At 31.4% G+C, this 72,089-nt stretch overlaps 2 protein-coding genes across 2 annotated transcripts in view; both read right to left on the bottom strand.

The window, feature by feature from the left end:
* Positions 1–23,396: 23,396 nt before the first annotated feature.
* Positions 23,397–42,600, bottom strand: LOC132726888 (carcinoembryonic antigen-related cell adhesion molecule 5-like). Its single transcript, XM_060712298.1, has 7 exons — positions 42,458–42,600; positions 30,039–30,431; positions 29,282–29,638; positions 28,488–28,742; positions 26,891–27,025; positions 26,389–26,419; positions 23,397–26,016 (listed from the first exon to the last, which is right to left on the bottom strand). Exons 1-7 carry the CDS (start codon positions 42,513–42,515, stop codon positions 25,836–25,838), a joined length of 1,410 nt encoding a protein of 469 aa, XP_060568281.1. The 5' UTR covers positions 42,516–42,600; the 3' UTR covers positions 23,397–25,835.
* Positions 42,601–68,565: 25,965 nt separating this feature from the next.
* The window catches only part of LOC132726889 (uncharacterized), a 7,169-nt gene continuing 3,645 nt past the window's right edge, over positions 68,566–72,089 (bottom strand). The window contains exons 3-9 of the mRNA XM_060712299.1: positions 71,527–71,651; positions 71,099–71,163; positions 70,535–70,701; positions 70,060–70,174; positions 69,733–69,755; positions 69,246–69,399; positions 68,566–69,011 (exon numbers count right to left, since the gene is read on the bottom strand). Of these exons, the coding sequence (XP_060568282.1) occupies positions 68,957–69,011; positions 69,246–69,399; positions 69,733–69,755; positions 70,060–70,174; positions 70,535–70,701; positions 71,099–71,163; positions 71,527–71,595 (648 nt within the window). The 5' untranslated portion in view covers positions 71,596–71,651 and the 3' untranslated portion in view covers positions 68,566–68,956. The remainder of the gene's footprint in view (positions 69,012–69,245; positions 69,400–69,732; positions 69,756–70,059; positions 70,175–70,534; positions 70,702–71,098; positions 71,164–71,526; positions 71,652–72,089) is intronic.

Genomic DNA, 72,089 nt, shown 5'->3' with positions numbered 1-72,089 from the left:
ACTCACCTGTCATGAAACGTGGTCAGAATGCTTGTCCAGGTAATTGTTCGGATGAGTTCGATGGGTCGGGTGAGCGATCTAGGGCATTTGGCCCTCTTACTTATTAAAGCATTACTGCAACAAATATAAAAATATAAATACTTTCAGCCAAAATTTATATACATTAACATTTTCTTACAGTGTGTGACAATATTTCATTTACTTCTGAAAGACATTTCATTAATACAGTTAGAATGAAAATCAACACATGTGGTGTAAGGATGATGAATTGTTAGTTATCAAATAATTTACATTTATTGTTCGCAGTGATTTACAATTTGAAATTTCAAAAGGCAGCAGATATAACATTTTATACACATTAAAATCGTCTCATTTCTAGTTTTGTTGATCTCCACAATACCAAAAATGTATGTTAAAATTAATGAGAAAATGCAATGTTAAAAATAAAGCTTAGTTTTTAAATATAGTAAGATGTTAAAACGCAGAAGGAATTTGCGTAGAAAAACAATTTTTCGTGAGGCAACATATTCTAGTCAAATTAATTTCAAAAAAGAAAGACAGAAAAAAGAACATAACACAATTGTCACATACCATGTATTTAGTTTCTGTGTTACTAAATTAAAAAAAAAATCACCATTTTCATATTTTGAAAAATAATTCTGCTTAAAAACGTGCCAGTTGTCATGTGAGCTTGCATTTACAACTATGATTACAATGTCTGAAATATTTTAAAGTTGCTGTTTTGGATGTTCTTTAATAATTTCGTACAAGTTGCACTGTATGAAAGCCAATGCACGTGTGAATTAAAGTTGGAACAAGAAAAACATATGGGCGACTCACACCAGTAAAACAGCGGATAAAATGCAGGGGACTTCACGTTTTCAATTTCCATTCGAAATTTATGTCAACAATTAGAGTCAAACTCTCGATAACTGGATCAATTTAAATGTTCTTTTATTATTCATACATGTATTAGACCATTTGTATTTGCCTTTATATACTATTCTTATAATATATTCCATATATTAATGTTTAATCTGTCATGAAAATGCAGCAATGCTTTATTATTGAATCAAATGGTGATGTTTAATTTTTCTTCTCAATTTATCGTTAGTATTTATTGTAAGTTATAAAATCCAACTTTAAATGTCATTTTATTTTTATTTTTTAAAACTGCAACAGCTACCCTCTACTTCAGTAATGTAAAAAAGGATCAGATTTACATATTAGAACATGTGAATGAATGAATGAATGAATAATTGAATGAATAATAAATAAAAGAATGACAAGTAAGTGTATAATAATTGAAATTTATTTATCCAATTTTATTCCATCGGCATTTGAGAAAGGGGATAAAATGGCTATGGGAGTGTTTTTAAATTAAGAAAACAAATTTTAAGGGAACGTGTCTGTCTTTCCATTTTTTCGAAAATGTTTTTGGGTGAGCCCTTAACAAAAAAATTTTTGACCCAATTACCAAAAAATTCCCAAAAAATTTCCTATTTGTAATTGGGTTTTTTATCTTTTACCCTTTTTTTCGGGGTTTTAATGTCAAAATGGTCGGAAAAGAAAGGTTTTTACCCCTTTTTTATTTCTTTTCTTTTTGTTAAAAAATGGCCAAAATTTTCAGTTTTAAATAGACGAAAAGTAAATTTCGCCAGCAAATTTTGTTGGGAGGGAGAGTTCAAAATTTTTCACCAAAAGGCAAGAAAAAAATGTATATGTAAAATCTGTTATTATTATTTAATTTCTATTCAATAAAAGTATGTTAAGAATTAGAATACATTAGAAACAAGAATATGTTTTGCACTCAATACCTAAACATGTCAAAAGAATGCTTTGTTCTGTGTACTGACAAAATATATATTTTATGAAATTTGTAACGATGAGCTGTTTTGATTGCTAAAACACAAAAATGTAAACTTATGCGCCCTGTCCTGCTTTTGTTTTGGGTCCTTCTGGGCTCCTTGCCACTGGTTTTTGTTGCTTGGTCGTGTTGGGGTTACATTCATTGAACGCCGCCTTTCCTTGTTGATTTTTTTTATTATAATTATATAACATACATATTGAAGATTGATCCCATAAATTAAAAACGTATTTTTATGGCAAATACTTATTTTAAGTATCAGCTAATAAGACGATTTAAATGTAGCGAGTAAAATAAATTGGGAAGCTTAATAAAAACATTTTGTATAAAAGAAACATAATGTTGACTTATTCAATTAATAAGAAACTCCTTTTGAGATTTCATTATTGTGAAAAATTAAGCCAGTCTAATAATCTTAGATCCCAAACCACGTAGAGATACTAGGAAGTGGATAAGTAGAAGCGTTGGTTAAATAATCCTAATATTAATACCAGAATTGTTGTCGTTATAATAGTGATAGTAAACCCTCAGTACGATAATTTTTTTGGGTTCTGAATAGAAATAAAATTGGGTAAATCTGTATTTATAAACTAACTTCATTATCTTTGTCTTGATAAATCACCATTCTCTATCCTTCTCCTTAAACGCCAGGTCATAAGTGGAAATCTTCTTTATTTACCCTTTTAACAGGAAACGATGTCCATTTTTATAGTTGAATGAATATTTTACTGTTTTAAACATTTCCTTCTTGAATGCCAATGACTTGAACATGTTTTGTGATTTTAAATTCAAAAGTCAATTCACTTAGAGAACGCTTTGCCCCAGTTCCATCTAACATCCTGACGGTTGATTACTTAAACAAAGTTAATTTGTAGTCTAAAATTTAACTAACTCACTTGTATTAAATCTTTTTTGACCTACTCATTATAGTGTTCGGCGCGGTATGACCCAGTAATGTGTCAATGTCGCCGATACACCATTACAACAAAAACCACAACACAACAACACAAAAACAACAAAAAACGACTTATTTCTGAAATTTCATTGATTGTTATGTTGTTTACAAAACTGTCTTTATCAAAAAAGTGTTTTAGACCAACACGTTGATAATTGCACTGTTCTATCCTTAATTTTGTCTTATCCTCTGTCAGCCTTCCGACAAACAAGTATAGGACCGCCTGCATTACTATGCTTTTGTCCGTCCGCTAAAATTTACAAGAATAATTTACAAAATGCGCAATAAATGTGTCGGTTCTCGGTATATTTTACTAGAGATATTGTTGTTTCAACAATTTGATTTTTAAAAACCCATTAAGTCCCCGTTTTTAAATGGGGGCAAAATAAAGAAAAAATACACCGGGTAAATTGGAAACATTTATAGTTACCCTCCCAGGGGTTTGTTCCGGTTAAAAATTAAGTGGGCTGAATACATAATAATGAAAGGGACTCACTTTCTGGGGTTTATTTCTTAGATATTGTTTTTTCAACTGGGGTTTTTTATTCTTTAATAAAATTAGGGGGATTTGGGCGGTTGGGTTGCCAAAAAAAAACTACCTTCCATGAAAAGGCTAAATCAAAAAACCCAATTTTTAATTTGCCCTTTTGGGGGCTTTCTACATGGAATACTTTTTCTCTATTTGATTGTAAAATTTACATTTTTATTATTTAATATTAAATTAAATTTTTAATTTTTATTAAAATTTTTATTAAATTTTTATTATAATTATTATGGATTCTTTTTTTGTATAAAAAGATTGCACATCAATCATGTCTTCTTCTCTACAAATGATTCTCAAACGTTCATTATTTACATAAAAATAATGTATTTCTTCACAAATGTAAGTAGAATTTCTTTTAACGATAAATGAATACAGACTTCAGGAACAGAAAAAAAGGTAGTATAATTAAAATGTGATATTAAATTGATGTTTAACGAATGAAATACTAATCAAACTGTTTAAGCTTGGAATATTTTGTTGTGCAATATTTTTGTACGAATTAGTAAAATATGCGTACAAAGATACACATGGAATCGGTTGTTCAACGAACGCAGTCACCGACAAAGTCCAGCGGTACAAGATCGCCGGAAAGTCTTTCATATTCTTAGCTATAATGCAAATCTAACCATACATTTATCATGCTAGAGACACTAGCAAATGTTACATAAAATATGCGTGATAACACGACAAAGAAGTACTATACTGACATTATGAAACGACAGTCTGTGCTATCACCAAATAAATTTTGAAGTTTCTTGATATTTATGATCGAAGTTATTGCTTTAGACTGATAAATTCGGATCCTGAAATCTTAACTGTCTAATGTATCATGTCAGCACACATAAATCAGACTTTCCAACTGTTTTAGACACAAATGTTAGTTCCTGAAAATTAGCTATATTTCTATAAAAGTCTCCCTTTGAAAATCATTGACCTTTTGTGATAGATTTAAAGGTAACTGTGCAATTGCAAGAGCGTCTGTTGTTAGTTCTCAATGAAAGGTAATTATTCTTGTAGACTTCATTTATTTGTGTCAGTGTTAATAACGATCTTTATTAGATCTTGCCAGGAAGAATGTATGGTAATTTTAATTAATGATAACTTTAATTTATGGTAACTTTAATTACTGGTAACTTGAATTTAAATATAGATGGATACTTTACATGGCAGTCGGCAGCATACATATATTTTCAGAACAGAAAAAAAACGACGGAATTAAAAAGAGACTTTAAGGCAGAAGTTCAGGTTTTGATTTTATCACCTTGTAGTAGTTAGATTGTATTTACAAAACATTCTTTTACTTGGGGACCATACTCCGCTTTTTCCACGGAATGGCACTACTGTGTCACATTGAAGATGTCATGATAACCGCCGTATAAAATTTTCTGCGGATGTTTTTAAATTCAAAATTTCACCATTTTCATGTTAAATGTTGAATTCTGCTTAAACCGGTGCTGGGGGCGTGAACGGTAACTTGCACTTTCCATAACCGTCTAGGAACAGGCTCAATCAAACCGAGCCTGCAACATTTTTAATTTTGTTGTGTTGGACTTTCTTTAGGGATTCTGTTTTTCTCTATTTTATTATGAAATAAGATAATATAATATCCATACACTTTTTCCAACCTTCTTAATTGTTTGCTACTTTTATCGCACTATTGTTTAGTGATATCATAATCTGAAGACTTAATTTCGTTTTATGTGATCGTGTGAAAAGTAATTACAGAGTATTTATTATTATTGTACCGCCTCCGTGGTCGAGGGGTTAGAGTCAATGACTTCTAATCCAGTTACCTCTCTGGCGTGGGTTCGATCCCCGGGCGATGCTTTGGTAGTTTAGCGCGGAGGAAGGTTGTCTAGTACTAGTGTAACTCTCCAGGAACGATGGTTAGGAAACTACCCGCCTATATGACTGAAATACTGTTGGGAAAAGGCGTAAAATAAAAAAACAAACAAACAAACAAACAAATTTATTATTATTCACCAAAATTAACGAGTAACGAACGTATTCTGTACATTGTCACAAATAGTTAACTTATATTGCAAATCATTTAAAATTAATGTCTTAATATATGGGATTACAATTTGTATATACATATGCTTAATTCATAAAACGGAGAAGAAAAAACACGTCCTAAGTGTTAGTGAATTTTTAAGCTTTTTAAGCATTTGTCTTGTCAGGGATGGAGTACACACTAAAGAACAATTGTTTTCATGTGTGTATTGTGAAGTACTGAAAATTAGTCACTAGAAAGGTGATGAGATTGCCTCATTTAAAAACAAATCAATCACTGAATCAGAATTCAGGCTTTGAAAATTTGCTTTCTTCCGCCCGTTGTTTTCTTGTTTAGGGTACACGCTTTCTTTTACTTTGCGCCAATCATTACTTTTATGGCACGAATGTGTCACGTTGAGTCTATGATCATTGCAATATGGCAACATCTGCAGATGTTTCCGCTTTCCAAATTTCACCATTGTCATGTATTAATGTTGATAACTGCTTTAGCCAGTGCTAGAGTGGGTGGGCGGTAGCTTACACATAACATGAAAAGGCTCATCCTATCCGAGCCTGCAGTATTTTCAATTTTGCCGTTATTGGCGTTATTTTGCAGTTATTGGCGTTCTTTAGAGATTCCGTTTTTTTTTTTTTTTACACTGAACTATCTGTTATATGCATGTACTTTAGTCTATAGAAAGTAAAATATGTAAGATATTATATAAGCAACACTTTGAATCATCTCTAATGAGCAGCAAAACAATTGCATGTTCAAAGTATTTCAACATTACTAGAATAAAAAAGGCAATTTTATAAAATGAATAAATTGAAACTGGAAATGTTGCAGACTTTGATTTGGTTGAGTCTATTCATTGACTTGAATTTAGTTGAGTGGTTGAGTCTATTCATGGACGATAGTGGTGAATGCAGGCTTAAGGTCCAAACCCTAGCAACGGCTATAGCAGTTCCTAGACATTGATTCAATCAAGTACTGTTCATAGTCATGCCATACATTAGTACGCTCGTATATGAGCAGTATTGTTACAATGGCAGATTTTACGAGAACGGATGTTAAATATACATTTCATTGCTATCACTTATCTTGCACAATTATCGCACAAGTCATGTCATTGCAATTTAAGTTTAAACCTAAAATTCCGTTAAAAAATGGGTATTACCATCATAATGCATTACCTCCGCTTTGAAGAGTATTCAAATAGGCTAGAACTACTTTTAACTACATTGAAACAGAGGGTCATGGGTTCAAACCTCAGGTGGGTCATCTTTTTTTCTTTCTTTTTTTAACATTATTTATGTATCTCTTTATCCATTTTGGGTAGAAAAAATGTTTATTTTTTCATTATTTAAATTATATAGGTATTTATTGGCTAAATAATGCTATATCTAGTAATAATTATGGTACCTGATATTTTCAAAGTGTGATAAAATCAAAACTAGACGGTAAAAGTTTTTAATATTTTACAAGATCAACCAATATACTTTTTAAAAAATTTAGGAGAAATTTTAAGGATTTTTTAAATTAGGCTTCCTATGTAGGAAAATGGTCAAACACGTGTTAAAAATGGGTGGGGTAGGGTAACATTTTTATACACATTTTATAAATTTTGAGTAGAAACCATTGTTTATGTTGATTGTTACCAAAAATTAATGGGAAAACGTTTTTCAGTAGAATGTTATTGCAGATTATTTAAAGGTTAATCATTTCTGAAAAAGGGCCCTCATACACCCTAGCTTCAGTTCATAAAAGTGGCCTCGATTTCCGTACGGTAAAGTTTGTTTAAATTTTGCATACAGTGTACTTTAAGGTATATATCTGACCTATGATATAAATTTTTCAGTTTCTTATAGTGCCCGTTAGGGTGGTAATACCTTAATTCTAATGTAAATACTTCTTGAAATCATAATCCCTTTCTTGTTGAGGTATGCGGAAATATCATCAGAAATGTTTTTCAGAATATTAAGCTAAGTCTCTCACTTAATTACCTGACTTTCTTTTATTGAAACTAAAGTTAAAATCGGTTTGAAATTACATTTTTCATAAAATAAAAGTTATATATAATAACTCGTCTAGAATCAAACAGAAAAAAAATATCTTTAAAATCTTCCCTTTAAATCAATTTGAGAAGACGGCGTTTATTATTGTGAATAATAATGTGACATATGTCATTGAAATTTGTTAGTTCAAAAATATTTCCATCAGGAGAATACCAAGAGCGTCATGTCAGTGTTCTTTGATTGCTGCTGTAAAATAACTCTCGTATATATCAAGTATGGCAATTCCGATTACTTCGAATTATAACGACAAATAAAACATATTACATTAAATGTGAACCGACGTCATTATCACACATAAATTGTTTAAATCAATGGTTCTTTTGTTTATTGGTCTACATGCCGGCTGCATGCCTGCTTGTAAATATAAACCGATAGAATCTAAAAAGGGGAGGTTTCTCGATCACCTTAGATGATAAAAATTGCAAATTATCGTTATCATATACTTGGCTGATAAAATGCTATAAAACATGCTAAGAATTGCTATTAAGGCACAAAATCTACTACGCGTCACCCAAAGCATTAATTTGCCACATTGTTTCGCTTACTTATTATAGTATAAGACAACCCTTAAAACCCAATGTTTAGATTTTTTTTTGCAAAATTGTCACAAACTCATCTGGTCAAACGGTTTTCGTTTTTTTTTCTAAAATCGTTATTTATTGGTAATAAATGATTCCCATGTCCTTGTTCCGCCATTGTGCCCTCATTTTTGTTCGTTGCTAGGTGTCTTACAATGTCTTACAATGTCTCCTTAGTGAATGAGTATTGTTGGATGCTGCGTTTAGAAATTGTTGCTATCCCTTGTTGGTCTTTCCGAATTGTTTTTACTAAAATGTCACTTGAATTACTCAAAACCATTTTTAAGCCTTCATAACGGTACATACTTTCACTTTTTATGTTAACAATATTAGTATGCAGCCGTATACTCCGGAAATTGTAGAATAATAATGTCAGTAAGATTACAGACAAAGGTAGAATAATTTCTCCATACTCTTCTTAAAGATAAAAGAGAAGCTTATAGTATGAAATGAATTAAAAGAAAACACGTAAAAATGTGGACTCCAAACAAAAATAACCACTAGAAGAAAATAAATTAAAAAGATATAAGACAGCATTTAAAAGACATGATAAGTTAAATGAATTTGTACAGATGAAAAATTGACTGTAATCTATGCATTGATCTGAACAAAAAGTCTGGTTTTGTGGTTTTATTGACCAATGTAGTTGTTAATATAAAGGAAGAATTGTTTCCATAATGGAATATCAGACAGATGTTCATTGATTTGATACATTTGACACTAGATGTTCTAGCCGTCTACAGCCATAACCTTTCCATTAAATCAGGAAGTTATGCTGTAAGACGACAACAATGTTACTTTTATTGCCATAGCAATGATATAACGTATATTGCAAGTGCGATTTGACTTTGTCGACAGTCGTGATTTGAAATAAATCAAGGTTCACAGTTACTACGAAAATATGGACAATAATTAAATTTAATTTAGTTCTCTTATATAACAATTAATTTAAAATATTTCTTTATCATCATGCAAAATTTATGAAATTGAAATGATTTCTTTCTAGATTCTAGGATGGATATTCATCTATCATGACAGTGGCATACGCAGTACTTACCAGTCAATGCTTATTACATGAACATGTCACAGAATGACACCTGAGGTCTTCCTCCAACAGTCAAGCTGGAATGTCGCCATATGACATGAACTGTATTTGTGTGTCGCAAAACCCAGCCAAACAAACAAGTACATGTATTCATTTTTTAAATGTCCTGAATTAAAACATTTATTGGCATTGCTTGATGAATTCCCTAGAAAATAAAACAAAATAAGGACGTTTGTTACAGTCTTCAGAGAAACATTAATGCAGGTAGAAAACTGTTCCATAAAATAATGATACTTTCATTAATTATCGAACTGAAGTCGGCCTTGATACTCAATTTGCTTATTTCAAGGGTACAAACTACGAAAGACCTTATTTATTCTAGATTTTTGTAGCTGACAAATTATAAAGTCATTGTGCAAAATTTCAAACAGCTGTGCCGCACTTGACCAATTTAATTTTATAAATATGTACTAATGAGCCTTGAACTATGCGTAAAGTAGTTAATATAGATAAGTAGTGTAACAATTATTATATAACATATATTTTAAATCATATATTCTATAACCCTCTCTGATTTTATCTTGAAATGAGTCTTTGATGGTTGCTTCAAAGTTTCAAATACAAAAATAATATTAAAATCATAATCAAACAAATATATCATAATTATGCTTTTCAGTTTTGCTTATAAATGAAAATGTTTCGTTGAAGTTATTCTATAAATCTTAATTCCTATGAAATGCATTATTTGATTTTATGATTTGATTGGTCGTTGTACAAGCATATATTGGTGAATATTCTAAAAGGCAAAGTCTTTCAGATAAACAATTTATTTTTCTCTTCTCAATGAAGAAATTCTATGGCTATTGTCAACAAAGAAAGAAAAAAAACAAACATTTTGTATACTTTTCAAACATGTAAAAATGTCTATGGTATTATCAAAACCTAGAATACTAAATGTTATCTAAAAACATGAGCTTGAGTTCTTACTTATGGCACAGCTCATTTCTTAAGATTCATTCAAGCAACAAACATATTTGTAACATTTTATTATTTTTTTGCAGCTTTAAATGTTTCAAATTGTTACTACAGTCAGGGTCTTTCAAATAGAAAGACCCTGTCGGTGCCTATGTGAATGCCTTGTTTGTAACCCCAGGTTGTCTCGGGAGCTGCATTCTGTAACCGGTGCATTGCCTTGATGATCTTTGTTTAATCTGCTACAAACTGATACTTTAAACTGTTTCATGTACAGACTCGATCAACTCGTGTTTGCAACATGTTTTTTTACATTAAAAGCTTGCAAGCTTTCACGACACTATAGACATTTTGACAAAGCAGAAGGTCAGTTCATTGTCTACCATTATCTATTAGAAAATAAATTACAAAGCTTCCAGATATTTACGAGAAAGTTAAGGCTGCAGACGGGTTGATGTCGATTTTGATTTCTTATGTATGTTCTTAAAGAACGCCCAGACAATGTTTTAGTCTCGTTTCAGCCAGTTCATGGATGGATGTTGAAGTGCAAGCCACCGTTTCCGCCACTTAGCAACTTCTTAAGCAGAATTCAACATTTAAACACAAAATTTACAAAAAAAAAATTGAATTTAGAGATTGGCACAAATTCTTTGGATATGTGATACCAACGCAGTATCAAATCTGTTACAGAATAAATTGTTAGTTTCAATATTCACACAATCGTTTAAAATGTATTTATAACTTTTATTTATTTCTAACTGTCACCTTTTATATTTTAAGAACTCAACAGTGACTTCATCTTTTTGGTAAGATCTTTCGATTCATCGTTATACATTTGTGTATGGCAACTTTAGCATTGCCAGATAAATCATAATTAATATCTATGTAATGTTAATTCCTGTTCTAATTGGATTCAATGAATAAAATAATTAATTGTGCAAAATTATAGTCACATACTTGACCAAATTACATGATTTTATCTTATAATGACTTTAAATGTCATGTTATTTATAAAAATGCTGCCTTTAACCTCTTACACAGTTTATTTTTAAAACGATATATTTTTCAAATTTATGTGAGTCACTGCATTCGTTTCTTGTTTGTGTTTCTTTGTTTGTCTGTTGGTTTTTGTCTTGAATTTGTTTGTTTGTAGTTTTTTGTGGTGACTGCTAATTTTTTTTAACTTACTTGGAAATAATTATCATTTTGTTGTTAACAAACAAAAATGAATTGTACCACAAATTTATTTTACAGAAAATACATTTGTAAGAGCACGTGGACGCAATTTTCTTTATTCTAAAAAAAGCAGGCATTGTTTCAAACTGAAATTTTGTTTAAGCCGTTAAAGTGTAAAAAACGTTTTGTATTTCCTATTTTTGTAATCCATGAAGTTCCCTGTAATCAAGTCTCGTTACAGTGTAATATATTTAAATCGAGACATTTCTGTGATAATTAAATAACTTTCTGAGAAATGACGTACAGACCCAGCAATTACGTATTGATCATATAAACAATCAAAGCACAGAAGGCAATTAATTGGGTTGGGTCTTAGAATGTTAGTAAGGTGAAGGTTGCGAGATTATAAACCAATTTGTTTTTGTAAAGAGTCAGCAATGCTGTGTCCAGTGTTATAACTGTAGTAAATTGGCAATAAGGTTAATTGCAACATTGATATTCAATTAAATGTTTATTTGGCTGACACATTAAAAAAAAGCAACATGAGTTGCCTTCACTGGGATTTGAACTCGAGACCTCTCGCTTCCTAACCGAGCGTGTAGCCCCTGGACCACGGGGAAGTTATAAAAAAACGGCCTGAAACAAACAACATTATTCTAAAATAATGTTTGTAATAATTTCTAGATATTTTGTTCACGGTAAACCTGTTGTTTAACATAGATGTAAACAATCATGGAGCTTAATATAAGCATGTATGTCTGTGAAATAAATTAGCGAAAATCTTCTCACATGTGAAAAATATTTTATTACGCTTTGTGTAATACGCAAAGAAGTGTGGATTTCATTATCGGGTGCCGTTACTTATGGTTGATTATCGATCGCCGACAACCTTAATTTGTCCCTGTCATAGAGTCAACATCTCAGAAAGTCTAAATAACAAATGATCATTTAAGGCGATAACAATTGTCCGAAGTTTTACAAAAAAGCCGAGCAATTTTCATTGATTAAAATGATATTCATCGCGTGAATAAATTAACGGCAATTTGCAGAAATGTTAAAGAATTACACAATATTTGAAATCTTCGACCAATTGGGAACTATTTTTTCTTCCATGAAAAGGTTCGAAAATTAATGCACCTGTCATTTGATAATCTTTACGCAGCGATCTCCCCTTAATTTTTCTGCGTTATTGTACTTATAAAGGGATGTAAACGCTTCGATGAGTTCGTGACGGACTACTCGCGGATTTTGCAAATGAGCATATCAGGGTCAGAAATTTCGCTACCATTTTTGTTTGGTCTGAAGAACCAAATAAATAGAAACAGCTCTTCTCTGAATAGAAAACGTTTGATCATATTAGACTGTTTATATACGAAGAGACAGTCTTAGTTAAATGCAAACGGTACTGTAGTGGATTACAGATAACCTTGTTCTATGCAGTTTATTTCATGCACTTCACTGTACAATTTAATATATTTATTAATTCAAAATACTTTGAGTAAGCCTTTTAAATTTTTTTATATTTATGTACACAATCAGAAAAAACCCTGAGGCCATTTAATAAGCATCACTCATAATGTCTTATAATATAAAAAAATACAATTACATTATATCAGACAGAAGGATTATCACAAATCCTAAAAGTTAAACACTGAATTTAAGAAGGGATACGGTTATAAAATTGACAGGGATATTTTAGTAAGTCTTTCTTCTAATGCACAAAGCAAAAGCATGACTAGGCAAACAGTGACAGGACAATGTAAATTGACGCAGAACGCCTACTAAATATTTCATATAAACATGTTCCAAAATTCTGTGTTACCAACGCACAATTTATATTATTGCCCCTCATTTTTGTGTAATGTTATCTGGGAGTAAGTTATTCTGTTAAGACAAGATTACCATGTGACTAAGACATTTGTACTTTAACAGGGTAACATTATTTTTACCTGAAATCCTGAATTCTATGCCAAGTTTACTTCGTTTAACTTTAATAAAAGATGAGCTTAATTTCAAGATAGATTTACGCAAAAATGAGAGACCTTATATTTGTAACTCAGGCCTAGTTTAATGAATTAAATCTAGAAATCTCTTTCCTTTTCCCGGGCAATTCTTTATCAAACTTAAATTGATTTGCTATTTGATGCTTTTAGCTGAGTTTCAGACAAATTGCATAATAATTTTACTGATATTGGATAGAATAAGAGAAATTAAAAGACTTACTTCAGGACAAACAGATCATAAACATATATATCACACACACTTACGGTAGTATACTAAAGATTTAATGGCTTTGATGAGATTACTCATTCAACAATTTATATTAAACCGAGCCTGCAACAGTTTTGATTTCGCTTATTTTGGCTATTTTTACGGTTTGTGTTTTTCTATTTTAGTTTAGTAATTAACCTGCCATTTGTATTTACAAGACATAAATTTAAAATCACCGGGTGAAAGCGACGTTCACTGAATGCATTCCCTGATACTCCGAGCCAAATGCTTAAGTTTGACATTATAAAATTTATCATCTTCATAGCCTATAATCAGTTTTGAATACTTTTGACTGTAAAGGTTGGTGAGAATTAAATAATTAGTACCTTTTAAGACAAAAAATAATGTCAAAATAATCGTAAAATCATTATGAACACTAATGCGGTGAAATTTAACAGTTTTCACATGATATTGCTCCTAATATAAAACACCATTCCAATATCTTTGCAAATCGTATGGTCTAAGACTGATAAATATAGCATTAAATCTTAAATCGTCGAATAAATCACATAAATACACCATTTTTAATTGGTATATAATGATGCATAGGCGTATGATATCTTCATACACCAATAGTAAAACTATATTGTATGAGTATTGCGTGCCATGTTACGTTACAAAATCTTCTGTTACCATATTTTGACATTTCAAGTCGTTACCAAAATGTATATAGAGTTATAGAGGAATATGAATAATTTTATTTGTCAGTCATATATAGAAACAAAAATCACAATAAAACTTGACCTAATTTCAATTGATGAAATCGCTATTTCATTTTGCAATATACGATACAATGTTTTCTAAACACATTTAAAACTTTATTAAAAAACGTATCGCAAACATAAAATTTGGAAAAGAAGATTTGTCTGTTTTATTTTTCAAAGCTAGGTTCATAACCACATCTATATTCTAGATGGCAAAAATGTCAAGATAAATCAGTTTATTTGTTATGTGCATGTTTGTTGAATTAATTTTACATAATTTGATTTCAAGATAAGGATAACAGATTTCATTAGCAGGAATAGCGGCTTTTTTTTTTTAAAGAACAAATTACTTTGAAATGTTGTTACACTAATTTTCAAAAAAGTTTCTAAAGTTTCTGAAATAACGGTAATTGACTAATCCCATCTGGTCAAAGAAAATATTTTGTTGTACATATTTGATTAATGTACATATATATTGAATGATTACAGTGTAAATGTCTTTTATAGTCAGCAAAGCAATGTAACAATTAATTTTTAATCTTTCCCACATTTAGTTATTACAATTTCGACTAAGGAACGCGGTCTATTAATGGATTTACATTATAACAGTTATGAAAAGAAAGATGTGTTCCGTGAACAGAGAATATGAAAGGTAACTATGTAGAACGCCCATATAATATGTACCAGCATCAAATGTTTTAACATTGTTTCTGCTGTGTCAGCAGGTTAGGTAGAAATGTTGTGTTTAGAAGTATTCTTGGATAGTGTGATCTACATTTTCCAGACGGAACTGTCACATATAATTCATCAATAAATATATTAAAACCAGCGTGGAGCAAGTACAATATGCCTTTTTTAGCAGTGACAATAAAAAACCACATACAAATCTACGCACGATCAATCAAATAGTTTGTTTCATACTAATCATACTAATATACAAAATTATTATCATGATTGTATTAAATGATTAATACCGTGCTTATATTGATTTCTTATGCTGTAAATTTAAAAGGAAAAACCGTATGCACTCCATATGCTTTCTTGGGGAAAGTACTTTTCAAAACTCGACCTTATGTTCGGATATACCATGAATGAAATAGAGAAAATAAGAAACACAAAGGAAAGTCCAAAACAACAAATTTAAAAATGTTGTAGGCTCGGTTTGATTGAGTCTGTTCATGTGCAAACTATCGTCCACGCCCCAAGCGACGGCTTAAGAACAGTTCAACATTTAATCAAGAAAATTGTGAAATTTTGAATTTAGAGATATCCGCAGATGTTTTCATACGGTGATTGTCATGGAACCTTCAACGCGACACACTTTGTGTCGTTCCATGAAAAGCGGCGTATGGTCCCCAAGTAAAATAAAATGTGTCCATAAACGTAACAACAATGGATTGAACTAAACAAAATTGAATTTTGAAAGGAGATCAGAGGTTGTGGAGCCTATACATCACATATAAGACATCAAAAGACAAAGTTTAAAATCAGGTAACATATCCTAAGGGCGATTTAACATTATTCAAGTAGGATTCTTAGAATGACCAAACAAGCAAAGGCCTACAAGTTAGAAATAGAAATACCAAAAACTGAACAATAATGTCGTGCTGAACGATCTTTAATGATAGGAAATATAACATCTCTGATTGAATGTACAGGGCGACTTTTAACAGCCTCGACACGATACAAACAACGCTGATGTGGCGATAAAATAGAGAAACTAAGAATCCCTTAAGAAAGTAAAAAACTTTGAAGTCTGTCAGTTTTTGGGGTTTGCCGACTGTAACAAGAAAAATTTATAAAAAGTTAAACAGCCTTAGCCAAACCCATTAACTAAGAAACACAGAAATTAGTCTTAAACGTGTTTCTCAAGTCGTTTCTAGGGGCGTGGGCAGAAGACCCCACTTCTCAGTACTGTCCATGAACAGGCTCAATCAAACCGGGCCGGCAACAATTTCAATTTTGCCTCGTTCAGCTCTCTTTAAGGAATCTGTTTTTCTCTATTTAAGATTATGTGTTTATAACAAAAAAGATAGGAAATAACAAAATTTTGAAGGAATTTAATTTTTGAATTGTTGATAGCAATGGATGATCGCCAACCACTACCGCCCCCGCGTGGTCTCCCACTAATCGGTCCTGGATTTATTTGTGCACTTAGAAGAAGAAAAAACAGACGTCATATGCACAATGATAAATAATGACTGGAGGCGCAAGTCGATAGAAACTTTTCTTTTGACTGGACGGATTGATAAATGTCCCAATTCTTGCTCGCCAAAGTCCAATTGTAATCCCCATTATCTCTATACATTCAGTATCAATTCTTATGGATATATTCTGCTGGTTTCAGTGAAGTTAAGCGTGACGATCAGCCGGGAATATATTTACTGACTGCAAACAACAAAAATGTTTGTTTTTAAATGATAAAAATTTAAAAAAAACTTATAAATAAAATTATACCAGAAATTCAAAACCCTAAAAATAATTAAAATGCTATGCTTACAAATAATTTCTTCTTTTTAATTACCTCCCTTTACATTAATAACATCAATACTCACACAAACATAACACAACTGATTATTTCACTTTTACAAAGTGATGATACATGCTAAAAAATATGCTCTGTATGTTGTACATGTATGTTGGAGGAAAAAACATGACATGTATAATACATAAATCTATGTACATGTAAACTGTGCCAGACTTACCCATGCCCCACCAACCAACAGGGCACAGCAATTTTTTAATATCTGTGAAATGATTTTTGGAACAATTGCAAGGTTCTTCTATGTAATGATACATGCCAAATAACTAAAATCTGGAATTTGAACTTTATAAAAATAAGTTTTTCTATCTATGTGACCACTGGGGCAGGGAAAGTATTGACACGAGGAGCATGATTTATATAAATCGTAAAGGGATGCCTCATGCAAAATATCTAAGATTTAACATAATAATAATAATATTTTTGGGCATATAAAAATAAATGTGTTCTTATTATCATCTTTGATTTAAAGCTTTTAAATTTAGCAGTTCAAAATGCAGTGGTAGACGTTAGACTCATTATATAGAAAAATAACACTCAATTGTTGTACTTCATCCTTTATGAATTTAAAATTTCTCAGATATACAGTTTACATAAGTATGCCTAAAATGAACAGATATGTAACTGAAATGAATTAGAAACTAATTTTCTGAAATTCAGAATTACATCAATTTGATAAATTTTATTGTAATTAACATTCAATTTTCTCCGGGGAGAAGGGAGTTTGTCCTTCACTCTTATCAATTACATTGTTTATATTTTTTTTAATCATTTTTTATATTTCAAGATCATTCAGATACAATTTGTGGTTTGCTGTTTTGATTATTGATATATGAAATATTACTATAAATGTATTGTTTTCTTCCTTTGACACATGATGTCATCCAATGAAATTTCACTGCATATATTCATAAGCAAATGAGTCATATGCTATGCTAAATTTTGTATTCCAAAATATGTAATGAGATAAATGTGTATATATACATATATATACTGTTTCCAATTTAAATGTCAACAATTTAAAAGTCAAATGAGGCCCTGAAGTATGTTTGCTGTTTCCTTGTTTTAACAAATTTTCAATGACAGTTTAACTGCCCGGTTTAAAAAGTCCTACATGCTGCAGTGTGCAGTAAATCTCTAACATTTCCGGCTAGAAATGAGGTTCGGAATAATATGTTCAAAACAAATGTAAGTCACTAGATACGACACAAAAACAACAGTGGTGTAATAGATAAACTTATAAATAAATAAACGTAATATGAAATAGGGACCAGTTAGAATTACGCATTTCAAAATTTCAAAGAATTATTTCCTAGACTAAAACTCCCTAAGCTTGGTGACAATGTTGTAGGATAAAAATTTCTTGACCAGTCGGCAGTTACTTGTATCACAGGTGGAGTAATAGACAGAGAAAACAAATGCGAATCTGAAATAACCAAGATATTTATTTAAACAATATACATACACAATATAAATATATAACACAACTATAATTTATAATGGTCAGATATGAAGTGCAATGGAGCATCACACAACATACCCGAACAAAGCATATGAAGTTTACAGGTGACAGGTTAGTCACAATGACAGATAAGAATAATAGAAATATAGAGAAATATAACGGTACAGGATCAGAGGTCAGATAACATGTAACACATTTAAATACAGTTAATATATTGTATTTGAAATGAATAACAAAATATAAAGCAGTGTATATTTTATATAAATTCTTATCCTACGACAACAACTTATACATTGAAATTATTTTTTTGAGAATCTACAGTTTTTGGTATTTTTTTCATTACATAAACATGAAATGTAATGTCATAAATTGATTAATATACTTTTATTAATAAAGCATGAAATAAAAGAAGTGTATACAATTTACAAAGATGCATTAATACAGATCAGAGATTAAATCTGTATTACAGTTGATAAGATAGTTTACATAATTAAGTACTGTTGAGTTTAAAATTTAAATTAAGATATGCAATATATTCATTAAATGGGCTTATTTCGTAAATATAATGTCTATCATCCATTCAAAACAGGACAATCATTAGGAGATGCGTGTACAGATTCCACTAAGTGTTCCACAAGCAACGCAGAATGTAGTAGCAGTAGTACTAGAAACTGTCAGTGTAGAAATGAATATTATGATACAAATGGTGCAGCATCTGGTTGATCTTGTATGCAAAGTATGTTTCCACATTTATATTATTTTGAAGATATTAAGCTTTATGTTTATTTAATAATTCTTTAATTTATGAAATAAAATATATTTGTTATATCATAGCTCTTTTTACAGTAAGTATGTCTTTAGAAAAATGTTTGCTCTCGCATTTTTATTCAAGTGTTGCAAACAAGTTTTTATTTAAAAGGTTTTCAAATTTGTACAGATATTAATAAGTAAGTGCATGCATATACAATTCTATGACATTAATTTAGCAAACTTTATATCACAGAAGGGAGCGGGCGAAAATCATAACTCGAACAAAAAAGTATAGAATTTTATATGACAATAATTTAATGAGCCACAAGCAATAATGGAAAATTGTTTATATCAGATGATCTGTTACTTTTTTCATAATTGTGTATTAAGATTTTTTTATGCCCCGCCATATAATGACTGGGGCATATAGTGTTACCCCCTTCCGTCATTCCGTCCTTCCGTCATTCTGTCATTCCGTCATCATCAGTTTCCGTTCATTATCTTAGAAAAGGTTGCAAACATTCAACTCAAATATGGCATATGGATATATCATGAGAAAATAGTTCGAATTTGGATATGGTTCGATGATTTTTGGCAGAGTTATACCCCTTTTACTTTGAAAATAATATGAAATTTTCAGTTTCCGTTCATTATCTCCCCAACAGTATTACACATTCAACTCAAACTTGACATATGGATATGTCATGAGAAAATACAGGTCAGGTTCAAATTTGGTTATGGTTCAATGATTTTTGGCAGAGTTATACCCCTTTTACTTTGAAAATAATATGAAATTTTCAGTTTCCGTTCATTATCTCCCTAACAGTATTACACAATCAACTCAAATTTGACCTATGGATAAGTTAAAGAAATGCACAGGCCAAGTTGGCATTTGGTCATGGTTCAATGATTTTATGCAGAGTAATGCCCCTTTCACTTTGAAAATAATATGAAATTTTCAGTTTCTGTTCATTATTTTCCCAACAGTGTTACATATTCAACTCAAATTTGACATATGGATATGTCAAAAAAAATGCGCAGGTCAAGTTCGAATTTAGTCAAGGTTCGATGATTTTTGGCAGAGTTATGTCCTTTTCACTTTGAAAATGATATGAAATTTTCAGTTTCCGTTCATTATCTCCTCTAGGGTATTACACATTCAACTCAAATTTGACATATGGGTACATCAAAGAAATACGCAGGTCAAGTTCAAATTTTGTTCTGGTCGATGATTTTTGGCAGAGTTAACCCTAACCCTTTAACTTTGAAAATAGGAAATGTTCAGTTCCTATTCATTATCTCCCCAACAGTTGTACATATTCAACTCAAATTAAAGATATGTCATAAGAATGCATTGGTTAATTTCTAATTTGGTCATGGTTTGATGATAGCTGACAGATTTATCCCACTTGAACTTTGAAAAAAAATCAGAAATTTAAAGTTTCAGTTCATTATCTCCCCAATGGTTGTACACATTCAACTCAAATTTGACATATAGATACATCTTAGTAATAAGCAGTTCAAGTTCAAGTTTGAATTTGGTCGTGGTTCAATGATTTTGGACAAAGTTATCTCTCTTCAATGTTGGAAAAGTTTGAATTTTCAGTTTCAGCACTCATACTTTTGTGGAAATGTATGAAGCCATTAATTTGGCTAGACATATGCAATATGCAAATTACAAAAGGTTAACACTGAATAGTTTCAATGCCTTGAACTTTGTGTAAATATGGTTTGTGTTAATGATAACATTGAATAGTTTTAAGGGCTTTGAACTTAAAATGAAAAAAATAATTTGTGCAAACAAATTACATCTGAAATGTTGGCTGCATGCGGGGGCATCCGTGGCGTGACGACACATTTCTAGTTTAATATTATATCAAATACTGAACAAGTGAAGTGAGGGTCGCGTTTGATTTCATTCGTGTATGTTTAAAAGAACTGCAATTTATCTAACAATAACACTTTCAATGTAAGTTGGCTTTTCAATTGTTTTGATCATTAAATCGAACACAATGCTGAATTTATTGATACATCCTTTAGAAAACTATAAAAACGAAGACAAATCTGTTAGAAGTACAATATCTAGAGACATGTAAGTAAGATTTGTGTTGAGAATCGTTGTTAACATATTTTGGTGGAAATTTGATTTCATGCTGTAGGGATTTCCGCAAATTTCCTTGTAGTTATGATCACAGATTTAAACCAAACGTTTTCTATTCATACGTTGGTTTGGAAAGTCCATCGTTGAATTATTTAATATTTTTTTTTTCCTTATCAAAATTAGATTAGACTTGCAATGAAAGTTCACTAGATTCAAATTGAATTTCTTGTTATTTTAACTAAGTCTTGTTGTTTTGGCAATCTATAAAATATGTTTATTCATCGAATAATGCAATCTGAATTATTTAATATATTAAGTAAAAAATCACAAATACTAATACTTATGATAAGCCTATTACTATTTCATGTTTTTCTTGAAACAGAACAGCAGTTGGGGGAGATATGTACAGAATCTAGCCAGTGTTTAACAATCTACATGGTATCATGGTAGAAGTAATGGCACTTTCTATATTCAAATCTGAGAATTAATGCACAAGGTAATGTTATAGATTAAGTGGTATCATTTATAGAAAAATGCAATAATTCCAATCAAATTATCATCGTTGGAGTAGTTCTAGGGCTAATAATTGTTTAGATATTTGTTTATTTTATAAGAAAAGCCAATATAGAATTTGCTTGTTTATTTTGCAGACGGACAAGAAATAAACCAAGGCATAGGGTAAGACATAGACTGTTTGTTACTTATTTAGAAACGGCGTTGATTCAAGACAAATTGTACATAGTTCTTGCATGGAAATTAAATATCTCTAAACAAAGGCATTTTTGCTAAATAACTCAATATTATATTAAAACAAGTACATGTAAAGCGAAATCAATAAATCAAATATCATTTTTACTTTAGAAATGATAGAAAAAACCAAACGTACGTGAATGACACATTCAATTTCGGTGTAGCAAATGAATCGGATGCAATAGCGATTGGCGAAGACACTAATGGAGAACAGACTGAAAATACGGAGAATGTATATTTACAACTTGATGACAATACTAGAGAAAACAATAAAGCATATGAAAAATAAATCATAGGCAACAAAATTGATATGAATTTTAGAAACATAGATGATTTTCTTTCTAGTGCACGATAAATGTTCTATCATTGTTCAGATTAATATGTATTGTATTATAAATTTTGTACATATTATGTCTGTCTGTTAATCTGAGGTTCTTTTTAGTCCCCTACCGGTTTACCGGAGGGGACTTTAGGTTAACCCTCCGTCCGTCTGTCCGTCCGTCTGTCCGTCCGTCCGTCCGTCTGTCTGTCAGTCCGTCAGTCCGTCCGTCCGCAAAACTGGATCCCGCGATAACTTGAAAAGGACTGAAAATATTTTTATGAAACTTGGTATATGGATAGATGGCAGTATGGAGATTATGCACGTCTTTTTCTTTTCTTCCTATGTTGAAAATTCTGGTTGCTATGGCAACAAATAGGCTGAAAATATGGCAAATTTTACACATAAACTGGATCCAGTGATAACGCAAAAAGTACTGGAAATATTTTTATGAAACTTTACATATGGGTAGATGGCAGTCTTGAGATTATGCACGTCTTTTTCTTTTCTTCCTATGTTGAAAATTCTGGTTGCTATGGCAACAAATAGGCTGAAAATATGGCAAATTTTACACATAAACTGGATCCAGTGATAACGCAAAAAGTACTGGAAATATTTTTATGAAACTTGACATATGGGTAGATGGCAGTCTTGAAATTATGCACGTTTTTTTTTCTTCCTATAATGAAAATTCTGGTTGCTATGGCAACACATAGACTGAAAATATAGGCTGAAAATATGGCAAATTTTACACATAAACTGGATCCAGTGATAACGCAAAAAGTACTGGAAATATTTTTATGAAACTTGACATATGGGTAGATGGCAGTCTTGAGATTATGCACGTCTTTTTCTTTTCTTCCTATGTTGAAAATTCTGGTTGCTATGGCAACAAATAGGCTGAAAATATGGCAAATTTTACACATAAACTGGATCCAGTGATAACGCAAAAAGTACTGGAAATATTTTTATGAAACTTGACATATGGGTAGATGGCAGTCTTGAAATTATGCACGTTTTTTTTCTTCCTATAATGAAAATTCTGGTTGCTATGGCAACACATAGACTGAAAATATGGCAAATTTTACACATAAACTGAATCCAATGATAACTCAAAAAATACTGGAAATATTTTTTATGAAACTTGACATATGGGTAGATAGCAGTCTTGAGATTATGCATGCCTTATCTGTTCTTCCTATTTTGAAAAAATATCAGTTGCCTTGGCAACAAATAGGCTTAAAACATGGCAAATATAACAATATTTGTGATTAGTCAAAAAGAGCTGAACATTTTTATGAAATTGCATCTTTAATTCAAGAGTTATCTCCTCTTTAAGAATTTTGCTTTTAAAATGGTATATTTTGGTAACAGGGATGTTTCAAATATTAACTTTAGAGTGTCTTTCAGTCCGTCTGTCTGTCTGTTCATAAAAACTGTATCCTGTGATCACTTTTAAAGAACTTTTCCAACATTTTTTTTTTTTAAAATAGAAAAAAATTGAAACATTAGTGAATGGCCAATGACCCTTCAGAATGTTGATGGGGTTCTAACCGGTAGGGGACTTATGGATTGCTTGCAATACTATGATAATTGCTTGTTTTAAAAAACATGGAATAGATCAGGGCGTAGCTTCCTTTATTTTCGAAGTATTTTGAGCTTGTTGAATGACCGGGCCACGAAGCCTTGGATACAGTGTTTCATAAATTCAATACAACGGGTTGTCCCTTTGAATTACTTCATTTTGCTATCTATACATGTGTATATGGCATTTAAAAGTTGCTTGATTTCATTTTCTTTCATCTTCATTTTAATGGAAATTATTTTTACTGAGAGTCAATAAAGAACGGAGCTAACTTCAAAAATTTGAATTATTGTCAGAGTTAAAATATTAGAGAATTTCTTTCCTACTATGCATTTTAAACTCAATAAATTAAATGAATTAAAAGACTATAATTTGCCACTGTGTAATCAATCTTGTCTGAAAAATATCAAACAGATATCTTATCAGTTTTATAATTACTTTGTTCTGATACTTTGTAACAAATAGAAACAATGTTGATAATAAAAGAAACAGTATTAATTACCGGTGCTAGCGGAGACGGAAGCTTGCAAAAGCATAACATACGCACAGATACACTATATAATCATACGAATTTGTGATTTATGACCACATAAACAATGGGAAATTTACATTCAAACATGCATTGTATGTTATTTCATACAAAATTACAAATTTACAGTTAAATTTCTCTTTGTAAAGACATTATTAATACAGATTGTCATATTTTGGATATTTCTTCACCAGAACATGACATTTATCTGTAAAAATACCTGAAAATATTTTGAAGGTAAATATTTCGTCTGAATATATGTGATCATTCCCATCAAAATACAATCATGTCTGGTATTTCTTTAATAATCCCAACAAGTCTACATTATTCAGTCATGACTTAAGCTTATCATTTATTAATTTAAAATATTATAAATTTGAAGAACAAACTATCTTATATTAATAAGATATTATATATATTTTTGTTTTTCCTTAAATACCACCACACGTTTTATTGTTGATATTGACCTTTAAGTTGATGTACCTTAACTTTTAAAACTTTTCGTCGTCGCCGTCATCGTCAATATTCTTGTTATCGTATATAACTAAATCCATGTTTAAAGGTTTTTAAAGTGTGACCTAATTTTACGATAAATTCTATCAAAACACATTGCAATTATAGTTATATAACAGTAATAGATATATAGTTATTAATATTTGTAAAACTGCTTTCAATGATATAATGAACCAATGATTAAAAATAAGAGATTATTAAATCAACTAATGAAACTACCTTATATGAATTAAGAAATTATCCATTCGGCCAATAAAAAGATTCGATTTATACTAATGAACACACCAGATGACAAAAGCCAGCGGGCTGTTAATTCATTTCTATTAAATCAAACAGATAATCAGATAAGTAAACTTCAAAAAAGTATATTAGCAAAAATTATTGATAACAATCATGATGTCATATATGGGATTTGCATTAATATAAAGTGTCAGACGAGTAAATTACAATTAACATTTAAAAATTCAGCATTTCTGCATTTTTATTAAGTTAACAAACTGTTCCTGAAACGATCAAGAAAATATAATGCTTTTATGAAAAGTAATTCGAAAGAACTAAAGAATCAAATGAAAAATACAGCATAACCATAAATGGATGTTGATCTAGATTGAGACAGAATTAATTCAGAAATATGTGTAATTCTAAATGTCACGTTAGATTCAAAGGAAATTACTTGAGCAATTGAAGTTTAATCAAAAAGGAAGTTTATGAAGTGATCAGCAACGTGTTTGTTGTCTCATTATTTTGGAAAATATCATAATCAATATAATTCTACTAAGATAATTTGTGGCCGGAAACATGGATTATTAGACCGAAAACTAGAAAATGAAAAATGAAAGTTAGCTTCCGTAACTTTTTTAGATTCATTGAAAATTAGACACGTATACTGTTTCAGGAAGATCATTAAATTCATATTAGTTTACTTATTATTATTTAAGAATGGCCAATTCAATTCCAAGATTTCAGTTTGTAATTTAACAATGAGCATTGAAAATTCCACTTAAATTCAGTACTTCTCTGTACATTTTACAAGCAGTAAAGCTGATCTTAGACGTCCCTCGGCCGAAATCAATTCATCCCTGCAGGAAACCTTTTAACTTTTCATATATTTTGTATGGTATCATACGTCTTCCTGTCATCACGAGTATTATCATCCAATCTCAAGTATTCTGATTCAATATTTATACTGGAAGCTGTTGTTTGGTTAATTCCGACAGTTCGTACCTCACTGGAATCTAAATCTCCTGTCAAGAAAGATTCGTTTGCATATATTGGTCCCTTTCTGGAATATAGATAAAATGCGTTTATATTAATTTTATTTACACATGCCATTGACTTAACAAGTCTTGAAATAGTGTGTTCGTCTAGATAATAATTCGCAATATCAAATACATAGTTCACACTAATTAATCAAACAAGGTATGTAAGTTCAAATAACAAATATGACATCACCTGTAATAACACTCATTCAAATTCTTTAGATATAAACATTTATAACATATTCTTGCTAAATATTTATCAGTTATAAGTGGAGTCTTCTTTACTAAATATGATTTTGCTGCATCATTACATAAAAAAGTCTGTGCAATATTTTACGTACTGGCATGTAATTCTAGTATGTATACATTAGTGAAAGTCTTTTCATAGTCCTTACCTCATTCGGCGTTTCTTGACGTCAGACTGAGCTGAAATCAATGCTTAAGAATTAATAGTTTATACTTAGATATTTTATAATATATCTTGACTGTAACTGCAGACGCCCAATATCAAATACCCACAGTGCAAAGTTGATCTCTCAATTACTTCAATATATTTGCGTATTTGTAAATATGGATAGAAGCTTGGTAAGTTTCAATATACATATGGCGTTTCAATATCCTCTTAGTAAACATGCCAAGGTTAATGATACAACAACATGATACTTTTTTCTTCGTTAGAATGATGACTTATTTGAATCTAACTCTGATATACGCTGCAATTCTGAAAAGGAGCTGGAGTCTAGGTATTTTATTCACAGGATCGTAATACTGTTTGATTCTGTGAAAGGCATAACTTCTGTTTGGATTTAATAAAAGATGTACATGAAAAAAACTATAATATTAAAGTATACAGTTGCTTATCGTACAATGTCAACAAAACACTTCCTGGTGGCTTACCTTCTTTACTTCTATATATTCTTAGAACCATCGATACACAACCAGCACATAAAGCAAGAATTACAATGATAACACCAAGAACAACACCAACAATTACTGCCACATTTTCAGATTCAATCTCTGCAGCAGCCGTGTCTACAAAAAACTGACATGCCGTGACCTAGAGCTAGTCATATACAATTTATAATAAAATCAAAACAGCTCGAAATAGTACATTTTTAATTTCACAGTTTTTCATCATTCAAAGTTATTTTTTATGCATTATGTCAACAAACATTCTATGGCCCTAGGCCCTAAATAAGTTTGAACCTGAAGTGTTTTGTTAATGTTAACTGTTCTGACCTTAAAAAGATGTTCCCTGTATGATATTGTTTATAATAACATGGTTACTGGTTGAAATAGTTTTATTTTTATATTTGCTTAATTTGATGAACCAGTGCTGTTTTTTTTTTATAAATTAGTATTATTAAGCAAGCCAGTACTGCTAATCGTGATAGAACTGTTAGTTACAGAATAAAAGTAAAGTATGTTGATACTGTTTATCAGTACAGTACTGTAAATTATTGCAGTACTGTAAAGTAGGCCAGTACTTTTAATCAGCATATTTCTACTCACTTTGCATCAATGGTATTGGTATGATTTGTCCAGAATTTTATTTTTCACCTAATTGCCCACACACTTGCAGTTATATAAATAATCACTAGGCCATTTCAGCCATTTATTTTTATTGAATTTTACTTCTTAACTTAAACACTGTGGTCACATATGGTACAATTCCTTAAATAAATGTTGCCTCACCTTGATCTAACCGGCTTAACATAATATTATAGTTTTTTAATCATCAGACTTTTATAAACCCTTTACTTGACAAACTTTTAAACATAAAACAGAGAAGGTTTCTTTGCTGCAGTGCTTCACCAAAGTGAGGAAAATGTTTAGATTAAAACCATGTGACAGTCATTCCACATAAAATACATATAAAATCACAAATTTGAACAAACTGATCAGTACAACTACAGAAAAAGCTTTATGAAGATAGTAGCATTTATCAAGATAAACAAAAATAACCTACAAACAACCGAAATGAGTAAATATTTCCAGACGAAACAGATATTTGAAACAAGATGTAACTAGAGAAAAATAATAGCCTAAAAACCTTACAGAAAGCTGCACTAGTATTTGCGCAATACAAACTTGCTTGTTTCTTGCCAGATTAGTGTTTCAGTTCCGGCTGATATTATATAAAAACAATATTTAAAAGTGGTTTTCTGAAGAGTTAAGAGCATAAAAGTTGTACCTCGTATATTATAAAAGAGTAGGTACATCCATTACAGATAAACAGCCTTTATTTTCTACAAGGATATGACAGCAGGTTTACATCTAAAAGCCAAGCACTACTTTGTCCGACAATCCAGGTTTTTTTACCCATCTTATGTCTCTAGTCACACAGGAAATTGGTTAGTCTGCACTACTATCAAAAGTATAGCAATGTCTGTTTTAAATATCAAAATTGCTGCAAAAGCAGATGCGCACAGTTGTGCTCATTATTTGATTTGCAAAATTTCGCTGCCAATTATATAATTTAAAGTATACTTACGGACATCGATATACACCGTCTCATTAGCTGTATGGTTCACTTGTTTGTATACATTATACACTAAGCAGGTGAACGTCCCATTATCTCCAACTTTAAGGTTTGTGAGTGACAAGCTTTGACCGTCGCTCACTGTTCCATTTGGTAGAAGCCACGAATACTTTGGTCGGGGATTGGCATCTGCTACGCAGTTCAAGGTCAACAAGTCAGTTCCTTCATCAACTGTTTTGTCAGCTATAGCAGTGACCTTTGGAGGGTCTTGAAAATAGACACAGAAAAAGATAAGCATTGTGTAAAGTTATATGTAAAAAGCTTCACTTTGTATGACACATAATGTGTGGGAATTGATTCTAAGGCTAAACATTGCTAAATTTGTACCATGGAACAGTCCAATAGCACTTTAAGGGATTTCAATATAAAAGTTCTCAAACTGGACACTCCAACATAACATAATAGTCCTTGCCAACTTTCTAGATGTGCAGACTTTACTCACTCTAGATTGGTTGATTATGCAATCATTGCTGCTGTTAGTACATAAAGTTCAATCATGTAATATTCTCAGTAATTGTACTTGTATCCCCTATATCTTTTATTAAGACATAAAAATAGAAGCAAAGGTTTCTCAAAATAACCCTTCCATTCCATTCCATTCAATTAATTGCCATTAAAACTTTGTTTTTCATTTTAATGTGCAAACTCGAAAATTAGCGATTGTGAAAAAAAATTAATTTATGTCAAATTTAAATACTGCACAATAATTTTGTATTCTTGCAACAGTAATTTTTATAGATACTTACAATATACTTGAATATTCGTAGTCTGCGCATAACCATCTCCGAACTGGTTGTAGTTATCTTGTTGCACAGTACATCGCACTAATAAGTTAATGAATGATCTGAGCATTTTCAATTGAAGTGTTGATGTTCGTTTGTAACTACATGTTCCTGGTTGGTACACTGGTGCTTGCGATACTGCTTTGTCAGAGGCATTGATTGTAAAAAATGTGTCGTTATTGAGGTAATAAAACCAGCCAAGATGGCCGACGGGTTCATTACCCACATCCCCACTACATTGAAATGTGACGTCATCACCCTCTTCTAAACTTGCTGATGGTGTATATGAAATTGTCTTATCTTTTTCAAATAATGTATTAGCTGAAAAAGCAAAAGATATTATTAAAGAAATTTGTTTTCACATATAATTTGAATAAAGTGACAGCTAAAATATCATAATCAACACCAAACAAAAATTTGATCAAACATTTGTATACCCTTTCTATAAGTCAAAAATTATCGAACAAACAAACCAAAATTTATAAGTGAAAAATAGAGGTAAAATTCAGTTAAAATACGTACAATGGAGTTATAGTTATTGGAAATTTATCTACAATTATAAGCCTTTAAACAAAATATATGTGTGAGGTTTATTGGAGGTTTTAGTGGATTACTTCAGTGGTAAATAGGTCAGGTATACATATATCAAGATGCATACCAGTCTTTTCAAGGGCGATAATGTAGGGAAAGCCATCTTCAAATACTCAAGTTATAAGCTTACCTCTTACAAAAACAGATACAGAACTCTCAGCAAGTTTTACCACACCATCTGTGTACAAAGCCTTACAATTGTATGTAGCTTTATCATCACACTCTATTCTGTTGAAAACAAGAGTTGCTGTTTTACTTTCCTCTGTTGACTTTGTTGCAACAGTCCTATCTTCCAACGCTGTATCTTGATAAGTAAAATTTAATAAATCATGGCTTGGACTTTGAAAAGTCACCAAAGTTTCAAAAGCGGCAGTATTACCAGTGTCTCTTTTTCTTTGTAACTCTATTGTAAACAGTTGATCACTTCCTGTAAGTGTATATGCACACGATATTGTAAATGGATTATCACCAAGAATAGCCTTGTTGGCACTCTTCGATGCAGTTAATGTAAAGGATGTAACATCTGAAAAACAGAAAAATGACAATTAAGCTATCTGAAAATCAGTTTATGCAACTTTGTTCTACCTAGAGTGTAATTTTTCAACATGTTGATAGTAAAACAAGAGTTTGGTCAATGTAACAATAAACAAAGAGGAAGATTTCATTCACAAGAATACAACTTATATCCATGGCACAGTAACAAATGTTAGTCAATCAAACCGAGCCTGCAACATTTAACAATTTTGCCATGTTGGGCTTTCTTTAGGGATTCTGTTTTAATCTATTTGAATATTGACAAAAGCCTTTCATCTAGTGCCTTATTTAATTCACAATCCATGTCAGAGTTAAGGACCTTGGAAAGTGTTTGTTTTGTAAGTTCAAAGGCATGAATCAAGTTTGAAGTGCATTTTTTGAAAAATTAATGTTGCAAGCAAAACTTAAACAATTTTCTTAAACAGAATGCAGCATTACTCAATCAAAATCCATTTCAAGAAATAAGCCTTAAAAGATGACATCCAATTTTGATCCAAGTGATTTATATTAAGTAGCAAGTGAAAACCTTCTGTTTTTGAGAACTTTAACCAAGAATATTCCATACATGTTCAATAATGGCTGTAACTCTGTCGAAATCTAAGTCAGAATAATGGGCGTTGAACAGTGAACTCCAGTTATGATCCTGATATTAAGCTTTAAGTGAATACCTTCACAATTTTGAAGATTGATTGTTGCATGTAAAACTTAGAACAAGGATTTTTTAACTTCAAAAAGGGCCATAACTCTATCAAAATCCATGCTTGAGTTATAGGCCTTGGATAGTGAGCTCCTATTATGCTTTCATGTAAGTGTATGAAGTTACAAGCAAATATCATTAGTTGGTAAACTAATGGAATATGATTTGGTATGTAAAACTTTTACAAGAGTGCAACACTGACTCCAACTCCAATGCTGACACCCAGGTTAGTAAGACAGCCCCCTGTTCTTCAAATAGTCAAGCTTAAAAGTACGCGACTGTGAATTAATTTCAGCAGCCAAAAATTCAGTATCATCGCAACTGTATGTAGGCAAGTCTGCATAGACATGTGATTGTTTCATTTTAAGCATTGATGCATTTTATTGTCTAATGCGATGTGTCAAGTCACTGGGCCATATAGAAGAACACAAATACAGTATATTCAACCTTCATTCTATATATATATTTTAATCAAAATGGAACCTAGACAAATTGATTTAAAGAAATTCAGGGCTTCCATTAAAATTCAAAATTTTGATGAAAGAGACTGCAAATTCTCTGACATTGAAAGTCACATTATTAAGGTAAAGAAGGAAAAGTATTAAATATTGGAAGTCACAAGCCAAAATTAAGGAGTAAATGACTCATAAACTTCCATAAACGACAGCCCTGGAAATCGACAGCAGGATTTAATTAAGAGGAATTGAGCTTAGGTCAGCAAAATATAACCTTTTAAAAAATCTCCGAATGTCCAGTTAACAACATTGAGGGGAGAGAAAAATTAAGTCAAAATCCATTCATACCTGAGTATAAACAATTTGCGTTTATTTACGCATTGTAACAATAGGATTATGACAATGAGACCGCCATATTTTACGGGATTATACCCACATGCAGATTACCTAAATAGATTTAAAAACAATCAGTCAATTGCACTATGTCAAAAGATCAAAATCAGATTACATTCAATGTTTTACAACATACTTTTTTCATAAATATATAATTTATAGTCAGTAAGTTCTGACTTTCTTTCCCTCAAAGGGACTCTACCCTACTTTAATATATAAAAATTAAACGGTCTCAGTCTATGAAAGAAAAAAGAAAACTATTAAAAATTGATTATCAGGAATATAAACGAGGCATGTAAATGATAAAGGGCTTAGCTAATGAACAAATAAAAACATGTATATATTGTTATATTTAAAGTGACATTATGCCTATCCAAGGGTATATAGTGAGTGAACATGTTAATATATATTCATCTTGCAATTATTACTTTTGATTGAATAATTGACATCGCAAAGTAACGCACGGATCCTAAGGAATTTTCTGTAAATATCCATTAGAATTTATTTCTACCGTTCAGTTTATAAAAACAGTGGGGCAGTCTTTATGTTTAAGGCAGACTCAAACATTTTCAAAAATCACCTGTTGGTCAAACACCATTTTAACAGTATATATTTTGAAATATAAAGTCAATAAAGCTAGACGTGACTATGAAAATATGAGCATAATGTTACTTTAAGGCAAAATATTGGATGAATCTCGCAATGAAGTCAACTGCTTAGGAAAGCTACAATTAACTGCGTTCAAGTTATAGTATTTATATAATTTGTATTATTTTAAAATTTATATAAATGCGTGTATATATATAGACACACCGATAAAAATATATGGTCATTTCATGCACAAATCAGTGAAAATTCAATAATTTAACCTTCAAGGTCTTAACTTCAAATTAATTGTTTAATTGTCTACATGTATAATCCAAGACATGCAACTTGTTTTTTTATGAATAAATAGAAGAACTTTTGGTTAAAGTATAAATAAAGTATAATGATACGCAGGATGATTTTTTAACTTGGCAAAAACATGGATACATTATGTTTTAATTTGTTGATCAGAAAAAACTCCAAAAGGAATTGGAAAATATAGGTCATATTAAAATTATGAATTTGAAATTCTACTAATTTGATAAAAGACATCTAAAGCATAGCATAAAATGTTAACATTTCTTATATAATTATAGACAAAGAACACATCTGGAGAGCAAGAAAACAAATAGTAATTTGCATTTAATCTTGATCTACTTCTAAGTCTGGGTAATGTCTTTGGAACCAGAAATCATTTTGCTTGCTTCCCAGCAAAGTTTAAGATAATGTCAGCTCAGCATCTGGTTTGTATTTGTTTATATTTGAAAAACTCTGGAAAAAAAAAGAGTTTGAGACACTTTCCCTACTTATAATGACAATAATATAAACATCTCCAACAGGTGGCCTGAAATTTATTACAACTTATTCAGGGATACTCTGACATCTCATGATACCAAACTTTATTTATCATGAAGAAAAATGAAAATTTTGATAATATTGAAGATTTTCCCATAGATTAAAAGTTATATAGTACAATCCTTGATATATTTTCCTTGTATAAAATGTTATTTGGTTATTATGTTTGGTCATTTTATGTCCTTTCATTGGATTTAGACCAAAAAGGAGGGTTAAATTATTAAAGCAGCATGCCTCCAGATGAGCCAAAGTATGCCAATAAAATCAAATTTGAGAAAAATGTACTAATATTTTTGAAAATGTAAAATGATTCAAGATGCACGTAATAATTTACATATTTTTTGTGATTAATGACTAATTTTTCAGTTTTTATAACAATATTTCTACTGTGTTACTAACGCACACTGCAGTGAGAGTTTATTTTGCATATTGTTACTTATTTTTTGATAATTTACGTGGCTTTCAAGTGCCATTGGTAATGTGTTAATTGCTTCATTTTGGTTTCTTCACCATTATGCTTTTAAATACGTTTTCTATGTTTTCAAGAAAATAGCATGACTCTGGAGAAATGCTGCTTTTATTACGGCAACAAATTATTAATGTTATAACTATAATGCATACTGAGTTCTAATGATGAATGCATAAAGAGTGCTCTGATTCTTTTTAATATTTATAACATTATTAATTATCTTCTTAAATTGGGGTTAATTAAAACGTTTCTTTTTTACTCAAATATATCTCAACCCTACATACAAAGATATGTTAATTGACATAAAGTAAGTTTTTTAACTTTTAAGATTTGCTAATTGACATCAAGTGAGTTTTTAACTATTAATTAAGTAGAAACTAAAATCACATTACGTATCATAATTTTAAACTTAAAAATAACTTTGTTATAAAAAAAGAAGTCGGTATATACATAAATTTGTATAACAAACACTATTGACAATAAATTATTTTCAGATACATAAACAGAGGAAAAAAATCAAGCGTCAAGGTAAATATTTATCAAGACTCTTATCTTAATTTCCACTTTACAATACATGTTAGTTTTGTCTACCCCATACCAGACAATAATTATCACTGGGGCTCTAATTACCCCGGGCCTCAAGGCAATTAAAACATAGTATAACTGTAAAACACATACAACTTATAATACTGCTGTAAATTTATTGTTTTAGCTTAAATATATGTTCTAAATACAGATTTTAGACATAATTTCTACCAAACTTTGTTATACTGTTCAACTTTACGTGACCGGATGACACACCTCTATTCACTCCTTTCAAATTTAGAACTGTCAACTGTTGTGTAATATGATATACTCTCTAGTCACGTGGGTTTAACTCAGTGTAGATTTGTCTCTCTGATAACAATTTTAATAGTTTGATAGAATGCTTCAACATTTGAACATATGTTCAAGTACTTACAATTAAACTTATATATATTTAACATTGTTATGGTTATAACTGACCATCGGTCATTCAGATAATAGTACATGGAAAACAATGAAAGCTGGATTACATTAAATTGTAAAGAACTAAAGCATTAAATTTTAGAAGAAAATTCAGAAAAAAAGTTACAACCTCCAGAAATCTTTGATTTTTCAAGCCAAAATAAATGGAATAACTGGAAACAAAGATTTTCTTTTTACAGAACAGCTTCAAAACTACATAAAGAAGATGAAGATATACAAGTCGCTACACTGGTATATACCATGGGAAAAGAAGCTGACAATTTATTAAAATCTTTTGAACTTTCAGAAAGTAATGCATAAAAAAATGGAACTGTCTTAACAAAATTCGACAAACATTTTAATCCAAAGAAAAATATAATTAACGAACGAGTAAAATTCCAAAAGAGAAACCAAATGCCTGGTGAAACAGTAGATACATTCATTAGATCTTTATACGAGTTGGCAGACAGCTGTGAATTTCCTGCCGATATGAAAAGCGAGCAAATAAGGTGTCGAATCGTAGTTGGAATTTAAGATAAGAAGAATGTCGAACGTCACATATGCCCCCCTTTCTAGCCCTTGATTCACATTATTGGTAATTTTGTTACTTTGTGATTAATAGTTTTCAAGATAAAGAGATATTTAAGGCCCCTGTGACCTAGAACTTTGAACTAGTGACCCAAAATCAATAGGGGTCATCTAATAGGTATTACCAATCAATACTACAAATATAAACACTTTGTGATAAACAGTTTTCAAGATAATAAGCGGAAACCAAACTGATTTTCAAGAACCCTGTGAACTTTACCTTTGACCTACACACCCTAAAATCAATAGGCTCACTTACTTGTGATAAAAATTCTTCAAGGTAATATGTGGAAACCATTTTGACACTTAAGGCCCCTGTGACCTTGACCTTTGATCTAGTGCGACAAAAGCAATACAGATCATCTGTTGGTTATGATCAATCACTTTTTGAAATATGAAGACTTTGTGATTATTATCTTTCAAGATAATGAGCTGGAACCATTCTACCATTCAAAGACCCGGTGACCTTGACCTTTGACCTAGTTACCCCAAAATCGTCAACTAGCAATATGTGAAATATGCAGATTTTGTGATAAATAGTAACCAAGATAATAAGCGGTAATCATATTACCAGTCAAGAATTCTGTGACCTTGACCTTGACCTTTAACCTAATAACCCCAAAACCAATAGGGGACATCTACCACTTATGAACAATCAACATGTGAAATATGAAGACGTTGTGAAGAATGCTTCTCAAGATAGTCAGTGGAAACCATTCTGACATTTAAGGCCCCTACGACCTTGACCTTCGACCTAGTGATCCAGAAATCAAAAAGGGTCATCTACTAGTTATGTGAAATAGTACTTTTTTGTGATGAATAAATTCAAGATAATCAGTGGAAACCATGTTGACAATTAAAACCCCTGTGACCTTGACCTTTGATGTAGTGACCCATAAATCAATAGGGGTCATCTATTAGTTATGGCCAATCACTTTGTGAAATATGAAGACTTTGTGATGAATACTTTTCAAGATAATCAGCGGAAACCATTTTGACATTAAAGGCCCCTGTGACTTTGATCTTTAACCTAATGACCCCTTAATCAATACGGGTCATCTACTAATTATGACCAATCACTGTGTGAAATTTGAAGACTTAGTGATGAATGCTTTTCAAGTTAAACAGCGGAAACCATTTTGATATTTAAGGCTCCTGTGACCTTGACCTTTGATTTAGTGACCTCAAAGTTAATAGGGGTCATCGACTAGATATGACCAATAACTATGTGAAATATGAAGACTTTTTGATAAAAACTGTTCAATATAATCAGCGGACACCATTTTGAAATTTAAGGCCCTTGTGACCTTGACCTTTGACCTAGTGATCCCGAAATCGATAGAAATTATCTTATAGTTATGACCAAACACTATGTGAAATATGAAGACTTTGTGAAAAATACTTTTCAAGATAATCATCAAAAGCCATTTTGACATTTAAAGCCCCTGTGACCTTGACCTTTGATCTAGAGACTCAAAAATTCATAGGGTTTATCTACTACTTATGACCAATCACTATATGAAATATGAAGCTTTTATGATGAATACGTTTCAAGACAATCAATAGAAACCATTTTGACATTTAAAGCCCCTGTGACTTTGACCTTTGACCTAGTAACCCCAAAATCATAAGGGGTCATCTACTATATATGACCAATCACTTTGTGAAATATGAAGACTCTAAGATGAATACTTTTCAAGATAATCAGCAAAAACCATTTTGACATTTTAGGCCCCTGTGACCTTGACCTTTGACCTAGTGACCCAAAATTCGATAGGGGTCATCTACTAGTTATGACCAATCACTATGTGAAATATGAAGACTTTGTGATAAATACTTTTCAAGATAATCAGCGGAAACCATGTGGTCTACCGTCGGACAGACCGATGGACCGACGGACCGACAGACAGACAGACCGACATTAGCAAAACAATATACTCCCTCTTCTTCGAAGGGGGAATAAAAATTTGTCAGAAAAACTGCAGCTTGAACAAAACATTACTCGCGAAAAATGCGTAACAATGGCAAGAATCAGCGAATTAGTTAAAAACCAAATTCGATCACAACAGGACGTAGCTGTAACAGACGAGATTTGTGGCGGGGCAAAGCCAAAACGAAGTTCGTTACCGCAACCACACGGTTCTCGACAGCAAGATGCGACGCAGAAATTTCCGGGAACACAATCTAGACAATCGAAGAAAATCGATAATAAACGGTGTTCAAATTGTAATAAATGTCATTCACGAGGGCATTGTGCAACGTTTGGGAAAGTATGCCGAAAATGTGGACATTTTAATCACTTAGCAGTGTGTTGTCAAACTTAAAATGCTGCATGAACTGTGTGCAAATGACGCATCATCATATTTAGGAACTATTCGCTGTGTACCAGATGAACCTTGGACAATAAAACTTCAGGTGAGAGATTCGTTTGTCTACTTTAAAATAGACACTGGTTCTGATTTGACTGTTATTCCTGAATGTTTTTATAATACTTTAGGCAAACCAAAATTGTATAAAACTCACAGATCGTTATACGGCCCAGGTAACATAAAATTGATAGTTATTGGTTCGTTTACACAGACTCTTTCACACAATGGTAACTCTTCACAAGAAAATAAGTACGTTGTAAGAGACATAGAAAAATGTTTATTAGGGAAACCTGCTATAAAGAATCTCAATTAAATTCAATTTAATTTGGACGCGATTCAAACCATTGAAAATGTCAAACAGAAGCATCTTAATCTATTTCGCGAACCAGGGCAATTAGATGGTAAATATCGTATTTCACTCAATGAAAACGCGCAGCCATATGCTTTATCTGTACAAAGGCGCGTGCCTATACCTTTGCTACCGAAAGTTAAATCTGACAAAGGCAGGCATAATTTTTAAAGTAGATGAAAGCACTGATTGGTGAGCAGGAATGGTATGTATTCCTAAAAGTGACAAAAAGATACATGTTGATGATGCACATCAAAGACGCCGCTTAATGATGTGCATTTCAAAGAGTTTATTAAAAAAATTTGCATTCAGGCCACCGGCCCATACACATGTATACATATATATAAACACAATAGCATAATGACATGGCAGCTAGTTATGATAATATAACATCACATAATATACAGGTTTACATAGAGTGGTATAAAGTACAATGACATGTTGTCAGAGAAGCATTTTAGCCAATTTTCACAAAGCATGTAATTGTGAAATAAGATTTAGCAACTAACATAAAGACATTTAAGATATAGATTCATTTCGCAGTTTAAATGCATAATATAAAAACATTGATAAGTTTCGTATTGTCTTAACACTTTTGCATGACATTAATAAGTTTAATTTTTGATTATTTGGATGTTCCCAATACTTATTTGGTATAAATTGTTGACGTGAATTATCATATAAAGGACATTTTAACAGAAAATGAAATTCGCATTCAATTTCATATCGACAGTGTATACAAAAACAGATTTCCCTTGGAATACCAATATGTCTTCCTTTCTCTATCATTGATAAGAAGAGGACCTAAAAGCAGGAAGACTACTCCTAAATTTCAATATATCTGTACAGTCCAGATATTTTTCAAAATTAATATTGCATTTAAAACTTCTATAGAATACTAGCTTTCTGTTTTCTAAACACTCACTGTTCCAATTTTGCATGTATTGATCTTGTAATCTATTTACATAAAGGGTAAGGAATAAGTTTGCATTTTCAACCTTTTCTTTTTCCCAAATATAGCCAAAACCATTCTTATAGAAATTTAATCGTAGAGTTGTCACCCAATTTTGTATAACCTAGTTCATCTAACCTTTTAAGCATAAAATATTTTTTTTAACATATCTCTCATCATCCATATATAAAAATCCTTATCCAAAATTTAATACATCTTTTTGTTGCATATATATATACATTGGGTATCTTTCACAATCTCCCATTACAATTGCATTACACGCTTTTAAAGAAATATTCATAAATGTCTTACATGCATATATTTGAACACGTTCTATACAATCCCTAACTTCAAGTCCCCATATTTCTGACCCATATAACAAAACAAGACATATTTTGAGTCAAAAACTTTAAAATAAGATTGACTTGACATTGGTTAAAGATTATAGATATTTTTAAAAGGATAACTTATACTTTGTTTGCTTTTATAGCTAAATTTTCAGACATTTTATACAATGATAATTTACTAGTGAAATTTAAAACCACATAGGTAAAGGCATTTACTGTTATAAAACCATTTTTCTCGTTGAGATAGTTGACATCCGTTTTTAAAAACAACTATGAACAGTCACAGGTAATGTACAAAATCAGAATTGAAAATTGAAAATATTTTTCAAAATTAGACGCTTATAGTTCATTTTGGCAAATTGAACTTGCTCAAGAAAATAATTTATTTAATACATTTATAACACCTTTTAACATGACACAAGACTTAGGACAGTTTTGAACAAACTAGACCAGGGTAATGTAACACTGAATGAAAATAAGTGTGTAATAAAGCAAAAAAGGTTCAAATTGGTTGGATACTTAGTAGGACAACATGGAATCTCACAAGGACAAGGTTAAGGCCATCAGAAATTAATGTCCTTCAAAAGACATACATGGGTAACGAAGTTTGATGGAAATGGTCAATCAATTTGGGAAATTTTCTCTTTGGCAGCATACTCAAAACCTATCAGAAATCTGTTGAGTACGTAAAATCAATTTTACTGGGGTTCAGACCAACAAGATTAGAAACTTTTGATAAAATCAAGCTGACTTTGACCAATACTCCAGTGTTAGCTCATTATGATCAAAATAGGGAAACTGTTCTCATGACAGATTGTTCAAAATATGCTACCGTAAGTGTAGCTCTTCAGAAACAAGACAATGGTGCCTTTAAGCCAGTATCATTTGCGTCAATGGCATTTACACCTACAGAGGTTAGAAACAGTGTTGTTGAAAAAGAAGCACTAGGCGTACTTACTGGGGCTGAACGACATAGTGACCTTATGATTGGAAAACATTTCCATATCAAAACTGACTTTAAAAGTCTTGTGTTAGTCTTTAGGGTCAAAAGAACTTGAGTGATCTACCAGTAAGGGTACAAAGATTTGGAATGAGACTGCTAAGATTCTCCTATTCAATCAGCTTTGTGCCTGGAAAATTCATGTATACTGGTATTCCTGATAACTTGTCGCATGCTGAATGTGACACCTTAACATTTACTGACTAGCAAAGTTGAAATGAAACCGAATTGTATGTTGACTCAGTTATCACCAGTCTCCCAGCTACAAAAAAGGCTGGAGAAAATTGAATCAAACAAAAATCTGACTATGTTTGCAGCAAATTAATTGAATATACCTTTAATGGGTGGCATAATACAGAATCGTGCGGAATTGCCAAATTTTATAAACCTTATAGGTCAGAAATTACTGTGAATAAAGGTTTGTTAATAAGAAATGACAGATTTATTATTCCGACAAACATGAGACTAGACATTCTGTCTCAGTTACACCACGCTCACCAAGGCATTTCAAAATGTAGAGAAAGGGCAAAAGTATCAGTTTGGTGGATAGGTATATCAGGTGACATACAGCAAATGATTCAGAATTGTGATATTTGTGCAAAATTTCAAAATGACAAAAGAGAACCAATGATATCTACTCCTAATAGAAGTTGGTCAAGATTAGGTTCAAATCATTTTCATTGGCGCAGACATACATATTTATTAGTAGTAGATTACTTTTTACGATATATATAATTATCGAGACTTACGTCAACATCTTCGGTGGCGGTAGTTGAACATTTCAAGTCAATATTATCGAGACATGGCCTATGCGATACCATAGTTTCTGACGGAGGCCACAATACACCTCTGATGCATTCAAACAGTTTTTATGAAATACGGAATCGAACATGTGACAAGTAGTCCACGATATCCCATAGGGAATTCGGAAGCAGAACGCGCTGTTCGGACTGTAAAACGCTTATTGTCAAAATGCGACGACCCTTATGAAGCGATGATGATCTATCGTGCGACTCCATTACCGCAAAATGGTTTAAGTCCGAGTCAAATGTTATTTGGTAGGCATATTAAAACACCTCTTCCACAAGCACCACAAAAACTACTACCAAGCAATATAAACTATAAAGTACTTTAAAATAGAGAGAAATCATACCGTGCTTACGCTAAGCAAAATTATGACAGAAAAAGACGTGCACAAAATTTGCCTTCATTAAAGAAAGGGGACGGAGTACATGAATATAGAAGGTAGAGTAGTTAAGAAAGCTTCGAGACCACGATCTTTTAAAGTTGAGACACCGAAATCTACCATTGAAAGAAATCGCGGAAGTTTAGTTAAGTTGCATTAACGAGTTGACTTTGATAAAGAAATAGATATTCCTTTCAATGAAAATTTTAAGACCTCAAAAACTTTATTGTCTACAGTACCAACTTATCCAGTGTCTTATTATGTAGATAAACAAGTGTCTCAAAATCAGTGTGCATCTGTAATAACTAGATCACCCCAGATAGATTAAATTTGTAATGTTCTTCTTGATTTAACAAATGATTACATGTTGACAGGATTTAATGATTATTCAATAATGTGTGTTTAAAAACATAATTGATATTCAAATTACATTTCACATTTTCTTATAGAGTTTAAAATTGTTGTTAATAAAATATTTGATGTAATAAATGAATGAACTTACAAGCTTTAGTAAGGGGTTGTTGTGTAATATGATATACTCTCTCGTCACGCGGGTTTAACTTAGTATAGATTTTTCTCTCTGATACAGTTTGATAGAATGCTTTAACATTTAAACATTTGCTCTAGTACTTACAATAAAACTTATAGATATTTAACAGTGTTATGGTTATAACTGACCATCGGTCATTCAGATAATAGAACATCATCTTCAAAAAGTGTGTCACCGATAAAATAGTAAAGGTAATCATCAGGTACATTTAGAAGATATATTTAACAACTAACCTTTAAATAAAATTAAAACCGAAAATAAAACTGAATTAATTAATGGTAAAGAATCCATTTTGAATGCTGTTGAAAGTACGAAATCCTTTTTGAGGTCACGATTATAAACGAATATCTCCTATCTCACATCCGCCATGACTCAAATCTATCCTACACTGCTTTACGACAAAGTGCGGTTGATTGTTTACCTGTGTAATTGGGGCGGCCACAGGGCAAACGGATAAGCGCGTAATTTACACAGACACAAGTCATGCGAGTTAACGGCTAATCAAATAGAGTTTAGAAATATTATTTATAGGTTTTCGCATGAGTTGACATCTTTATAACATTTTCTTGGACACGTTTAATAAAATTTATCATTGCATGACATATCACGGATTTTAATTCAATCATCTAAAAGGACAGGTGACCCTTCATATAATTATATTCCATAACTACTAATTTATATTTACATCTTGATGATTTCCTGCTCATCTAACATTAACCTTGCACACATATTCTATCAAAACTAGAGTAAATGTTCATATAGATGATCTCTTGGTCCTCTTATAATGTGATTCCTTATATATCTCCGGCGCCGCCATTGGAGAAATATTTTATATCGTCAACAATTTCCTTCAATGGAGAAGTTCGTGATTTGTCAATTAAACAAATGAAGAAAAAAAATGAAATATACTCATCTCTAGTTAGACGTAACAGATATGGTAGACAGACATATGATATCATCGTTATTTTGTCAAAAACCATGTGAAAAATATTATGGACACAAAAGGATCAGATTTCACAGATCATAACCGTATGAATGGGTAAGTGTTTTATTTTCTAAATAAAAACCAGCTTATTGTATGTTTATGAGTAGTAGATATCATCACTAGCTTAAAAAATAAAAGAAAACGAAAACGATTCAAGAAGGCCTAAAGTATAATGAAAAGGTAAGGACAGATAAGTTATTGTTACTCTAGATTTATTTTTGTTACAGTTAGATTTAGTTGATAATTTGAGATCATCACACAATTTTTGTTCGGGGTAATGAAACAAATAACAGTTGGGTTTTTGAGTAACAGTAAAAATATCATCCCTTGTAAAAATAGTGTTACCCTCGGCTACGCCTAAGGTAACTGTATTTTCCTCGGGATGATATTTTTACTGTTACCCACAAACCCATGTGTTACTTATATAATGCAACATACAAGTTTACGATGAAACTAAATGGATAGTATAAGCTATGATATATATGTACAGCAAGGAATATACTATCAAGCACTAAAGGGGATATCCGAAAAGGGTGTACTAGAGGATCATATAGATGTACAAAAGGGAACATACTATCAAGCACACAGGAGGGGATCAAATGGGAGTTCTAAGGGATCATACAGATGTACAACAGAGAATAAATTATCAAACATATCAGAGGGGATCAAGTAGATCTATATGAATCCTCTAGTACATCCATTTGTTCCCCTCCCTTATGCTTGAAAGTATGTTTTCTCTTGTACATATATATGACCCCTAGTTCATCTATTTGCTATTTGATCCCCTCTGTCATGTTTGATAATGTATTCTCTGTTGTACATCTGTATGATCCCCTAGTACACTCATTTGATTCCCTCCTGCATGATTGATAGTATGTTTTCTGTTGTACATCTATATGAGATGACGACTTAATTGAGCTAAGAAATATTAATTTGATAACTAGCGATAATAATTTAGTAATCATAAACCAGTACATTTATTAGTTAAGTTTATTCTTAACCAAATTATTGAAGCAGAAGCAAATGTGTAGTTTTTTACCAAAAATGTAAGTGTTTATAAGTATGGGGTCGGAGCGTTTACAAAACATTTATCGGTAGATATTTTGGTAAATGTTGACGAGTACATAACCTTAAATGACATTATTTAGCCAAATTTTGAATAACGTGTGTAACTGCCACGTGCCCTGATGACAGCCTCAACCCTTCTCATACTACCAGTAAGGCGTCTAATACGATTCTGTGGTTGTTTTTGCAATTTTTAGTACAGAACTTGTTCCAGTTGTTGAAGGTTGAATACAGGTGGTCCGTAAATTTAAAATTTTAATTGTGCTCATGTCAAAATTGAGGCAAAATGCCAGATGTGTTTAACTAATTTCCAGGTGTATATATTCTCTGCTGAACATCTATATTATCCCCTAGTCCATCCATTTGATGCCCTCTTATATGTATCTTTTGTACATCTATAGGATCTCCTTGTACATCGATTTGATCCCCGTTTATATGTTTGATAGTATGTTCTCTGTTGTACATCTGTATGATCCCCTCAGATATATCTGATAGTATTTTCTGTTGTACATCTTTACGATCCTTTGATCCCCTCCTATATGTTTGACATGATGTTCTCTGTTGCACATTTATATAATCCCCTAGTCAATCCATTTGATCCCCTCTGATATGTTTGGTAATACATTCCCTGTTGTACATCGGTATGATCCCCTAGTACATCCATTTGGTCCCTTCTGATATGTTTGATAATATAGTAGATAATATAGTATTTCAATATATTCTTTGTTGTAAATCTGTATGACCCCCTAGTACATCCATTTGATCCCTCCTGATGTTTGATTATATATAATAAGAATCTTACATCGGCTTCCGGTACAGACCGGAATATCTAGCTCGATGGTAACTGTTTACAGCGGTAAGGAGGCTCTGCCGAGTTTCTGCTAAACAGTTACCCGAGAGCTAGATATTCCCGTCTGCATTCTTTTTCTTGTATATTACATGTCAAATAATCATGAAAACTGATATGCTCATTACGCACTTTTTATCCCACGCCGAAAGGCGGCGGGGGATATAAAATAGTCTCCGTCCTTCCTTCCGTCCGTCCGTCCGTCCTTCCGTCCGACATTTTTGTCCGGAGCATATCTCAAAAAGTATTTGAGGTATAAACTTAAAACTTCATAGGTGGATAGACCTCATTAAGGAGGAGTGCAGTGCACAAGAAAGATAACTCTACCCTGCATAATTTTTGAGTTCTTGCCCTTTGTTATTTTTCAAAATTAATTGTTGTCCAGAGCATAACTCAAAAAGCCTTTTAGATATCAACATGACACTTCATAGTTAGATAGATTTCACTCAGGAGGTGTGCAGTGCACAAGAATGATAACTCTACCTTTCATAATTTTTGAGTTATTGCCCTTTGTTATTTTTCATACATAATTTTTCACCTGAGTGGAGCATAACTCAAAAAATGTTTGAGATGTCAACATGAAATGTCATAGGTGGATAGATCTTATTGAAGAGGAATGCTGTGCACAAGAATGATAACTCTTCCCTATTTATTTTTTGAGTTATTGCCCTTCGTTCTGTTTCATACTATTTTGTCCGGAGCTTATCTCAAAAAGTGTTTGAGGTATCAACTTGAAACTTCATAGGTGGATAGACCTCATTGAGGAGGAGTGCAGTGCACAAGAAAGATAACTCTACCCTGCATAATTTTTGAGTTATTGCCCTTTGTTATTTTTCAAAATTAATTTTTGTCCAGAGCATAACTCAAAAAGCCTTTAAGATATCAACATGAAACTTCATAGTTGGATAGATCTCACACAGGAGGTGTGTAGTGCACAAGAATGATAAATCTACCTTTCATATTTTTTGAGTTATTGCCCTTTGTTATTTTTCATACATAATTTTTCACATGAGTGGAGCATAACTCAAAAAGTGTTTGAGATGTCAACATGAAATGTCATAGGTGGAAAGATCTTATAAAAGAGGAATGCTGTACGTAAGAATGATAACTCTTCTCTTTATATTTTTGAGTTATTGCCCTTTGTTCTTTTTCATACTATTTTGTCCGGAGCTTATCTCAAAAAGTGTTTGAGGTATCAACTTGAAACTTCATAGGTGGATGGATCTCATTGAGGAAGAATGCAGTGCACAAGAATGACAACTCTACCCTGCATAATGTTTGAGTTATTGCCCTTTGTTATTTTTCAAAATTAATTTTTGTCCAGAGCATAACTCAAAAAGCCTTTAAGATATCAACATAAAACTTCATAGTTTGATAGATCTCACTCAGGAGGTGTGCAGTGCACAAGAATGACAACTCTACCTTTCATAATGTTTGAGTTATTGCCCTTTGTTATTTTCAGCCATCAGTATTCACATAAGTTTCAAATCTGTAATCACTTCAGCCATCAGTTTTCATTATAAAAAGACCTTTTAAAATTGAATTATTCTGCTCTACTACATATACATTCTTCCAATGAGCAAACACATTCGGCGTGGGATGGCCATGTTGACATGGCTCTTGTTTCTTATTGTAACGTATGAACATACAACTTCATTCATAACGGAAAAAAGTCGTCATCCTAAGAACGCGATTCATTCATAAAAGTCGCGCGTCAATGACGTCATTTAAAGCACGCGACTTGTCTTACATGGGAGTGTAAGACAGAGTTTTCTAGCACCGGTGTAAACGGTAGATAATCCTGTCTGATATGCAAGAATCTCTGTCGTACAACTGTATGATCCTCTAGTCCATCCATTTCATCCCCTCATATATGTGTGATAGTTTTCTCCGTTGTACATCTTTACGATCTTTGGATCCCGTCCTATATGTTTGACATGATGTCTCTGTTGTACATTTTATAATTCCCTAGTTAATACATTCGAACCCCTCTGATATGTTTGATAGTATATTCTCTGTTGTACATCTAGTCCATCAATTGTTCCCCCCTCTTTTATGTTTGACATGATGTTCTCTGTTGTACATTTATATGATCACGTACTCCATCCATTTTATCCCCTTTAATATGTTTGGTGCTATATATTCTCTGTTGTACGTCTATACACCCCCCCTATTACATCAGTTTGATCCCCTATTATATGTTTGATAGTATATTATCGATTTTGATCATCTATTTCATGTTTAATAGTGGTTTTTCGGTTTTTGCTTATACGATTCCCTATTTTCATTCTTGTTTTGCCATTCAATCCACTCTGATACGGTCTCTCTGATACTTTGAATAATATATTCTCTCTTGTACTTCTATACGATAACCTAGCCTATCCATTTGATTGCTGATTATATGGTTGATAATATAATTTCTGTTTTTATATCTATTCGTTCCCCTAGTCCATCCATTCATTCTCGTATTATATGTTTAAAAGTACATAATATTCACAAAGGATGCCAAAAGCTTTAAAGACATTTTCTACAGTTAAAAATAGATAAGTTAAAAAATTAACGGCAAATCCAAAACTAAAAAAGAAAATTATAAAATATCTGTTAATATACGTACCTGATGAAATAAATGGTAATCTAAACATATTATTTTACACAAAAAAATGAGAAATTAAACATGAATTCTGTAAATAATTAAAGCTATCGAAAATTTTCTATCATCAAATTTTCTTATTTTTTGTATGAGAAGTAAAATTTAATGACAAATTCAAAAATAAAAAGAAAAATATATGTTGATGTGTTGGATTTTGTTTGTTAAATGCCAGTTTCCATGGTAACCATATATCTCAAAACTGTCAAAATAGCCAAACTGTGTTATAAAAAAGGTATAAGACAGTTTAATACACACAACAATCATAATTTTATTCAAAATTAACTTATAGAATAAAGTTTCTGTATGAAACAAGCGATAATCTGAACATATTTCTAAAAAATTGAGCTTTTCATGCTTCGCAACTCAACTAAAATGAGAAAAATAAACATGAATTCTGTAAATAATTGAAGATAATGAAAAATTTCTTTCATAAGATTTTCTACATTTTTGACAATATCAAATAAAATGTTATGGTGAAATAATAAAAAAAAATATATATGTGGACGTGTTAGATTTTTTTTCAACGGGAAGTTTACATGGTTTCTGCAAATGCAAACTGTCAAAATAACAATACACTTCATTAAGAAATATCAGTATTATACCAAATGCATTGTCAGTCCCCTACCAGTTTCACCGGAGGGGACTAAAGGTTTACCCTCCGTCCGTCCGTCCGAGCACACATTTTGGGTTTAGAGGCTATATAACAGTAAAGAGAACAAAAGAGAACAATAGGTTCATTCCGTGATCAAAGGTTTTAGGGGCTAGTAGCCCTTAAGAAAACAAAGAAAATAACAAAGAAAAAAGCCTCTAAAGCCAAAATGTTGGAATGTCCGTCCGTCTGTCTATCCATCTGCCTGTATGTCCGTATGTCTGTCTGTCAGTCCGTCTGTCCACAAAACTGGATCCCGCGATAACACAAAAAGTACTAAAATTATTTTTATGAAACTTAATATATAGATAGATGGCAGTATGGAGATTATGCACGTCTTTTTCTTTTGTCCCTATGTTCAAAATTCTGGTTGCTATGGCAACAAATAGTCTTAAAATATGGCAAATTTAACACATAAACTGGATCCAGTGATAACTCAAAAAGTACTGAAAATATTTTTATGAAACTTAAAATATGGGTATATGGCAGTCTAGAAATTATGCACATCTATTTTTTTTCTTCCTATGTTGAAAATTCTGGTTGATATGGCAACAAATAGCCTGAATTTCAAGATTTCTGTTTTAAATTGTTCAGCTTTTTCAATATAAGTTCTTTATTTCTTAAGGTGTTTACTTCAAACTTTAAATATAAGTTTCTGGTCATCAACCACATCATATGTGACAAGGTTTACAACTGTAGCACAAAAATTATCAGTATTACCTCCCTTGAACCTAGAATTTTTATGAAAAAAAAAATGTTGTCTTTTTTAAATAACTTCTTTATTTCCAAATGTATTTACTTCAAACTTTATATATATGTTTCTTATTATCACTCAACATTTTTGATAAGGTTAAATACTCTAGCAAGACTATTTCCAGAATTATGTCCCCCTGGAACTTTTTCCCCGGGTCTCCTGTCCCCTTCCCCTGTGCTCTTAGTGGGCCTTTTTTGAATCATTTATTTGTTTTCTTTGAATCCCTTGTCAGGTACAAATTATTTCCTATTACCCGATCAATTGTTTGTATTCTTTGAGTTCCTAGTCAGTTGCGGGTAATTATCATTTTGGTTGACCCGTCCGAGCTCTGCTTTGTGCCCTGTCCTGTTTTTGTTAGGGGTTAGCCTGGGCTCCTTGTCGCTGGTTCTTGTGGCTGGTTCATGTTGCGTTCCCCCTTTCCTTGTTGATTTTGTTTATCATATATTATTTTGACGTATAAATTCATTTAGAAATATTTTTAGACATATAAAGGTAAATTCACTTAGTTTTACTGACATATAAACAAGTTGCATTTGGTATGTGAACAAATGAAAAACAACTATAATATAACTCATATGTGGTTAGCTGCTTGATGATTGAAGCACTAGTGACATCATTTCCTCTACATCTATCACAGTGGTCTCCCTTTATTACTTCACGTAGTATTATTGTATGAAGTAAATATAGAAATTGATACTAAACATGTTTATAAACAAGTATATAAAGCAAAACCATTTCTTCACTCGACTAACATATACGAGAACAGTAAGCCAAAATAATCAAAAATAAAAACAAAATGAAAATTTGAATTTTGTTTTTTTTTAAATACATCATTTAAAACTTCTTTGCCCACTTGTCTGTCAGTAATCAAGTGGCGACGTACTTTCGTCACTACCATAAGTGGATGAGGTAACCTGTTAGGATAATACATGTATGATGATTTTGGGCTCTGATAGAAGGGCTAGGCCTTTTAAACACCTTTTTTTTATCAAACTTTTGCCACTACTTCATGTTGGTCTCATCATTATTACAGTTATTTATATGTACATACACAGCTTTCAGCCTTTCAGTTAACACTGCTGCATATATTTATATGATCCAGTTTGATTTTAAATTCATGGACACTTTTAGAATGTACTAGATCTACATTCTAAGGTAGATTATTCCATGTTTTAATTACTCGTCGTGAAAACTGATTCAAGCAATGAGTTTAATTACTACGAGGCATTTATAATTTTAAATTATGTCACGCGCACGGAATCATCATCAATGTTTTCATACCAATGTTAGGAGAAATCCTTTATCTGATGTTATCTAAACTTGACTGGATCTCCTTCTGAACATTTAGAAATTTCAATTTTGTATTTATCACTCATTATTTGTTTGAAGCCAAAATTTAAAGGTTTAATGCGCACTCCCGAAATCCATCGAACGAGACGGCGGCAAACAAATGTTTTAGTCTGTGCCATAGGCGGAGCTTATGTACATTCAGACAATCCCTTTTTCTGCTTACCTACATGTCCGGACTGAAACTTTGCCTTGCATCAAAGGAATTTAGAATAACTTGGCACAATTGTTAGTCAATGTGTTGCGGCTATGGCCAATATCAATACCAAAAAATTCATGTTCATACTAAGAGGTTGAAGGTACACATTTGTGTCAAAACTGTAGCTTTGTCATGCATGGAAGGATTTTAAAATAACTTGGCACAAAAGTCAAACACATGGTTATGTGTTTCATTTAAGACCCATGTCCGTTAGTTAAAGGTCATTGTCACACTTACAGTTTGAAGGTTTCGCATTCTCACAAATAAAGTTTGAAGGTACACACATTTGTATCTGGACTGAAACTTTTTGTGCTCGGAAAGATTTTTAAATAACGTAGCATATATGTCTACCACATGAAGATGACATGTCGCATTCAAGACCTATGTACCTACCTCCAAGTTCACTCTTACAGTTAGAAGGTACTCATTTTCTCAAGAAGAGTTTGAAAATACACATTCGTGTCGGGACTGTAACCTTGTCATTCATTTAAGAGATTTAAAATAACTTGGCACAAATGCCTACCACATCAAGACGACGTGTTGAGTGTAAGACCCATGTTCCTACCTCCAAAGTCAAGGTCACTCAAATATTTTGAAGGTACTTATGTTCATAAGAAGAGTTTGAATGTACATATTAGTTTCCAAACTGTAACACTGTCATGCATTGAAGGATTTCAAAATAACTTGACGTAAATGTTTACCATATCAAGATGATGTCTCGCATCCAAGACCAATGTCCTAAGATGGTAAATTTGCAATGTACAGCACTTCATTTCTAAAGAACAATATTAAGCAATTAGTTACTTTCATTCTCTTTTCTTTTCATGATACCTTTCTGCATTGCTTAAGTAACCTTTTCGTGGGAATTCGTCACTTTCACGTGACAACTCTTGTTGACTGCTGTTTACTGTTACTCAATCTTTTTTGATCAGATAAGCGCAGAGTACCCAAAATAATATGAATTTCCCATCCTATATCAAATTCTGAAAGCCCCTAAATGTTTTTTGAGAACATTCGAATTTAGTTTTTTTTCATAGCCGGACCAAGGGGAACAGTACCCACTTATTTATTACAACAAGCTATTTTTAGTAAGTCGTCTGTTTTTGCTTTTTTTCAATGTAGATTAAAATAATGCTTAATTTATAGATTTATTATGTCCAATGTATCTAGTGCATACAGTGATGTTGTAGCATATTTTCATAAAGTTATGTTGAAATGGTACTGAACACGCTGTCAGTTTAAAGGGTACGGTACACACACATTTTCTGTTATTTTGAAATTAAATTAATCTGAAAAAAATATATGAAAATTTGCTTTTACTTATAATGTAGTTGTTATTGTTTTCTTCAAATTTACAAATTTTATTTATTTATACGAGAACCCGTAAGCTTGTTTTTTTTTCTAGATTGATTTCTGATTTTTTGTATATAAATGCAGTGCTGTTTTAGCATTAGTTCATCAAGTTATACTTAAATGTTACGGAACACAGTGCTTTTAAAAGGAATACAGAACACATACACTATAATATCCTGTATGTTTTGTGACTGATATTGTTACTGTGTGTATACCACACTTGCAAAAAAATATATATGTATATTATTATGCAAATAAAACAACTTTCAAACATCAAAGAATATGTAAAATGTGTACTGCAAATATTTGTGCACATTGTATTTAATCAATTAATTACATGCACTCATTTCTTGGAAAATTTTACTTAGAATTTATAGAAAATAAATTTCTAATTACCTCCCTTTACTTACATGAAATGTTAAATTGGGTAATATTTTTATAAATAATGCTTATTTAAACTTACAGTATTGAGAAATCTTAATTTGAGCATCATATTTATGAAATAAAAAATTGTGTTACAGGATCTTTAAGGCGACATACGGAGCACATACTAACTAGTTAAACTGAAAATTCGCCATAAGACTATGACAGTTTTGGTAAGACGCGAAACCTAACAAAAATAACCTACTTTACCTGAATTCAAAGTAACTGATTCTTTTAAAAGTTCATGTCTTAAAACAATATTTCAGTATCACGGTCATGTCCAATTTAAAAAAAATTGCTGTTGCTTGAATCTTTAATGTTTGCCAATTTTTCTAGTGCCCCTTTTGGTATTAATAAAGGCACAAACGGCACCTGAGTAGAAAGACCGGCGTTCTCTAAGCTAGTTAGAAAGCTTTCTCGCATGCAAAAAACCTTAATGTAGTATATAAAATATGAAAGAAAAGAGCAACGAAACGTAGTCTAAAAATCCATATATGGAGCCTTTGATTGACAAATTAAGATTTACTACAGATCAATATTATTTTCAACAAACACCAAGGCTGGGAATCAGATCTGCGGCTTATCCTAAAAAAAATGTAAACAAACGCCGCCATCTTGGAACGAAAAATGTATTTTTCTGTTTATTACTCTTTTTGGTGGAAATAACTGCAACACAGATCTATGTATTAACATGCTTCACTATTTTGCGCTTTGTTGAGTATATGTTCCTTTCACAAATATTTTTTTAAACAAAAGTTATAGCGAACTTGCAACTCGAAGCTGGCCAGAACTTTTATGATGTTTTGTTGACACGACGCAGTTCATATTTTGGCATCATTACGAAAATTTCACCAAAAAGAGATGTTTTTTAAAGAAAAACAACATCAACAAAAAAAAAACATTGATTTCTACGAAATGATACGCGCAGATGAAATAGAATATGATACAAGAAAAGTTGTATTTTGTTAGACTTTTCAACACGTAAATATCAGATGTTGAAGGTAATACCTTTTTTGTGATTTTTCGGATTCACAGCAGTTCAGGGCAAGAAATTTGAAGACAGTAAACATAAACCGTTCGGCCTCAGTCAGATTAGTCTGTCTTTATTGTTGTTGTTTTTTTTTCAACGAAATCTGTTTAATTCATTTTAAAAAGTTAAAAACCATCTGTTCTTATCGATGATAAAGAAATGCATAAATAGTAAAGCTCATCTAATCTCAACGATTATGTAGAAAATGAATACGATAGAATCGGCGCGTAAACGACATGAATAATTACAGCATTATATCGAAAATTGTTGGTTATGCTAACCAAGGTAGGCATGCAATTTGAGCAAACTTCTCTTCCGACAGTAAAATACTTTTCTAAATTAGCAATTTTTTCTTTATAAAAAAACAAAGGTCATTCCGTATTGATACAGCGTCAAGTAGAGGTCACCCTGGAATATTGAAAATTTGTATAAGCAGATTTGTATCACAAAACTGCAAATGCAAAAGCAAACCATCCCCATCAGTTTCAAACTCACGAGAACAAGTTTACAAGCATGCAAAGGCAACACTTGAACACGTTGTCATATGGTTTGGTGATCACTTGTTTAAATGTATATCGTTTTGATACACTTTTTTGAATGTTTCTAGAATTAAGAATTTTATATGCTTATGACAAGTGCTTAAAAAGCGATCGAATAATGAAGCCTAAATAGAATTTTATTACATTTTCCATTTTAATTTAAATTTAGTACTACTAAATTTGTGTAAACAGTTTGTGACCTCTGTTATTATTGACTTAAGTTGTATACAAGGTGCCAATCATAATGATAGAAATTCGCAAAGAAGAAATGTTGCATTTCGAAATGTTAAGGAAAATGCCTTGATTTAATAATTCATATTATATGCCTTTATTGTACCATTACTCCTGAAGTTAAATTTAAACTTCATGTAATTTTATATATCTATTTCATTATGCATAAATGAAATAGGGTATGTGTTTTTAAATATGTGTTGCGCTTTAGCTTGATGCAAAATGGAAAATGATTGTTGATATTTTCATTTTCAGCGGATGTTTTATGTTTGCAATTGTTTATAAATACAAAAAATTTACAAATGTTCAGTATCTTTACTTAAGTAAGTTTTTGTTTTGGAAAATTTTGGTTTGAACTTTAAAATTCACTTCAGTTTAATTATTGCTGAAATTTACTTCAATAGGTAAGATAGTAAAAATTTACATATATTTTCATTTTTCATTGTTGATAGGGGTCTGTTATTAAATAAGTGTAGGAAAGTGTCAGGAGCCATTTTCTCCTACCAGGGGAAAATGTCACAGATTGAAATTATATGTTAATGGCAGCTGTGGCGTTCAATAGTTTTATTTAAGCGGAAATACGTGCAATGCCCCGGGGGTTTTTTTTCGATTGGGGGTTTTTGTTTTTTTCGTATAAAGTTTTAAATTCCGGCCCTTAAATCCCGGGGGAAAATCGACAAAATTTTCCCTCACTATGACTTTTTCCCAGCTTACCCGTCAATATGGAACTGGTCACTCGCTCTTTTTGTTGTACTTGTCCAAAATTTTTATGGTTTTTTTGTATAAAGTTTTATGAGAGAAAAAATTTTCCCTTGCTTTTTTTTAAAATTTTAACACTGCGCACCCGATTGCTTTTCTATCCCCCTCACATTTTTTTGTCATCCTTAACGAGTCAGACGTATAATTTAAAAATAGTTAATTCTATATCACAAATTTGATCTCCAAATTTAAATTTTAAATTTAATTTTAAATTTTATATTTGGGAAAAAAATTTTTAAAAAGGGAAAAATCTTTAATAGGGCGCCTGTGGGAAGAAATACTATCATAATTATCATTGCTTGACAATACGATCTCTATTCATGTCAGCAAGACCACGTTGCAAGTTTTCCAACTTAGAAAAGCTCTCCGTAACATTTCTGAGTATTCGAAACACTGACGCTTTCTTCTTTTGAAAAAAAAAAAAAAAAAAAAAATCACCGATAGATGATAAATAAAAGAAGTCAGTAAGATTCTATTTGCCGGGGAGCCTAAATTAGAATATTATACCAGTTAATGTTTCGAATTCGCAGTCATGTGATTGATATATGAATAATTATCAAACCAAAATAATGGCGGACAATACGAAAGATGTGAAACGTACGAGAAAGAAAATTTCAGATTCGGAAAGGAAAAGGAGAAAAGCGGATAAAAACCATGATTTCATTCAATAAAGGATATACGTCGGTAGTGAATCAAGCCCCTGAAAACTTTTGAAAAGAGAAATTTACGCCAAAAGCTATCGTGAAGTTGTTACATTTCTGCTTGACAGGTGATCATCGTCTTTGTTTGCGTTTGATTTTTTCTTGGTCTTAAATATTAAGATAATTTTACCTATGAATATATAAATATATATATTGCGTTATAGTTTTTAGAATGGAATTGACATATGACAAAGAAATTAAGCTTGCAGGTCCACGTCTGTGATTAAGGTTTTCGTTCACTGTAATGTTCGTACCCTTAAATTGTTAAATATAAAATGAAATGTCAGGTGAGCCTGATCCATTATGAATTTATGACACATGTCAGTATCATTGTAATATTGTTTAAGAAGGCCAACTACTATCTTTGAAAAATTATTTAAGAAACATCATAATTATAATTTATATTTTGAGAAAATGCTATTACCGTTCACATTATTGTTTTTACTGTCAGTGTAAATGGAAAGATAAGCTGTACAACTGGCATAGTAACTACACTTCTGTGTTATAGATTAGTCGCATGTGTTTCAAAGAGTAGCAGAACAGGCATTTCTTCAAAGCACGTTCAACTATCCAGGAAACTCCTACAAATATGACACCACTTCGAGATAGTTTTGCTTTCAGGCTAGCTTAAGGTCTCCAGCGTACCCGTTCATATACTATGACATGACGTTAAAGCCGCATCAGACAAAAGAAAAAAAATGTTTAAAAATGGCTTACTGAGTTTTGGAACCATAACTACTTTTAGACAAGCTTGACTGAGATAAACTAAGACAAGAGTATAACGTGTGAAATATTGGATATACTATCCAGAGTTGTAAAAACTACAAAGAAATAAAAGAAAAAAAGAGAAAAAGAAAAAGTCGACAGGAAAAACGCAAAAAACGTCAATATTTCTCTCTCATTTCTGCAGTAAAAGTTCAGCATTTAACCATATAACATTAAATAGTTTAGGACTTGGTACTAGTATGCTATATTTTCAATTACAGAAATAGATAAATGTCATTATCATCATGTGTTGCAATACAAGTGACATCAAATATAAACTCAAAACCCAAATGTAATTGCAGGGAACTCGTCTCTCTCTCTCTCAGCAACTGCATGGAAAGGAGTGAAAGTAATGACAGGTATAATTTACACAATACCTCTTTCAAACATTATACTCTCAAAGTTTAAAAGCGGGTTATGAATTTTATAAGTTTTCAAGAGAATTATTTGGTTTAAAAAAACTTTGAAATTATCATTGGTTTGTATTGTAGAATGTATCTTGCATCTGAAAGCTGTCAAGTATTTTTTCAAAAGTAGAGCTATTCTGATCATGCAATTCTGAGCTTGAACATTACATAGCCAAATATTGTGCTAACATGTATATTTAACTTATCCTGAATAAGTTTATTTAATATTCAAAAACTTGCCATTTAAGCTTAAACAGCTGGCATTCATGTTTCTTATTATAATTGAAACCTTTGGATATACATCAACATGTGATCAATATATATCAATCTGATCAGATGATTTCATGTGTCTTTTAAACAATGATGACATTTTTTAAGTGTTGCGGAACAGGGTTCTGTGTTATGATTTTCCAATTCTCAGACCACTACCATTAATATGAAATAAGATATTAGTTTAATCAAAGTTGGATTTATTTTCAATTACATATATCACGCATAGCTAATTTCTAGCTCATCTGTTTCGAAGATATATGTCAGATAGCTATCTCAGTATACATATACTTTATTCAAATATTCTAAAAGGTATCAACATGCAACTTGTAAGACTTATCACGACAAGTTGTATTTGTTAAACAGGGGAGCATAATTCTGAAAGCAATATTCTTTTTAAAAATACCCCTTTTAAACTAAGAATTTTTAACAGACAAACGTTTCACATCTCGCGCTCGCTCTGGCTACTCGTATTCCTGTTGCAAATAACAAGTTGCTGAGTTCTTGTCCATAGTAAAGAATTTTTTTTTTAGTGGCCCTGCTCTCTCTAATATATACAATTTCTTAAGTATAATAACCTCGTTTCGCTAAATGAAAAAGGAATTGCACAGATTGTCATTTTTAACTAACGCTCGCCTCCTCTCTCATCCTTTAAGTACACTAACGGAAAGCAATTGATGTTCCTTTCTGGCAGTGGAATTTGACAATGTAATTCATATTCTTGTTTATTTGTAAAACTGACACCAACACTAAAACAATTCATCGCTCTCAGTTATTTATACATGATCCCTTTTTTCTTTGAATTTTTGCTTATTTTTATATGGATTATTCTGATTGCTCAAGAAATATTTAGATGAAATTCATAGCAGGCAATACATAATTGTCATATTGTTGCCATAAATTAATTGCATAACTGCTTTATGTTTCGTGCAATATGTGAAATACTTCTTATTTGTTTATATATAAAAGATTATATGTAAAATAATTCTGGTGAAATACCTAGTTCTTATTGTTCGCTATGTTTGAAGGCTGACGTCTTTGCTTTGTTTAATGCATGTCTTATTTGTCGTTTGATAATTTATCTTCAGAGAAGTAAATTTGTTACGTGTCAGATCATACCAGTTAATGAGGCATGAATGGCTTCTGTCACAATTTCAAGATTGGTGCAATACACAATGCCACAATCATGCGTTTCCATTAGAAATCAGAAAAAAACCATGGTCCAACGGGAAACAATATGCACATGGTCTGAAAAGATCTGGGTGGTGTTTGTAATAGATAAACGTTTCTTTCTATTAAGATGACATACTGTTGAACTTTCAGTATGTACTCATCCGAGTACAATTGAAGTACATTTAATATTGGTCTATAGGTTCTCTCTGTATTCGAGTTGGCCACCAGATTTGCCAATCAAACCACGTTGGAAGCCCATTAATTCTGCAGGCGAGGCATTACTTTCTTTTGATAATATGCGTGCAATTGGAGGAACATTTCTCTCTCGCTCTCTTTTCGTAATGAAAAAGGCAGTTATGATGTTCCCTGCTCTCTCGCTCTTCTCGCTCTGTTATGGTATATAATGTCCCCAACTTCACAAGATAAATACAGATGAACTTACAACATTATGTATTAATTAATCGGCCCTGCCCTCATTGCACTGAGCACTCACACTCTCGCACAAATTACGCAGCCTGCATGTAAATCCTTTCAAAAGGTACTTAACTAACCTTAGGTCTGCAAGAGAAGCTTAATCCTTTGTCTTTTTAGCTATAAGTCTGTATATTTATTGTTCAAAGGATTTTTACGTCACTAAAGCTTTGCTGGTATTCCTTTCCATTATATTTATTCATTTAAGAAGTATTGCTGATATGAGGGTTTCGATGTTTATGGCAAAACAATTTGCTTACACGTCCACCTTGTATATAGGGATGGCGCCAATTTCTTGCAGCCTAGATCATAATATGTTACAATCGCCAAATAGCCACTCTCAAAAAGGACGGATCTTAAGGTATCGCTTCTTTACCAAAAAAGCACCAACTCTATTTAAATGCTTCCCAAATTGTTTACAAAATGGAACGCACCAAAGATGGCACATTTTGTGGTAATAAAGGGAATTGATTTGTATTATAATTTTGTTCAAGATAGCTTGCACAGTCTAATGAACCTCATATGTTTCTTTGTTTATTTCAATGAAAATAATTCAGTTCTTAATAGAAACATATTAAGAGGCAAAATGATCAAAATCTGTTATTGAACTTGTGTTTCATCTTCTTTATGCCTGTTGATTCTTAACATTTCCTTGACTTTTCCATATACATATAAATGCTGCATATCATAATATTTAATGGTCCTGTCTCTATAAATCATAGATTTAACAATATAGACTTTTAAATCCTTAATGTATGCAGGAAATATTTATTAATATCACTACTAGGGTGAGAAAAAATGCAACCTGACTAAGACTCAAACCATTGAGACCCTCAGAATACATGTTCCTTTCCTATGCACTTAGTCTACCAAAAATCCCAGAACCCTTGGAATACCATACCGCAGGTCTTCAGCTTAAACATTTTCTCTTATCTATGCCTCGACATAACCCCACTATATGAAAATTTGCCCACTGAAGTGACAAAGTGAATTAGAGTTGTGTACCGTCATAGCCTCATATTGAAACGTTACAGTAACAGGGTGAAAATGTGCAGCCTGACTGGAGCTCAAACCTGACATGCATTGAATACCATTCTACAGCTCTACCAACTGAGATATAAGTTTTTTTAATTACAAATCTTCTCCCCTAATTATTGATACTTTACTGTAACATACCTACCATATTGAAATTTTTCCACAATTCATTTCATGAATGACAGAGAATTCTTCTTCTAATCTAAACATCACATTTTGCGCAAAATATCACAGGGTAAGAAAAATGTGCCGTTTGATTGAAATCAAACCTGGGATCCTCAAAATATGACACATGTATGTGGGCAGTGTACTGTCTGAGCTATCTAGCTGGCATGTCATTAATCTATTTTATATAACGTGCATGGGCATCGAAATCAAAGAAACATTCATTGATAATGACCCATTATTAAAAGTATAATCATATCGTAAGAATCCTTGAAAATGATATAATTTAAACGTTTGATTAATTTTTACCCAATTTTATCAATTTGCCTTCTCAAACTGAGCCTGTAGCATTTTATAAAACGAAAACTTTAATTGAGATTTTTTAAAATATTCAATATTCAAAATATTTTATGAGGTAACTTAATCATGACATTTTTTGCTACACAACACATATTTACTCGTACAATGATACAATATACCTTGACAACATGACACAATTCTAAATTATATAAACAGGAAATATAATACATATAGCCAAACAAGAGAGAAAATGGCAGCTTAAATTAATGGAAAAATTGCAATAAAATATATATATTATATTGATAAATTGAATAGAATTAGATGAAAAATTTACCAGTTGAATAAGTTCATAAAATATATGCAGGTCCAGCAGTGATGAATATACCGATATAAATATTATTTTTTGACTGGCTTTGTACACCTTAAACTAGTTTTTTTTTCTAGTTGTTGCGGCTAGGAAGTTTTTATTTATTCATTTAAACGGCTGTCAGTTAAGATTTCATCATAAAGATCTCCAGGACTCTCAATAAATTTATTTTTTGTCGTTTCAGGGGAAATTGAAAAACTATTTATGCTATAAATCAAAGCCATGATGCTTAAAAACTGATTATGACCAACACCAATCTAAATATTTAATTGAAAATAAATCAAATGTACCTGTAGTTGATGAGAGTCATATTTCACTCTTCACTGGGGCTATTAATGGCTGTAATGTGACTGCCCATGCAATTGTAAGCTCATACCCAGTCTCAACTGGCTAATAATTTGATATATATTTATAGAGTTAAGGAAATATTATTAAGGGTGGATCAACCTAGGAAGTTTTTATTTATTCATTTAAACGGTTGTCAGTTAAGATTTCATCATAAAGATCTTCAGGACTCTCAATAAATTTATTTTTTGTAGTTGTCGTTTCAGGGGAAATTGAAATACTATTTATGCTATAAATCAAAGCCATGATGCTTGAAAACTGATTATGACCAAAAATTGATTGATGTGATTATAAATTGTCTAACTTTGGGACAACAATACTTAAACTTTTTTTCTCAAAAAAAAAAATATACTGAGCAGCAAAATAAAAATCTAAACTACAACACTTATGTTATTACTGGTAAGAAAATGTCTAGCAAAATATCAAGTCTCAAAAATATCATGTACTAAATTCATATTTTGATTACTTCTAATATGTGTTTAGTAAATATATTTAATAAATATTTGTTTAATGGAGATGTGCCGGTTTTAATCTCCAGGTCTATGGCACAAATCTGCCACCATAATATTTTCTTATTTATCCAAAGATATACATATAGTACAAGTATATGCATAAGTACAGTTTTCACTTTTAAAATGACCTGATATAAATAGTTTACTATAAATGAATGTATTGGCCCTTTTAAGTATAATACTAGTTATAATTATAATAAAATATTTAATTTTTGTACTTTGGTACATTGAGGGTCATAATCCTTGGTTCAAGTCCTGGCCCCGAGGTTATAAACATTTTAAAAATATCAACTCAGAACTCAGCTCTAAGCTCCGAGTTCGCCCTCAGTGGAGATATGAGCTCAAAGTTAGATTATAAAAACTTTTGAGACCGATCTCAGTTGAGCACGAAAAATGAGTCGATTTCGTTATTTACATAAACGGCCCGGTGTACCGGAAAGTTACAGTTCGTCTGATGTAAATATGGGGCCGACAGAAGTTGAATGTGTTCCCAAGGCGTATAAATCAAGATTGACTGTGGCAGAGGAGTCCACCTTGATAGGTCTCGTCCTTGGTAACAAGAATCTATTGTTTGGTGCCCTTGCAGGCCTAAACATGGAGAGCATCAGAAGATCCCGGCAGAAATGATTGTATGACATTGCCTGCAATTGAACAGGTAAAACAAATGCACATTTGTTTAATTCATTTTAAAATGAAATCAAAATTGGTTGATTCATGTATAATAAATAATAATTTTACATAATTAAAAACATTCCCGTCGAGATCGTAAATTACAAATGCATCTACATGATGTTTATATCGGGGAAAAAATCCCCCTTTAGAGACCCGACAAATGTCATTGTAAATTGGGATTTTCCTTGAAATAAGGCAGTGGTAGTTATTCCCCTTTGCAACCTTTTGACCTCCCTCATGTTAGTCAACACGATAGCATCTGTCTTCAAGTGTGTCCTGCTAATGTGGACAAATCACATTTAAAAGGAATGCATGGTTAAACATTTTCCTAATTTATAAGTGTCGGAATGAATAATCAAGTAACTGATATCGTTTGTTACAGTAGTTTTACACATAGCATTTTAGACTTTTTTATAAATTTTGTCAATTATAAAAAATATCATTATTCAATAATAATAATATTGTCAGTCCTGTCCAGATAGCCTTATGCTTATTGGATGTCAGACCTTGAGGGTGTTGCTACACATCTCCCTACTGTATGCTGGATATATTAAATGTATATCTCTTAAAAAGACACAACCCAGAAGTTTGAATTGTGTTTTATACATGTGTGATGGTACTAAAACCAGTGTTGAGGTTAATTTGAAGTTAAATTAGGAGAATGGTCAAATGTCAAAAATCTCAGTAATTTGTGTGTCAAGTACGTAATCTAAAGCTATTATCCCAGTCCCACACATTGTAGTTTGGGCGTTTTTGAAAAAAGATGAAATTTCACCACAGGCGTGTACATTTATATATATGGAACTTGATGGATATACATTTTTTGTGCGAAGAAAAACATTTGAGTAAAGATTTTGTTATTTCTATGGTGCTGTAATTACAAAACAGTGCAATGATTTATTTTGTAAATTCTGACTTGAATTATATACACACCCTTTAACTTGTTACAAGTAGATTGGTTGGTTGCGGGTCAAACAATTGGGTTCTTGATAATTATTTTATCTTGCAATTGATTGTTGCACAAAATATCATAGAAAATTATGTCTACTAAAAGAGACAAAAAAGAGAAGAAAATGTATTGGTTTCCGGTTTAAAACTGACACTTACGAGTATGTAGTAAGTTCTACACAAACATCAAGCTGTCATACTCTTTCACGGGTGTGATAAAAAGGTAGTTAATATCTGTATCAAGTGAAACATAACAACCATTAGGTCACAGTTTCTTGTGAAAACTGCAACATTTACTTCTACATGTATACATATATAAGAACTTTATCAAATATGTTGCTGTTTGTAGACCCTTTCTATGCGGGAGAGTAGCTTAACACCCAAACGTATTTCAAACCTCTTGTTCGCGACCTGTGTATCTGTCACTATAAGTTGTTATGATGTTAACAAATTAATTACTAATGTTTCAGAAATGTCTACTAAATGAAAACAATGTATATGAACAGATATTTATGATATTAAATATGTTGTTACTTTGTGTAATTTTCTATAATTTTCCATTAGTCTTGTAATACATGTCAAATAGATACACCACAAACTTATCTGATAATGAATATTATAAAAAGAACCCATCTTAAGGTATTACCACCCTAATGGGCACTATAAGGAACTAAACAATGACATCATAGGTCAGATATATACCTTAAGATACACCTGTATGCAAAATTTAAACAAAATTTCAAGTTATGGCCACTTTTCTGAACTCCAGCTAGGATGTTATGAGGGCCCTTTTTTAGAAATGAGGAACCTTTAAATAATCTGCAATAACATTCTAATGAAAAATGTTTTCCCATTACTTTTTGGTAAGATACAAATAATACCATTCAGATAACAATCCCCATAAGCAAAAGTATGGTTTTTACTTAAAATTTATGAAATCTGTATAAAAATGTTACCCTACCCCACCCATTTTTACCATGTATTTGACCATTCCTACTTAGGGAGCCTAATTTAAAAAATCCTTAAAATTTACCTAAATGAGTGCCTGTTCTCAAAGTTTCCCTAGATTTTCAAAGATGTATATTGGTTGACCTTGTAAAATATGAAATACTTTTACCGTCTAGTTTTGATTTTATTACACTTTGAAAATATCAGGTACCATATTTATTACCGGAGTTAGCATAATTTAGCCAATAAATACCTATAAAAAGTCAAAAATCAAAATTAAACACTTTTTTCTTTTCAAATGGGACATGAAAGATACGTAAATAATGTTAAAAGAAATAAAGAAAGAAACAAAAGTTGACCCTTCTGGGGATTGAACCCATGGCCCTCATTTACAATGTAGTTAACAGTAGTTCGAGCCTATTTGAATACTCTTCAAAGCGGAGGTAATGTATTAGGATGGTAATACCTTAAGCAATTGAGAGCATTTATCTGTAAAGTGTTCCTATACCATGTGATAGCTATGTGACAACCACTTCATTGGCTAAACTAAATAGTAAGATTTCGCAAATACTTGGAAGAAATTTGAGATGTAGTCCTTTATTTAAAGTGGTAAGGACAGTATTGCAAAAGTGGGTTTTGCTCATCCAAGATGAAGATTCTGGAGGGAGGGAGAACAGGCTGATGGAATGACAGTTAACTTCATGGTGCATGAATATGTTTATTGATTACTTACTATTAAAAAATCATCCAAACTCCTGAAGCCTTTTTATTTATATGATTTAGAGACTTCATTGTTGCATAATGCTCTTAAATGTATGTATTTTACTTTTCTATACTTTGTATTGTACCGCAAAAATGTTACTTGGCGATGAACATGTTTATGTTTTTGCCAATGAAATATTTGACTTTTTGACTTTTTTTGGGTAAAATATGACTTGTAATGTTGAACAGATGTAATGTATGTGCCTTTCTGAACATTGAACTTCATATTGAGATAACTACAACGCACGCATTATCAAGGTTTTCAGTAAAAACAAAGTGATAAATATCTAAATATACATAAAAGAATTATGAAAAGAAACCTTAAAACAGTAATCTCCAAATACATGTATATGTATTATGCATATCACAAGGTATATAAAAATATGATTTACAAAGATAAATGTATAATATAAACATGCGAAGCATTTAAGACACGTTATATTCTCTTCAAACCAAAACTTCTTTAGAAAGGACAAATACGAGTTTTACAACTTTATCAGACGCTAATCAGCTGAACAAAGTAGCGATGAATGTAAAACTTTGTGTCATAAAAGTCATAAAAAATCTTAATAAAGTAGTATATTGACTTCTATTCGAAATACTTAATCACTTTAAGTGTAGTAACCTCCAATAGGCAACACAAGTATAAGATGGTTCAGGTAATAGGTCAATGGAGAACAATTTGGAAACTTTAACAGGACAATAAATAGAAAAAAGGCATAGTGGACCTTTAACAAGAGAAAACAAACAAACATTCACACTATCATGTATATATGGACTTTATTAAACTGAAGATTAGAAACGAAACAAAAATAGAAGATTCCTGATAAGCATATACAATGGATAACAGGAAAGAAAAATATTTAAGCTTTTGTGACATTGACCCTTTTAATTATCAGCTTTAATATAGAACAGCGTGCCAGGTATATAATTTCATATATAACGCTTAAAAATAATGCATTTATACAAGATATAAGATCACGAAGGGATTTAAAAGACATTACTTTTGATCAATAAGAGGTAACATGGAAGCAACATGAAGAATAAAAATAATTTACGTTTGCTACTGTTTTCGTATAGACATATATAAACGTTTTACCTTGCAGGGTATTAGAATGTGACAATAGACATATTTCTTACAGGACCTACCGCGACAATTAATTATACTGAGCGTGTATAAGTTCTTTACATTTCAGGCATAAAAGTCTTTTTAAATCCACTCACCTCCCGATGGAAAAATGAAACAAAAAATCAAGTAAACGGTAAATACTGGTTCAATAACATTTAATGTGCAAATCAGTTATTACTGACATTTAAATTCAAGAGAGAATGCTGACAAAAATGTCAATAATTCGTGTTTCTTCTTTGCATAATTAGTAACGTAGAAGCTATTATAAGAAGGAAAGATTATTTATTCAACATGGTCACGTGTCATGACAGAAGTTCGGAAAAAAATAGGAATCCGTTATGCCCAGTATCGTACATAAATGTTCGTTAATGAGTAGGCCTAATGTAAAGTTTTAAATCGATAAACTAATCATCATATATATGATAATAATTTTGGTGCTACAAATTACTTCAAATATTAAAACAAAAGGAGTTTATTCGTTTCCCTCTATGCTTAATACGATCCCGGATTTCGTACTTCACGGATCACAGATTGCGATATTTTCCCGTGACATAACGTGGATGAAAGAATTCCTAGTATCATAAAAGAAGATATATCCCGTTGGTAGAAAAGTGAGCTGTCTGTTTTCAGAGCAAAAATGTAAAAATATGAACATCTTAAAGTTTTATTTCGATTTCTATGAACTATATATATTTTTTAAGATTAGTAGAACGGTAGTTTTTTTGGAAAGTAAAAATAAAATATTTTCATGACAATGTCATCTGAAATTACAAACACATTATTACAATTTTGTCAATTGAATTAACTGATTGAAATAAATAAAATAATCAGTAACATATAATTGCAACAAATAAATAAACATGCAACAACAAAATAACAACAATAAAAACAAAAAACAACAACAACAAAACATATTTAATCAATTATAACTATGCAAAAAAAATGTAGGTGACACGACCCGCAGTTTCCGTTGTGTTTGTAAATAAACAATAATCGATTTGTTGACCGTTGTGAAAACAAGTGCGGAAACAAATCAGGAACAAATAAACTTAATATCAGGTGCAATTTATTTGTTGATGTCGTGTTAGAATCGAAATTATATATTCCATGCGGTGACTTAAATGGTAGGATACTGCGCGATGACGTTGTATCTTACCATTGGATTTTATCGAAAAAACTTTCGATTTTAGCGGAAAAAAAAATCATTGCTCTGGATATATCATTTCTTAAATCAATCAATCAATACCAATTTTTATGACGTTCTTAGAAAGTGACAATAGCAATACATGTATTTAGTGTGAAAGAACAAGAAATTGTATTCTTACCCGAAAATTATAGTCAAGATTTATAAATTTTAATAAGTGTCGTCATGTTTGGGTTATTGTGTAAATAATTGCTTATTTGAATGACAATAAGAGTGTAATGGTATTTTGACAATGTAAACTGTTTGCTATTTATAATTTTAATGAAATAAATGTCTGCAGTCATCTTAAATTAACCAAGACATTTTGATATATTTGAACTATTTCATGTGTGATACATTTTCTTCGGGATGTAATATTCTATTTGTATATAACAAAATAAAAGTGACATTATGCCTCATTATCCACTCAAGGGTATATTGTAAGTGCACGGGTGAAAGTCAAAATAATTTTACATTTTGTCATAATTGCATTTCTCCTCATGAACGTGGTTCAGGGAAATTGTTGTTAGTATTCACTGGAATTAACATGTAATGTTCACTTCATAAAAAGTCTTTTCATATTTTAAACAGATTTATATTGTATGCTTACCTTTTTCCAATAAAATTTTTATCAGTCACCATTATAACAGTCATTCTTTTGAAACTTGTAGGCAATTCAACTAACATTGACAATGAAAAAATGACATTATGTCAATTTAATACTAACATAATACAGTCACCATAATATTAAAAAAAAAAAAAATTGGGTCCTGATATAAATTAATCAGGTACGATAATAATGAACCAAAACGAATTTTTTATTTCAATAACTTTAATACATATATGACTTAAAACCTGAAACTTTCTGCCAATTGCCGATTTTTCCGTATAACCATAAAAGATATGCACTTATTTTGTTAATCTTTGAATTTATTTGTATACCCTGTGAGTCCAAACTGGAAGGTAAACGCAAAATAATATAGAAAGAAACAAGCGATGTTGTTCAGTTCAGTATTACAAATTTATTGAAAATGAGTTTCTCTTTTTATATGTCACTACTGCAGTATACTCAATAATTCTGTTAATCTCTACTTATTCAATTGCTATACAACATATACATGTACATATATATACATATATATATATAGGTTTGTGAAAAATATTTGCATCTACAAAATACCTTTATAAAACACTGGATCCCAAGAAGGATACAAGAACGTGGAAAAAATAACAATAAATTTAGAGAAAATAAACTTTCATACAGTGCTAAAGTATAAATACCGTATTTATACCTTAGCACTGTATGAACGTTTATTTTCTCCAAATTTATATACATAATGTATATGTATATAAATATATATATTGAGATAGGACATTGTAAAGTAATCAAATGATTTGTATGCAGTTTTGTCTCAGTGAACATTAATGAAAGTAATTGTCAATGCAGATATATAAACAAAGAATTACACTGGCACGAATAAAGAATGCGCAACAAGAAAACAAGTTTAGAATAAAAAATTGAATAAAAAGGACGGTTTTTAAATTTGTTAATGAGATAAATAGTCATCACTTTTAGACAGACCGTATTTTTTTCCTGATTTTGATGCTAACAGATTGCAATTTTTTTTTATAGATAGAATGTAATCTTAACTTAACGCATGAAATGTCACGTATATTGAGTATCACAGTAGCGAGTTAATACTGTGGAAGTTACACAACACAAGTCACTTGATCGTCTTGAGTAGTCGTCATGGTCTGGGACATGACTGTGATAAGGATTTCATTGTGATCTGACTCAAATATCTGAAAATATTATACCAGTCAATTAATATTCTTTAAAAAGTTTTTCATATGATTTGTACATTGATAATGGATAAAACACATATTCTGTGAAATTAATGAAATAAAGATTATCTGCTCATTAGCTGAAGATCGTTTACAAAACCTGACAGTCTCTTTTTTCTAAGATTAACGATACGTTTTTTCGTGAATCATTATACTATATGTGTGATATGAAACAAGAGTTAGCGTACTGACCTATTGTTTCTTCTGGTGAACTTTTTTTCTTCATCTGGTAAGTTACGATTTTCCATCCTTCGTATCTTACGAATTACAAGTAAGGTGATTAGCACGATTATGGTTAGGGCAACTATTGCAACAACAACCATTACAATCACACGTGCCAAACCATCTATTGGTGATACAAATACATGCATATCAATGTTAGAGAAAAGAAGTTTATCAATAATGCCGTACAAACCATGCTATTGACATAGACACAGAGATGTTATGTTTATCCGAATTTAGTGAAGCAATATTTGAAAAACAACAATGCACAATGCTTACTTTATAAAATACTCATTGGCATTCAACTTAACATTAATCATTGTTTTTGGTCACGATTTCTTTGCAAATATAACCTTTTTGCAATAATATCTAAGATGTGAACCAATAAACGCTATGATCATTTATAATTTTAGTTCTTATGTTTAAACTAAGGATTCATATTGAATTCATCACTTACTGTTTTTATCTACTTCATTAAACCTGCAATAAAATAACAACTGATACAATTATTCTATGTAAACGCATTTAAAATAAATAAATATTTTTACAGAGCGGACATTAATCGCTGTTTAGTATTCGTTTCATCAATAATCATCAAATTGATAGTGAAAAACACTAATAAAAGTGATAATTCTGATTAATCGTCATAATAAGTCACTACATACTAGAAAACTTGTAAATGCTGCTTAACTATACATTTGTTATACTATCAGATACAGAAGACATTGAATAATTTCAAAAAGGCAATCGAAATTATAGATAAAAATTAAGATGATAAACTTACACACATGATGGTTGACTATCCACAGCAATGCAGTGTTGATTAGAAGGACACATTCCATTGAGTGCTTCATACATATTACAAACAGACTTATGATCTGATAAAGTAGTGTTAGTAACTGAAAAAAAAATTACACTTTTGAAAGAGACAAACGAACCAATGTGACCCTATTTTTTTACAAAGTCATCACAATCATGACAGGATCAAAATTTACTTAAAAACCAACACTAAGGTAAAGATGACAAAACAAAGAAGTTTTGTCTTTTTGATCTGAACAATGATTAAGGTTTGGTTGAATTTGAGAGCTTAAAATGCATAAGGCTAAACGTCTAAAGTAATGGTTTGGTTTTAAACAATGACTACGATTTTCTTCAGCATAAGTTACTTTAAATAATTAGACGCCGGTAAATCATTCTAGATAAAGCGACACCTGGAATGACATACAATATCAAAACCAAGAAAACTTAAAAAGACTTACCGATAACACCATTTACTTTTAATGACGTTGCAGAAACAGTTTCATTTAACACTTCAATGTTTGATCCTCCACTCAGAAGAGCAATATTTGCCTCGGCAATATCCTTTGATGCAGCGGGTGTATCATTATCATAAATAAGATCGAAATCAACCACAAGACTTCCAGCACTTAAAAAAAGTAAACAACATTATAGACACATTTGTTGCGTTTAGTCGAGGCAAGTAGCAAAAACTTCTGGGTTTTCAGTGTGCTTATTAGGAACATATTTTCGAAAAAAAAACAACATTAAAGTCTTGAAAATTTCGAAATGCAGAATTTAGTTTTGGTCATAAGATAAATTATTTAGTGCATGAAAATCGTCATACAATAACTGAATACTATTGATACAGATACAAAATACAATATCTCATTTTTTTCAATGTTTTGTTATCACAAGGTTTGTCTCGAAAAGGTAAATGCAATCAGCGTTTTACCTTTTAATTTTCATTTTCATCTCTAAATAACTTAAAGTATTAGAAGGAACGTAATGATTTATATAGGTAAAAGTTTTATGAGAAAAACTACCTTATGCGATTTATGACTAAGTCCTTGAATGTCTCGCCCATGTAACCTTTGTATATTGTCATCAGCTAAAACAAGTTATTTTTGAAAGTGTATTTATCGATAAACATAGATAGAGTTATACAATGTTAAACGAAACAGGTAGTACAAACGATTCAAGGTATTCTGAAAAACACCGCCTTAGAATGGGCAATAATGAAAATAACTACCAAGATTTAAAACGACAGGTTGCTAATTATCACGGCAACCGTCGCAAAAACTTTAAAAGATTATAATAGATGTACGAAGCTTAAATATTAAAATTAACATAGATGCAGAAAAGTGACGCTCTTGACTGAAGAGATGTAAACATGAAAATTCGATGATAAATGTTAATGCCCCTGAAAAATATGTTTCATTGTATCATTGTTATAAGATGAAAATAGAAATACCTGATATTTTACATCATCCTTTAATTTAGAATCTGAAACACTGAAATTTGATTTGACTGGAAATATCATGGTGACAGATGTCCGTACAAAATTTTGATCACTCGACCTTGTCGTTGTCGTGATATCTAAATGATTTAAATGCAAAATAATTAAAGGAAAATCATGCTGATCTACTTTGTTGGTGAAATAAACCTGAAAACAGTAATATGCTGAAATGTGACATAGATAATCAAATATATAATAAGTCCCGACGGATCAACGTAACCAACGTTATTAATTTTATGTAAGATACGTTCAAGTTACTAGTTAGTTCTTAATACGCTGTACGTTTGTACATAAATTACGCCTGAGACCTGTTATTGCCAAAACAAAAAAGAAAGAAAAGGTTAAATATTATACTCCAGGGGTTTTAATTCTTATACTTCGTAGCTAAACGCTAGTTCCAAGTTTTAAAAGCAATGTCATGTGAAGAAGTCCATTTTGAAAGGTGAAGAATTGTTATCAAATACTTAGAGGCTTGCGTGTTACTCACGACAATGTAGGTGCACACACGCTTTATCTCA

This window comes from Ruditapes philippinarum, unplaced genomic scaffold (assembly GCF_026571515.1).
Source record: "Ruditapes philippinarum isolate M1 unplaced genomic scaffold, ASM2657151v2 ctg6115_1_1_1_1, whole genome shotgun sequence".
Lineage (NCBI taxonomy): Eukaryota > Metazoa > Mollusca > Bivalvia > Venerida > Veneridae > Ruditapes > Ruditapes philippinarum.
The sequence above is the reverse complement of the archived record's forward strand: the minus strand, read 5'-3'. Positions and strand labels throughout refer to the sequence as shown.

Excerpts from the sequence above, each read along its gene's own strand:
- LOC132726888 (XM_060712298.1), bottom strand. The coding sequence starts at position 42,515 with ATGGATTCTTTACCATTAATTAATTCAGTTTTATTTTCGGTTTTAATT. Across the intron at positions 30,432-42,457 it reads GGTTTTAATTTTATTTAAAG|ATGTTACATCCTTTACATTA; the intron begins GTTAGTTGTTAA and ends TCTGTTTTTCAG. Across the intron at positions 26,017-26,388 it reads GTCAAGAAACGCCGAATGAG|AAAGGGACCAATATATGCAA; the intron begins GTAAGGACTATG and ends TCTATATTCCAG.